The sequence below is a fragment of the Panicum hallii genome, chromosome 9, assembly GCF_002211085.1.
Source record: "Panicum hallii strain FIL2 chromosome 9, PHallii_v3.1, whole genome shotgun sequence".
Classification (NCBI taxonomy): Eukaryota; Viridiplantae; Streptophyta; class Magnoliopsida; order Poales; family Poaceae; genus Panicum; species Panicum hallii.
In genome coordinates, this window is record NC_038050.1 from 61,257,493 (window position 1) to 61,323,909 (window position 66,417).

The 66,417-nt window shown below is 48.4% G+C and overlaps 12 protein-coding genes and 1 pseudogene across 17 annotated transcripts; 2 read left to right on the forward strand and 11 right to left on the reverse strand.

The window, feature by feature from the left end:
* Positions 1 to 859: 859 nt before the first annotated feature.
* Positions 860 to 1,408, reverse strand: LOC112873298. The gene has a single exon (XM_025936289.1). The coding sequence runs from the start codon at positions 1,406 to 1,408 to the stop codon at positions 1,184 to 1,186; it is 225 nt and encodes a 74-aa protein (XP_025792074.1). The 3' UTR covers positions 860 to 1,183.
* A 1,636-nt stretch (positions 1,409 to 3,044) lies between these two features.
* LOC112876767 (cytochrome P450 709B2-like) lies at positions 3,045 to 7,419 on the reverse strand. The gene is made up of 5 exons (XM_025940943.1): positions 4,926 to 7,419; positions 4,613 to 4,836; positions 4,282 to 4,529; positions 3,729 to 4,143; positions 3,045 to 3,630 (listed from the first exon to the last, which is right to left on the reverse strand). The coding sequence occupies exons 1-5, from the start codon at positions 5,203 to 5,205 to the stop codon at positions 3,199 to 3,201; spliced, it is 1,599 nt and encodes a 532-aa protein (XP_025796728.1). The 5' UTR covers positions 5,206 to 7,419; the 3' UTR covers positions 3,045 to 3,198.
* A 142-nt stretch (positions 7,420 to 7,561) lies between these two features.
* Positions 7,562 to 10,130, reverse strand: LOC112876769 (cytochrome P450 709B2-like). The gene is made up of 5 exons (XM_025940944.1): positions 9,455 to 10,130; positions 8,980 to 9,203; positions 8,625 to 8,872; positions 8,159 to 8,543; positions 7,562 to 8,077 (listed from the first exon to the last, which is right to left on the reverse strand). Exons 1-5 carry the CDS (start codon positions 9,714 to 9,716, stop codon positions 7,646 to 7,648), a joined length of 1,551 nt encoding a protein of 516 aa, XP_025796729.1. The 5' UTR covers positions 9,717 to 10,130; the 3' UTR covers positions 7,562 to 7,645.
* Positions 10,131 to 13,964: 3,834 nt separating this feature from the next.
* On the reverse strand, positions 13,965 to 15,488 carry LOC112876304. The gene is made up of 2 exons (XM_025940384.1): positions 15,135 to 15,488; positions 13,965 to 14,294 (listed from the first exon to the last, which is right to left on the reverse strand). The coding sequence occupies exons 1-2, from the start codon at positions 15,455 to 15,457 to the stop codon at positions 14,189 to 14,191; spliced, it is 429 nt and encodes a 142-aa protein (XP_025796169.1). The 5' UTR covers positions 15,458 to 15,488; the 3' UTR covers positions 13,965 to 14,188.
* A 2,062-nt stretch (positions 15,489 to 17,550) lies between these two features.
* LOC112873288 lies at positions 17,551 to 20,203 on the reverse strand (annotated as a pseudogene).
* Positions 20,204 to 21,381: 1,178 nt separating this feature from the next.
* LOC112874719 (cytochrome P450 709B2-like) lies at positions 21,382 to 24,534 on the reverse strand. 4 transcript variants are annotated; one of them, XM_025938216.1, is made up of 5 exons: positions 24,118 to 24,534; positions 23,219 to 23,304; positions 22,675 to 22,925; positions 22,162 to 22,540; positions 21,382 to 21,957 (listed from the first exon to the last, which is right to left on the reverse strand). In XM_025938216.1, exons 1-5 carry the CDS (start codon positions 24,506 to 24,508, stop codon positions 21,520 to 21,522), a joined length of 1,545 nt encoding a protein of 514 aa, XP_025794001.1. In that variant the 5' UTR covers positions 24,509 to 24,534; the 3' UTR covers positions 21,382 to 21,519. The 4 variants fall into 4 exon arrangements, with proteins under 4 accessions (XP_025794001.1, XP_025794000.1, XP_025793999.1 ...); XM_025938215.1 differs by having other exon boundaries at positions 23,219 to 23,319; XM_025938214.1 differs by having other exon boundaries at positions 23,219 to 23,442.
* Positions 24,535 to 26,412: 1,878 nt separating this feature from the next.
* LOC112874721 (cytochrome P450 709B2-like) lies at positions 26,413 to 29,559 on the reverse strand. 3 transcript variants are annotated; one of them, XM_025938219.1, is made up of 6 exons: positions 29,149 to 29,559; positions 28,592 to 28,815; positions 28,251 to 28,501; positions 27,775 to 28,153; positions 27,220 to 27,665; positions 26,413 to 27,107 (listed from the first exon to the last, which is right to left on the reverse strand). In XM_025938219.1, the coding sequence occupies exons 1-5, from the start codon at positions 29,438 to 29,440 to the stop codon at positions 27,234 to 27,236; spliced, it is 1,578 nt and encodes a 525-aa protein (XP_025794004.1). In that variant the 5' UTR covers positions 29,441 to 29,559; the 3' UTR covers positions 26,413 to 27,107; positions 27,220 to 27,233. The 3 variants fall into 3 exon arrangements, with proteins under 3 accessions (XP_025794004.1, XP_025794005.1, XP_025794003.1); XM_025938220.1 differs by lacking the exon at positions 26,413 to 27,107 and having other exon boundaries at positions 27,151 to 27,665; positions 28,592 to 28,816; positions 29,156 to 29,559; XM_025938218.1 differs by lacking the exon at positions 26,413 to 27,107 and having other exon boundaries at positions 27,151 to 27,665.
* Positions 29,560 to 31,573: 2,014 nt separating this feature from the next.
* LOC112876820 (protein DMP2) lies at positions 31,574 to 32,962 on the reverse strand. Its single transcript, XM_025940998.1, has one exon. The coding sequence runs from the start codon at positions 32,542 to 32,544 to the stop codon at positions 31,906 to 31,908; it is 639 nt and encodes a 212-aa protein (XP_025796783.1). The 5' UTR covers positions 32,545 to 32,962; the 3' UTR covers positions 31,574 to 31,905.
* Positions 32,963 to 35,151: 2,189 nt separating this feature from the next.
* LOC112874730 (probable transcription factor At3g04930) lies at positions 35,152 to 36,777 on the forward strand. Its single transcript, XM_025938229.1, has one exon. It carries the CDS (start codon positions 35,451 to 35,453, stop codon positions 36,585 to 36,587), a length of 1,137 nt encoding a protein of 378 aa, XP_025794014.1. The 5' UTR covers positions 35,152 to 35,450; the 3' UTR covers positions 36,588 to 36,777.
* A 439-nt stretch (positions 36,778 to 37,216) lies between these two features.
* On the reverse strand, positions 37,217 to 41,126 carry LOC112874729. The gene is made up of 3 exons (XM_025938228.1): positions 40,616 to 41,126; positions 37,968 to 40,506; positions 37,217 to 37,884 (listed from the first exon to the last, which is right to left on the reverse strand). Exons 1-3 carry the CDS (start codon positions 40,875 to 40,877, stop codon positions 37,692 to 37,694), a joined length of 2,994 nt encoding a protein of 997 aa, XP_025794013.1. The 5' UTR covers positions 40,878 to 41,126; the 3' UTR covers positions 37,217 to 37,691.
* Positions 41,127 to 41,639: 513 nt separating this feature from the next.
* On the reverse strand, positions 41,640 to 47,124 carry LOC112876231 (pyruvate dehydrogenase (acetyl-transferring) kinase, mitochondrial-like). The gene is made up of 6 exons (XM_025940292.1): positions 46,701 to 47,124; positions 45,538 to 45,799; positions 44,804 to 44,984; positions 44,317 to 44,464; positions 42,328 to 42,532; positions 41,640 to 41,990 (listed from the first exon to the last, which is right to left on the reverse strand). The coding sequence occupies exons 1-6, from the start codon at positions 46,935 to 46,937 to the stop codon at positions 41,932 to 41,934; spliced, it is 1,092 nt and encodes a 363-aa protein (XP_025796077.1). The 5' UTR covers positions 46,938 to 47,124; the 3' UTR covers positions 41,640 to 41,931.
* Positions 47,125 to 53,058: 5,934 nt separating this feature from the next.
* Positions 53,059 to 57,255, forward strand: LOC112877486 (novel plant SNARE 13-like). Its single transcript, XM_025941799.1, has 10 exons — positions 53,059 to 53,375; positions 54,619 to 54,711; positions 54,980 to 55,073; positions 55,149 to 55,186; positions 55,383 to 55,486; positions 56,027 to 56,106; positions 56,189 to 56,245; positions 56,491 to 56,583; positions 56,667 to 56,741; positions 56,882 to 57,255. Exons 1-10 carry the CDS (start codon positions 53,299 to 53,301, stop codon positions 56,996 to 56,998), a joined length of 828 nt encoding a protein of 275 aa, XP_025797584.1. The 5' UTR covers positions 53,059 to 53,298; the 3' UTR covers positions 56,999 to 57,255.
* A 47-nt stretch (positions 57,256 to 57,302) lies between these two features.
* On the reverse strand, positions 57,303 to 59,061 carry LOC112877485 (pentatricopeptide repeat-containing protein At1g28690, mitochondrial). The gene has a single exon (XM_025941798.1). The coding sequence runs from the start codon at positions 59,046 to 59,048 to the stop codon at positions 57,492 to 57,494; it is 1,557 nt and encodes a 518-aa protein (XP_025797583.1). The 5' UTR covers positions 59,049 to 59,061; the 3' UTR covers positions 57,303 to 57,491.
* Between the last annotated feature and the right edge of the window lie 7,356 nt (positions 59,062 to 66,417).

A 66,417-nucleotide genomic window follows, 5' to 3' on the forward strand; every position in this document is an offset into this window, starting at 1 on the left:
CGATCTCTCTGTATGTAGACAAGAGCAGTAGAAAAAGTGGTCAGCCTTTCAGGATTAGAATTGGGGAGCACCTGAATGTAGAAAGTTCCTTCCTGCTCTCTCTATAATTTGGAGGGGGATCATATGCTTCCAGTCCTGCACTGCACTTTTGGAGGGGGGATCAGGTTTCTGACCGGATCAGTTCTCATGATGGGAGTCAGTGGGCATACAAGAGTAAGATTATTAAGTGCCAAGGTAGCATGCACGCAGCAGAAGGCACCAGCATTTTTATTTTTGCGAGGGACGGGAGGCATCATCATGGGTCTCTGTTCAAAGTTCAAACACAGGCTCCTGACATCTGATACTCCCTTCATTTTTTTTCTTGAAAGAAAAGCTCTTCGTATTTGAAATAGATAATCCTCGTGCACTACACAAATTAAAACACAACTAAAGTGGGAACAAAAGCTTCCACATCAGCAGGCTCTCAGGGCAACCTTACCAATTACCATACTATATATTGACAGTATTTGTAGGAATAGGTAGATAACTAGACAATGAGAAAATACCACATGGGCATATATCCTTGGTATATCAGTAGCACACACAAACGTTCTTCGATCGATATATATGACGGGGAATTTTCACTGAAATAGTGGGTGCTGTCACTGAACAACACCCCAGTATGTGAATTAGCATATGAAGTTAATGATAAACTTTAGTTTTGCGTCATCGGCCAATGCTCCTTTACTCGGGGGTATTGGTTTGTTGTTGTTTGTACTCTCCTTCCTTTCCTTTTAATGAAACACGCGCTCAGGCGCGTTCTCTAAAAAGATAAACTTTAGCTTTAAACTTTAGCTTTATTAGTTCAGAGATAGGTCACACTAGCGTGTGGTTACAACTTGGAGAGGATAGCTAATTGAAGTACACACCACGGCCATTACAAAGTCCAAGACAAAAGCAGGCAACTAACTAGCAGATTAAGACTCTAGCTGGCAGCTGGCACATGACATCACCAGCGGCAGATCATACTCCAGACTATTACCAGGGACACGAAAGTCTAAAACTGGCTACGCACACTAGACACTTGGTAATAATGCACATTCTCAGGGTACATGCTCCGTACGTTAACTGGAAGGCTACGCGCAAGGCCCAACTCTAACAGGTCCTGCTTGCATGGCGTGGCGGGTCTGACCGTCTGAGGTCCCTAGAGGTTGTGGGCGGCGAAGAAGGCCTCGACGTCGGCGCCGGCGTAGTAGTCCCTGCGCCGCTGCTGCGCGACGACCCCCGCGGGGGCCCTCCTCTTCCTGGGCGCGGCCGGGCAGTCCCCGCCCGCCGCCTGGGCGCCGCCGGGCGTCCTGCACCCGGCCGGCGCCGGCGCGTCCTTCCCGTCCGCCTCGCCGCCGCGCCACTGCTCGAGGGGGAGACCCATGGCTGCCTGCCTCTACCGCGCTCGCGCACTCGATCGTCTCTCTATCTGTCTCGGATGGTGTCGGTTACTCGGAACTCAAACGGCGACGAGGAAGCAATCTACCAATTCCAATACAAGGAGGAGAGGGGGTGTTGGATGTGTGGGATCGGCGATCGAGTGGCCGCAGGGGTGCTTATATAGGGCGAGCGCGGGGGAGTGACGTACGTGGTGGTGGTGGGATTGTAGGAGAACGTGGGAGCGGGACGGGCGGCTGGCTGGCTGGAGAGCTGACCGGCCGGCGGGAGGATCTCTGATCGATCGAGGGCTAGCTAGGCGTGGCTTGATATGATTCGGGCCGGCGGATCAGGCCGAATCGTTGCTTGCGTGCGTGAGGCCGCGACGGCCCGCGTCTGCTGTATCCCGGCGGCCGCGCGCGCGCGCTAGCTAGCTTTGTCCGGACGGACGGAGGGGGAGGTCCGTGCAGTGCATGCGAGCTGCGTGACTCTGATGACCCCCACGATTTTGCAACTCCTGGCGAGGCTTGTTTAATTTGTTGTGGGCTTGTTGGTTCCAGACTTCCAGGTTGCTGCGTTCTACCGGTTCGAGTCCGTGTACGACTGCTGACTAGTGGTAACTGCTGCTGTCAATGACAGGGATAACGTCTCGGTCGGTTACTGATGAAAAAGAAGGATTTAACACAGTCGAGCGGCGGTTTCCGGACACAATCAAGCGCCTTAACTCGAGAGTTTAGTCTTCCTTGGGCGGTTGGGACTATAGCGACAATGGTTTCCTGAAAATATATTGTTTTTTCTTTCTCTGAGATACTGATTTCTCTTTCCCGGCCGGTCGAATGGACGAATTCGTAAGCTTGAACAACGGACTGGTAGGAGGACGACGATGCGACACAGTTAGCTCTGCTTTCGCGCAGTTTCGGATGGAAAGGGTGCTTCTCAAGCTTCTTGCAAGTACAGATGTTGCACTTGTATAATGTTGCGTTCAGGTTATCCCTGATGTATCTGGGCCGAATGCATGCATACTATTTCTCTTTGTTATTACCCTACTATGGAAGGCCCGGCCCAGGCTTGTGCAGTTGAGGTTCACATAAATTTTTGCCGTTGTTTTCGTTTTATCGAGCTTTTCTTTCCCACTTGCAGAATTGCCAATTCGTCGTGAATATCGTGTAACGGAGGATATTAAAATCAAGCCAAATTTTTAGGAGAAACGTGGCTAACACTTCTGTAGGAAAAAACCTAAAATATATAATATCAATGATAAACATATGAATTGATTTGAAAACAAGTTAAGAACCGTCAGTTGAGGCACAGGAGGCTTTTGTGTAGTGGTGCACCCATACACAAACCATCATGCACAAACACACCCCAGGCCCAACACATACGTACGCCTCTGGCGTGAATCGTAATGCGTGTGCAGCTCGTGTGAGTGTGGATATATATGTGGTGCGCAGGCATTGTGATTTGTGTGCTTGTGCATGACCATGGAATAGAAATAAACTAAACAGATAGAGATCAGGACTCAGAAAAAGCACTTGCTAATTTTCCAACTTTTTTTTTTTGCGTCATGGGATGCATACAGAATGGTTCTTATTATTACATAATATCTTAGATAGTTTCAAAATATATGGTTAAAGATTGATCTTGTACATTTGAACTAGCAATATAGAAAATAAGAATGGAGAGAGTATAGATTTCATAAACATTTCATTGAATTCAAGGAAAAGCCCATACACCTGCTACGGTAACCTATCTAATAAAAAAGAAACTAATACTATGAAATTCATGGGCAATCTTTTCTCACCCGTCGAGGTTCCTTACGATGAGAGGCATCCCATTCTTGGGAGTCAACGAGACGACATACTTTGGCTTGTGAACATACTTGGGGGACAGCGAGAAGGAGAACTTCCTGAGGATCATCGCCATGACAATCTGCGCCTCCACGACGCCGAAGCTCTGCCCAGTGCAGGCTCTTGGGCCCAGGGAGAAGGACAGCAGCGCGTTGGGGTCCCTGGCGGCCCTCGAGACGCCGTTCTTGAACCTCATGGGGTTGAACTCGTCGGCGTCGGAGCCCCACACCTCCTTGTCCCGCTGCAGCATGCCGATGGGGATCGACACCGCGGTGCCCCGGGCCACCTTGATGCCCCTGAGCACGGCGTCGGAGGTGGCCGTCCGTTGGATGAACACGATCGGGGGGTAGAGCCTCAGCGTCTCGAGCAGAACCATGTGAAGCTGCACGTATGTGTGCGCCCGGAGCAATCAGTTCGCCGCATGTTGTGATGTGTGATGCTCGCGTCACATGTCTTGATTGAGAGTCGAGAGGTTCGTACCAGTTTTAATCTGGCGAGGACGTCGGTGTTGGGGACGACGACACCGCCGCCGCCGCCGCCGGCGTCGCAGGAGAATTCGCGGAGGACCTCCTCCCGGACCTTCTCCTGCCACTGCGGGTGTGTGCTGAGAAGGAACATCGCCCACACGAGGAGGGTGGCGGTGGTCTCCTGCCCCGCGCCGAAGAAGGTCTTGCACTCGTCGATCACCTCTTCGGTGGTCAGCGTCCCGTCGCTCCCTGCTTGCCGCTCCGGCGACCAAGCCTCCAGCATCAGCCCGAGCAGGTCGTCGCCGTAGCCGCCGCCGCAGGTGGCGTCGTCCTTGGCGGCCACCCGCGCCTCCATCATCGCCATGATCTTGGTCCTCACCAGCTTGTCCAGACGTCGTACTTTCAAGTTGCGCCGAGTCGGCAGATACCTACAGTGGAGAAAAATTGAAAAAAAATATCCGAACTTGTTAATGCCATGATCGAGAGCTTGATCCATGGACGTTTTGACTGTGAAGTGTGGTCGCGAACTCGTGATGGCCATCTGGTGCTGCGTACTTATTAATTACCAGAGTATCGGGGCATCCAGCATGGCCGCGGCGCCCATCGCCTGCATCTCGTGCAGCAGTTGGAGGACCTCGCCGGCTTCCTGGTCCCTCGTGCCGAAAGCCACGCGGCCGATGATCCCTGCTGTCAGGTCGGAGATGGCGCGATCCACTCGTATCTCCGCTGCTCGCTGAGCGCCGTTCTGCAGTATCTGGTCGCACCATCGCCGCGTCATCTGTTCCGTAGCTTCTGCCGTCACTGCCGACATGCTCTGAACATGACTAAAGTCAGCTGCTAAGCCTGTTCCTATATGTATATAAATAATTAAGTGCATGACCGTAATCTGGCGGTGACCTTGATCCTCTCGTGGTTGAAAGCTGGGAGCACAACTTTCCTGTGCCGTTTCCAGTCGTCCCCATTCGCTAGTATGAGCCCGTTGCCGAAGAGGACTTTCAGAACGGGGAGCATGAAATCCTTGGCGAACAGGCCCGTCCTGTCTGTCAGCACCTCCTTGATCAACTCTAGATCAACAGAGAAGATTGCAGGGACTGGCCCGATCCAGTACAGGAAAGTTCTCCCTGAATGAACAAGGAGAAAAATAAGCACCTCATACACATAAGCATTATACTCCTACTGGTGGTTCACAGCCTCGATCGAACTTATTTACCATAGTCAGCGACCCATTTGTGGAACGGCGGCAGCAGGAAGGGCATGATGTCGTGGGAGCCGGCATCCAGGGGCGGGGCCCCTCTCCGTCGTGCCACCGCCAGCCGCTTCGCCTCCGGCAAGGACCCGACCAGGAACCTGTAGGGCAGGCCCCGGACGCCCTGGCTCGCGAGCGACCGCACCACGGCCCGCGGCCGCCACACGAGGCGCCACGCCGCGAGCAGCAGCGCCGCCGCCAGGAGAGCGCCCAGGAGAAGGGGCGCCCACGCGTCGGTCCCCATGCCGCCACCAGGCTATTCATTCAGCTCGGAGCTATGCATGGTGCGTGGTTGATCCCATCCGTTCTCTCCTAATTTCCTGATGATAAGATTGGGAGGTTTCCTCGCCGGCCGGCCTGGTCGGCCGCCCCACGCGTCTGTCGTGACCGATGTGATGCTGGTTTCTCTCGCAGAAACTCCTCTCTTCTTGGTGCGTGTGCGCGGAGAGTTGGGTTTTATGTGCGCGTAGATCGTGTGATGTGAAGATACACCATGCTGTCCATGCATGACAATCAAGCATCTGGATGGAGGCACCTAAATATATGTGCCGTGTTTTCATTGATTTTATTATTTTCAGAAAGAACGTCCCGTTGGTTATTAGTTTTCTTTTTAGGGACTGTATATAGCCGGACAGCTGCAGCCTGAACAATTTCTATTAATATGTACAGGTTTTGTGGACAAAAGGGTCCTCTATTAGCCTACTCCTATATTGTAGTAGTATTTCCTTGGTGGCGCTGGTATTGTTGCCAGCATCTAGAGGTGCCACCCATCAGAGTTGTGGCCACCAGCCGCTTGGCCTCTGGCATATACCCGGCCAAGATCTTGTAGGATGGAACCATTTTCTTCTCTTCTATTTGTATTCGGCCTTCGAGCTGAGTAGGACGTATGTAAGAATCGGCCGTGTACGGTCGCAGATGTCGGAAATAATTTCCATTTTCTAAAGAAGATCTATAGAGTGTCCTCCGAATACCCTATCTCACGAACAAACACGCAATGGTGCATGGACGTTACCCAAAGTGCCACGATAGTACGAGCAACTACGGCAAGATAGTGGCCAGGTGCAGGGCCGCCCACAAGTCCGCACCCATAAGCTAGTATCAGCTTTTGCACTTCCCACTTCCTCCTAGTCATGAGACTAAGCCTCTCATACAGACCTAGAGCCACAACTCGCACTGAGTAACTACTGTATTTATATGCAAATATCGATTATTATAGGTTTTCTATTAAAAAGATGGAAATTATTTCTCGCCAGCTCCAGCGAGGGACCTCATTCACCACATAGGTGTTACCATCTCAGCAGCCGAAGGAGGAAAGAACGACGTGGGTGGGGAGGCCAAGCCAGAGGCAGGTGGAAACAGCGGTGCATCGTTGCAGTCCCTCTACACCTGCCGGCGCCATAGCCGCCTCTTGGTTCCATGGATCACCGCCGCCACCGATGCGAAGCAGATGGAGGGAGTGACGTGGATGGAGGAGGGAGGCACCGAGGTGGTGCGCCGATGTCGCAATTGTATCCGCTTCCCATGGGCTGCCATCAACACCAATGGGGAGGAGAGGTAGAGACGAATGGAGAGGGGTAGGCAGTGGCGGAACCGAGGGGGGCTGGCAGGGGCCATGGCCTTCTAAAAAAATAAAAAGTCAATGCATAGTATATAATTAGTTGATGATGTTAGATCAATTTTCTATAGAAAATCAATGCAAAATTAAAATAAAGACTGGTTTTTCTTTAGCAGAATAGCCTATTTCGTTCTTGAACTTTCAGTCGAGGGTCAATTTCATCCCTAAATTTTCAAAATGACTGTTTCAGTATGTAGCTTAATTTAATCCTTCACTCTACGTGTTTAACTACATTAGAATATCATATCAGCATCCAAGTGTTCCTATTTATATAGCAACAACATGTATTAGTTCACACATACTTAAGGAACTTTTATATGTGTGTAATAAATATATTCGGATCAACTCCCTTCCTTAAAAACCATACATTATTTTAGTTTCGTCAAGATAAAATTTCTATAATGATCAAATTTATAGAAATATTAATTTTTTATGAACCATAGCTAAATAGATGTGACAAGGCATGGCAACATGGCATGCTATATTGGACGAAGGATTCAATTGAGCCGGATGGAGAAATTTGAGCACTGAAATGGTCGTTTGAAAGTTTAGAGACGAAGTTAAGCTTCGGCTGAAAATTTGAGGATGAAATTAACTATTATATTTTATATGTTTGTTCGGTCTCTGTTAAATTTTCTCTCCAGTTCCGGCAATCAGATAGGGGCAGTCAGGACGAATTGGGAGCCTTGCGAGGGAGGGATAGAGGGGCGCGCTGATGGGGAGGCGGCGGGCGTGATCCCAGGTGGCCTTGGGAAAAATAGCCTTGGGATGCAGCGTACGCGGGTACAGCGTGGGGGCTAGCTATGAAAGAAATAATACCGTCGATTAGCGGAGCTATTCTGTTTCGATTGATTTTTTCGATTTGCCCTCCTTCGGTTAAGCTATGGCCCACCATTTTGGTATGTGCAGTGGGTCTAATATGAGAGGTATGATAAATCTATTTTGAGTGAAAAGTTTTTCTAAAATTTTTCGTTTTTAAAGTATAGATTAGAACGCTACTGTTTATCACCCACTGGCAGGTAGTCGTACATTTATTCTCACGCATTACAATGAGGTTTTGCAACGTTTATCACCCATCTAAATTCTTCACGATGAGAGGCATCCCACTCTTGGGAGTCAATGACAGGAGATATTTTGGCTTATGAACGTACTTCGGGGAGAGGGAGAAGGAGAACTTCCTGACGATCATCGCCATGGCAACCTGCGCCTCCACGATGCCGAAGCTCTGGCCGGTGCACACTCTCGGGCCCATGGAGAATGTCAGCAGCGCCTTGGGGTCCTTGGCAGCCTTCGCGGCGCCGTGCTCGAACCTCATGGGGTTGAACTCGTCGGCGTCGGGGCCCCAGATCTCCTTGTCCCGGTGTAGCATGGCGATGGGGATCGACACCACGGTCCCTCGCGGCACCTTGATGCCTCCGAGGACGACGTCGGTGGCGGCCCGCCGCTGGATGTAGACGAACGGCGGGTAGAGGCGCGACGCCTCGAGCAGAACCATGTGGAGCTGCAAGCATGCGTGCGTGATCAGTTTACATGCTGGCACGTACTGATCATCTCCGAGAGCTGATCGAGATGCGGAGCTTACCAGCTTCAGCTGGCCGAGGACGTCGGCGCTGGGGGCCTCGCCGCCGTCGCCGTCGGGGAACTCCCGGAGGACCTCCTCCCTGGCCCAATCCTGCCACTGCGGGTGCACGGCGAGCAGGAACATGGCCCAGACGAGGAGGGTGGCGGTGGTCTCCTGCCCCGCGCCGAAGAAGGTCTTGCACTCGTCGATCACCTCGTCGGTCGTCAGCGTCTCGGCGCCCGCCCGCCGCTGCGGCGTCCACGCCTCCAGCAGCAGCCCGAGCAGGTCGTTCCCGCACTCGCCGCCGCCCTTGGCGGCCAGCCGCGCCTGCATGATCGACATGATCTTGCTCCTCAGCTGTTTGTTCACGCGCCGAACGTGCCAGTTCCGCCGAGTCGGCAGATACCTGAACGAGAAGAGATTACAATTACTCCTGTGCATGCCATGAGCTAGGGATTTCAGAGCCTGGTCGCGTATGGAATGTGACCAGAGTATTGGAGGATCCAGCGTGGCCGCTGTGGCGAGCTTCTGCATCTCCCGCATGAAGGCGACGACCTCCTCGACGTCCTGGTGGCTCGTGCCGAAGGCGACGCGGCCGTTGATCTTGGAGGTCAGGTCGTTGAAGGCGACGATCATGTCTATCTCGGCCGCTCCCTTGCCGCCGCTTTGGTGGACCTGCTCGCGCCATTGCTGCATCATCTGCTTCGTGACCTCCGCCGTCACCGCCGACATGCTCTGATGAAACACGTACAGGGTACGTAATGTAAATCTCATCAGCCAGCTGTTACATACTGCATACTGATGGGAATATGAGATGTAGGGGGAGGCGTGCGCGACCTGACCTTGATCTTCTCATGGCTGAAGGCCGGAAGAACCACCTTCCGGTGCCGCTTCCAGTCGTCTCCATTGATGAATACGACCCCGTTGCCGAAGAGGGAGTTCAGCACGGGGATCAGGAAGTCCTTCTGGTACAGGCCCGTCCTGTCCGCGAGCACTTGCTTAATCAGCTGCAGATCAGTAGAGAAGACGGCCGGAATGGGACCGATCCAGAACAGAAATGTTCTCCCTGGAAGAAATAAACAACTAAGAATTAGTGAACAGATATTGAGAATTAGGTAAAGTCTTGTAGATAAGGTAGCTTGAACACCATGCAAGTGGCTCACGACCAACCATTTTCCCTATCAAAACTACATCTTTTCTGTGTAGAACTTTACTAATATATTGGAATCCCCTTGCTCGAGGAGTTTGTACATGTTATATCAATTGCTTGGGTGAAAAAAAGGAAAGAAAAGAAGCATGCAGCTGGCAGAAGATTACCATAGTCAGCGGCCCATCTGTGGAACTGCGGCAGCAGGACCGGCATGATGTCGTGGCAGGTGGCGTCGAGGGGAGCCACCCCGACCCGGCCGGCCATCAGCAGCCGCTTCATCTCCGGCAGGGACCCGGCCAGGAACGCGTAGGGCGGGCCACGGACCCCCTGCCTCGCGAACGCCCGCGCCACCGCGCGCGGCCGCCACGCGAGGCGCCACAGCGCGAGCAGCAGCAGCGCCGCCATGAGAGCGGCCACCGCCGCCATCATGCCGCCGAGACGAGGCTGGTACTGCTAGCTCCTCTACAGGTCTTCGTCGTCGTCCCGCGCTCACTGAAACGCGGCTAGCATGTGGCTCGGCGAATTAGCGGCATGGCCAGCATGCGGTTTGGCAGCAGCGTCCGTGACATGAATGAGTTTATCGAGAAGAACAAACGAGCTGGGTTGGTCGGCAGGCTCAATCGTCCTACGGAAAACGCCATGCTGGGTATTACAAGACTTTGGTTTGTGGTCAAGTGTCGAGTTAACAGCGCTGATAGGATGCAAATCCAAGAAAGTCTCCGGAAGGATGACACTTCACCGTTCACACGTAAGGTCCGTAATTGAGGATCCAGACAAGTTGGAGAATGGTTGGACAATTCAGAGATTGGTAGTGTGTGTGCCCACTCACCCTACCCTAGCTAGGTGTGAGGTCATGAGCACCTCGAGCCAGTGGCGAATCCAGCAACCAAGTGAAAAGAAGGTTTATCTCTCTTCTCCTTTTCTTCCTCCTTCTCTCTTCTTTTCTTCATTCTTTGTTTCCAAAAATGGAGGGGGGAACTTAGGGGATATCCATTGATTTTGGGGAGGTAGGAGGGAGCTTGATCCCCTAGCCCCCTCTTAGATCTGCCCCTGCCTCGAGCATTGTTACATCGGTGTGGTGGCTAACACCGTATCATCTGCTGTAACCATAGTTTTTCCATAATTATCTATTACTTATAGACACAAATGAATTTCTGTGGTGCCTTATTAACTCTATGCATGTCTCATGCGTTTGTCTCTTTTCTCTTGTTTATAAATTTGTGCGCGCTGGTCGTTTTGTCTTCTTTTCTAAAGGGGTATTGGACCATTTTTTGCTTTTCTTAAAAGGATGGTGACCGGAAAATCATGATGCCTCATATGAAACAATTTGACTACGGCTCAGATAGCAAAAAACTTTAATTTTGAAGCAGTGGCTGGCATGTGAATCAGTAACACACACACACACACACACAGAGAGAGAGAGAGAGAGAGAGAGAGAGAGAGAGAAATATGTATAGCAGTGCTGCCCTGTGGGACTTCAGGCTTGTGAAAACTAAGAAACTTTGTGTTGCCAGCGCAAGGATTGGAAGATCTGTGGAAGTTCTCGATCTAGAGTCAGTCAGATAGCGGCGATGCTGAAAAACTGGGCGCTGCTTTGCCAGGGCGCCTGAAGGAGTACAACTTAGCTGTGGTGTGTGATGATGCACAAGCAGAGGGAGTGGAGCCTGGTCGAGGAGGCAACCTGAACTTGAAGTCGGAGAGGATAAGTTTTCTGTGTGCCGTGCATGGTGAATTGGTGATGTAGTGTTAGTCCTCGAAGGGGTGTTTTCACGGCAGTTGGCTGCCTCCGTTGAGCTGAATCTGGTGTGATGCGCACAGGCTGGTTCTACTTTCGTTCTGTAGGATGCTGAACTCATTTGGCCTTCATGGAATTCTGAAAAGGAATAATTCGACTACGGTGAGAGTCCAGAAGTCTTCAATTTAAGCTGCATTACTTAAAGTTGGTCAAACTTGTGTGTCATATTCAAATAGCTACTTAAAAAAACAGATTGGAATTCTACCATTTACACATAGGTAAAAAAATTTAATAGCGTGAAAAGAGCGGGTCCGCGGTGTTTTCTTTTGCTGAAAGACAGCTCGTCGGTGTAAACCTCAGCTTCTCAACCATGGTTGTCTGGCCTACAATGACATCATTATTCTCGCGCAAGTTCCTTGTCCGCATTTTCCTCATCCGCACCCGTCAGGCCTGTTGTTGTGGTTAGATGGTCCTGGTGAGAAGCCTTGCCATATGAGAGAATTATTGGATGCTTAAACCAAAAGCGAAGAAGAAGAAGAAATATCCACATTAGGGATCATTCACAGCCACTCAGCTAGCATTGTGCTTGTGATTGCTAGATCAACATCAGGTCGCAGTACACTCGGAGATAGCAACAAAGACAAGGAAAACTGGACCCACAACAATCATGCATGCGAGGTTGGCGAGTATACATGATACAACACAGCTACATTTTTTTTTACAAATTTGCAACATGCTATGTGCCTATGTTCAGTTCGACTACAAACTTTTCTCCTTTTTTTTTTCAAAAAACAAAACAGGACCGACCCTTTCGTTTGTGTGCAGAGATGAAGGATTCTCCAGACGACAAGGAGCAGCACACGTCTGCGTCCACCTTTGGGAGTACTCTCTCTAGTTCGGTAGAGGCAACAATCTGACAGTCACAGGGCGACGGCTTGTGCGTGTGCGTGTGTGTGTGACAGCTACAGCTGCTCTGCTCTCCCTGGCGTGTGCAAATGCGAGCAAGAAGCCTTCCAGCATGGTCCATCTCTGCAGAATGGCTATCACTTGAAGCAACAGAGGACTGTTGATGCAAAGAGGTTGAAAGAAGCCGTGCAAGAGATTTCTTCAGAGAATGACGTGCGCACAATTACATTTCTGCTTGCTAGCTCTATGGCTATGACTATGAGATGCGTACAACTTCGTACAAGTCAAGTAGCATTCCTCGAGAAGCTAAGTTGGACGATATACAGAAGATTTGTTACAGACCTCAAGTGCTTGGTACATACGAGTCACCAGTAACTTGGAAGAAATCGTAGAGAAAGCACAAGAAGCCAGGAGGCAACGGGAACTCCGCTCTTTCACAAAGTTTAAGACATGGTTCCCTTTTTTTTCTTGAGGCAACGAAACAGTTTGTTATGTAATTTTGTGCAGATCCTCTTCATTTCAGTTTTTTTTAGACAGCCGTAGCTCCTCCCTTCAGTAGTGGGCCAACATTTTGTGGTTCATTTACCTAGTTGGGCGGACCACTGCGTTCTATTCGGTCAACGTGCTCGCAATATAATGATACCCTCTTGTTCATTCCGCCCGTTTGCAGCATGAGATTTATTCTCGGCCCAACAGCCTACTCACGCGGGGCCAGCCAGCATCACCCGTCTTTTTTTCATTTTGTTTTTTTATAAAAAATTTACATTTGAACCTCTAGAGAACATATTCCCAGTCCTGTACTCTGGAGTCGGTGCCGTGAGTCATGGCACCAAGGTAGCTCATGGCGCCGAGATCTGCCCTTAGCAAATGAGGTAGCGCCGACGTGGCAGCTGGCTCGGCGCCATAGTCCATGGCACCGAGCTCGGCACCACAGATCTCGCCTGCATTCAAAACACACACCCCCTCCTCCTGTCCGAGGCTTCTTCCATTTGTTCTTTCCGAGTCCTTTTTTCTCTCCCCCAACCTGTCCAACCTCACCAATCAACATATTGGACCTTGTAAACCTTGATTTAATCCGTAGATCTTCGAGAGCAAGGTAACCTCTCCCCCTCCTCAATTTTTACGTATTGATTTGGTCTATATTTCGTGTATTATTGAACTCTAGGTACGTCATTACTTAGGGTTTAGGGTTTATTAATTCATATTTATTCTGCAATTCTATGATGCCAAGACGTGGTATATCTAGTAAACCAAGAGTGATGATGGGAACAACCTTCACCCATTTGCCGCTGTCTGGTGGTGTTCCTGTGCCGATGTGCTACTGCGGTAATCCTTGCAAGGTAGTCAAGTCCGATGAAGAGGAAACGTATAACCAGAAGTATTGGATGTGTGATAATTATGCATTCAGCTCTACACCTCATCAGATTTGCATTGGTTTGATGGTAAAAATTTTGTTTTTTGTTTAATTTTTTCTGCCATATGAAAGCATGTATGCGTTATGTGTAACATTAGTTGTGTAACAATTGCATGCTTTCCAGACCCCTTCTCCGATTGAGACTGAGATTAAGAAGGAGGGCAAGAAACATCTACGAAGAATGAAGGAGTGGAATGCGGAGGGGAAAGAGTTGTTGGAGAAGAGACACCAAGAGAATGCAGCGGAAAAGGAGTGTAAAGAAGAGGTGGAAAGGAGGCATGCTGCCCAGCGCAGGGAGGAGAGGGAGCGGAACTTGAGTTCATCGTGCGAAAGCAGCAATGGAGGAAAATCCCGATGCATTGAGGAAGGGGAAGTGGTCTCGTTACACCAAATAGTACGCAACACACTGAAAAGGCTAGATTTTAGTACCGATTGTAATAAATTTACTGATATGGTTATATTCGCAATCAAATAATCCTATACGCGCTAGTACTACAATGAATGAATTACGTGAAAAATTTGACAAAATTTTCCTTATTTTAGGAGCATCCACAATAACAATAATACATCAGAATATGATACAGTCATATATTCAACTCAATAGCACCAAATACCACAAACATGACCACCAAATATCACAATATCCATACATAAATGTCAGAAGCAAAATTCATAGTCCATAATATCCATACAAAGTAAATAAGCGAAATCCAAATAGTTCACAACATCCATCTAGTACAGAACGTCAAAACAGACCATCAACTAACCTTCACTACCTCCTAGTCTTACCCTGCCCTTGCCACCAAAAGCGTCGGTGCCTGAAGTGCATGGGTCACGCGGACGGCGCTACCTACATGGTGCAGGATTAAGCATCAGGAACCGCAACCGCATCTTCCACATCCACATCAGCTTCAAGGTTTGGTAACGAAGCGTGAGACGGTGCCGGATTATCCTGTTCTTGCAACAACCCACGAGAGGGTGAATGGCCATTAAAGGGTGAATGCATCTGAGGGGTAGGATCATTTGACAACTTCCGCACAAGCAAATCCAAACATTGAAACTCATTTTTTATGACGGTCTTGACATACTTCTTCTAGTCAACCTCACATGCAGTGGAGATCAACCGTCTAAAAATTCGGCCCGATTTACCGTAGTGAAGTACCCCTTCAACTGAGAATGTAGTGAAGTACCTCTCCAACTGAGATGGCATTCTCATTTGAATTACAGTGAAGCTCATCACGAGCCTTACCAAACACCTCACTAAACAACGGCCGATCATCGAACATCAGAGAAACCGAGCACATTCCATCAAAACTGACATTCCCAAATTTATCTTTCTCGACACTTCCTCCATGAAACACTGTAACTAAATTGTCCATCTATTGATATGCACAACACAAAAAATGTAATGTGTATAATACACAAAAATAACTAAAAACGTTATCTAACTATCTACATTTGCTTAATAACTAAATTACCTAACTATGTATCTAACTATATAACAATCTAAATTTTCTAACTACAGTTGCTAACTATATATCTAACTACAGTTACTAACTATCTAACTGAATTTGCTAACTATATTACCTACATTACCTACTTAAACTAAATAACAAAGTTTCCTAGCAACAATTGCTAACTAACTGAATTTCCTAACAAATTTCCTAAATACGGTTGATATAACAATCCAAATTTTCTAACTAAATTTCCTAAATACTGTTGATAACTATATATGTAACTAAACTACCTAAATTACCTAAACTAATTTAACTAAACAAAAAAATTAACATACCTTGGTGCTCCGGAAGATGGTGACGGACGCTGCGGCTCTGTCGCGGAGCGCCGGAGGAGCAGGGGCCGGAGGCCTGCTGGCCCGCGGCCGCGCCGGGGCAGTGGGGCGCCCTCGCTGGCCGCCCTCGCCGCCGGTGCTCGCGCGGGGGCGGACGGAGGAGGGTGCGTGGCGGCGGCGGGCGCCGAGGGCGGGCGGAGCCGGAGGCGCTGGCGGCGGACGGAGGTGGAGGCGCGGCCAGGCAGCGACCGGAGGGGTTGGGCGCGGGCGTCGAGCCGAGGCGGAGAGAGCGTGCGGCAGAGAGCTAGAGAGAGAAGGAGGCGCATATAGGATTATATCTCGGTGCCACAGATCTTGGCGCCGAGGTCTTTGCTGCATCAGCGCCGCGTGGAGCTGAAATCTCGGCATTATAAGTAATGGCACCGATTCTAGTATTTAAAATTGGGAATACGTTGTCCGGTTGTCCAGGATCTGAACGTAAAAATTTTTCAAGAAAAAAGCTAAAATACAAAAAATCGGCAGCATCGCTCCCTATATGCGTGTTTTTGTTGTGGCACGTTATGCTTAGATGGGTTTCGGCCGAGGGAAGGCGGCTCAACTTGTTTCTGCTTCCTAAGAAGTAAGAAGTATGTCCTTTGTGTTTAACATGATCCTCTATTTATCTAAACTGAAAGCAGTCAAACTTTTATATCAATTAGGAGAGAGTGTGCCAACATGATGGATTAACGTAGCCACTGACAATGGAAGATAATACACTTGGGACAACCGACGTATAGGAGGCAAAGGAACACCAAGCCTGACTATTACATGACTATTACAGGTCGTTATCATGATTAAAACCTTATCTTTTTTTTTCTCGAATATGCAGGAGAGATGATTAATGCATTATAGTTTTCCAGCTTCACCTTACGTGCTTAAGTATTCATATTAAGACTTGCCCAAGCAAGAGGGCTGCTAGTCTTGCTTTAATTTACAACCATAACAAATGCTTATGTCTTTCAGTCTTCGTTACTGCATCATTGACGTTGAGGTATGGAACAAATTCTTATACTCCACTTCCTTCAGGCTAGGCACTTTTTTGTTCCTATGATCTGTAGCATGATTGAGTAGTTTATTGACCATGGACACAGCCACATAATATGGTTTAAATAAAGCTTTCTTAAAGAAAGCAAAAGAATATGCACAAGTTGTTAGAGGGATTGGATGTCTGTTTGCAATTCCTTGGTTTTGATTGTCAATACATATGATTCATGTTGATCTTGCTCTTGTGTGAATAACTCTTTGTTTTTATGAAGGAACAGGCATGTGACAATCGTTATATGTTTTCAGGAAAAAAATATTTAAAGGACTAATTTACTGCTACTCGACCATGTCAATACATGCCAAGTTTCTCAATCTCATCCCAGATCACAAGAAATTATACTGCCAGGCGACCAAGCCAACAGTAACTCTTGTCCATTTTTTCTGTTGTTGGTCCGGTCCCTGTTCCCTAGAACTTACTGGCTGAAACTTCCTGGTCAGAACTTTTCTAGTTTGGAATGACAAAAATGAAGTACAAATGAAAACGACTCAACTCGTATGGATAAAAACTCAATCCGGTTTAGAAAAAGGTTCAATTAAAACGTGAGGGATTTTCAACCCCATTTCCACAAGTTTAAACTAGATTCCAAAGAGTGTAAACCGGATTCACAAACCTAGCACTTGTGGCACGGAGAGAGAGAGCAAAGCAAAGCGGTTAACATCGCTTGATTCTGAAGATCTTGACTTCATGATCCCTCCCGTCATTCCGTGATGTCTGCTGAAACAGTACCAGTAAACACCCAATGAACAAAACTGCATAGACTAATGTACAAAGACTTGATGCGCCAAGGCTAAAGAGACAGAATTATAAACATCTGACGGAGGCAAGATATACGGAAAGGCTAACAAGCTGAGCAAGTGCAACAAGCAACCAAACTACTCCCTCCCAGCTGCTCCTGCCACTGCTGGCTCTTTTATTTTAAAATGACTCACACCCTATAGACAAGCCAAGGGATTTAGTAACGATTTCATGGTATGTCTGTCCGGCAAATTTCTAATCAAAATTTTATTTTCAAGTGGGTTGAGTGGTTCTCACCGTCATAGACGAAGTTTTTAATAGAGTGGGCTCCCAACCTGGCTGGCTGATCTCCTATCAGTTTAAGCTTTTCAAGCTTTGTTTCGTTAATAAATTATACAAATTTTACTTTTTGCTTGTTCATCTATATCCACCTAATAAAATTTCGTGTGTTGGGGGATACTCAACCGAGAAGGCCTTGTTGTTTTCAGTTAGTTTTGTGTTTTTGTCCTGTCTTTGCAAATAATAAAATGACTAGAATCTAGGAAAGTAGGACATTCTGCAGAGACACCAGATACCATCCCAAGACTCGGACACCTCGTCAGGTTTGCAGAATCTCTGAAAGTATGGCATTTCAATGGCCAAATTTTCTAACTGCATCCATCCAGCCGCCTCAGGATGACGGGGAGCCCGAACTTGGGTTTCAGCGAAAACACATCTGCAGGGGCGTGCACATACCCAGGGGAGAGAGTGAACGAGAACTTCTGGAGCATCAGGGCCAGCATCGCCTTGGCTTCCAACATCGCAAGGTCCTGGCCGATGCATGATCTTGGCCCCATCGAGAACGCCAGCATGGCGTGGGGAACCTTTCCTGCTCTTGTGACCCCGTTCTCAAACCGCAGTGGGTTGAATCCACCCGCATCGTCACCCCAGACCTCCTCTCGGTGCATGATCGGAATGGGTATGACGACTGCTACGCCCTTGGGCAGTTTTTTTGATCCCACTGTGATGTCAGTGACGGGCTTTCTTTGCATGAAAAGGGCAGGGCCGTAGAGCCTCAACGTCTCGAGGAGCACCATTGTCATCTGTAAGATATGGATACAGTCAGCTAAAGCTTGGAATCTCAAACTATATCAGATACACGTAGTGCAAGGAAGACACAAACATTCAAGTAAAAAAGGCTCAAATTTTCTCTCGTTTCTTGCCTCTTTCAGTTTGCTAAGGGCATCAGCGCTGGGCCGTTCCCTTCCGATCTCCCTGAAAACCTCCTTCCGGAGCCTTTCCTGCCATTCAGGGTATGCGCTGAGCTGAAAGACTGCCCATGTTAGAAGAAGTGGTATCATGACCAGCAAAGAAGAACATCCTGCACTCATGTATTATCTCGTCGATGCTCATGTTGAGACCGCCTTGCTTCCCTCCTTGCTCGGTTGCAACGCAAGACTCAAGCATCAAACCGAGCAGATCATTTCCGTTGTCCCTGCAGGTAGAAGCTAATCGTTGTTGTATGATCTGCAGAAGCGAGCTCCTAAGTTTCTTTTCAAGCATCCATTTGCGCCGATTCTGTTCGGTAGGAAGGTACCTGAAATGAAGAGTATACACTGACAATGCATAAGGGGGGAAGTGTATGGAATTTTGGCCAGGTGCTCATCCTACAAAGTTCTAGATTGAAGGAAGTAGAGATTTTACTTCAATCCTGGTATCTGAACATCAAGGAGACTTGCCAAGTTGATTGCCATCAGGTCATGTTGTGTCTGGAAGATTTCTTTCCCTAACCTGTAACTGCTCCCGAAGGCGGCATGGGATATAACGTCAGCTGTCAGCTCTCTGAACTGTATGTTGAAATCCACTTCTATTTCTCCATTCTTGTTTTGGCATGCTTGATTTTCCAACTCCTTGATCATGCTTTGAGCACAAGCCAACATCGTTGTTGTCATCATCTGTATTTCACGGTGTGACAAGGCAGCGTGAAGAAAATTATTTTGCGGTTCCGCATATTACAACACCGTAGTTTAGGTAGCATTATAACAGACTTTGGTATGAGAAATCATGTCATCCTAGATGAAGTGGTCTGCCATAAGTTCATCCAGTGAATTTTGGTGTGATGTTTCCATCCGTCAATGTCTATACTAGTCATGTGCATACGAGGCATGACGTCGGAAATTGATCAAACCACTCCGTTTCCAAAGCAAATAAAAATGTGAGGAGCGAGAAGGTGGTGCATGCATCACCACACTCTTAAACTAACATGAACCAGACAATTTTTCAGCACGATAGCAGGTTAGGAGATTCAGAGGCGCGTTACCTTGAGCTTATCCATGGCGAAAGCAGGCTTGATTACCCTGTGATGGCGCACCCAATCTATGCCATCCAACAAGGCTAGCCCCTTGCCCACCACATCCAGCAGAGTCGCGGGCGGATCATTCTTCACGAAATGCCCAGACTTGCTTGAAAGAATTTGCCTAGCCAGCTCGTAGTCGAAGATGCAAATCCGGGGCTTGGGTCCAAACCAGTACAGAAATGGTTCTCCTGCGATTCATTCAAACATCCTGATTTGTAATTTGTACAAAAATGGAAGGCTCTGGTTTTCTTTATATATATATATATATATATATATATATGTTTGTCTGAACCCCTGATCGGGTACCTTTCATTTTCCTATACACCCCCTCATCTTTTCATTCAGAATTTTGTTCGTATTATTCATTCAGGCTTTATTTATTTTCATGTGGATGATGCAAAGATAGGCGTAGCACTTACCGTACTGATCCCTCCATCTGAGGTAGTGCGGCGCGATCCTTGGCAGGTAGTTGTGGTCGTGGACATCCAGCGCCAAACCGTCAGTTTCCTCCTTCATGGCCTTGATGTCCTCGTTGCTGCCTCTGGCGAGCTTGTAGGGAGGCCCGTGGATGCCTTGCGCCCTGAGCTCCTTGCCTATGGCGTAGGGCCTCCACACGAGGCGCAGGAAGGTGTAATCCCACAGCCATGCGACGGCGGCCACCGCCCGGTAGCAGAGCGCGCGAGAGCCGCCAGGAGCACGAGGACGGCCATGGCCGTGGACAGAGCAGGGGAAGAGGGAGACGGTGTGAAATGGCTTCAGGTTACTGCAGAGACTGTTGTGAGAAGAGCAGGAAGCAGCAGTTGTGGCGTTCATGCAGAGCAGCGAGGCCAGCAGGCACAAGACGCCAGACGGCCTGCCTGCTGGGTCTATGCAAAGAGCCAAAGATGAAACAAAAACGAAAACACTTCTTGCTATCATGCTACGTTATTTTGATCAAGTTATTATCACACTGAAAGAATATTTTTTATTATAATAGCATTTTTAATTTCCAAAGATAACTTATGTATCTTCTACTCTATTAATACATGCTGGGCAGTGGTTGCTGCCGGCCGCTTCAAAACAAAAATACTTACGTTGAGCTATGTCATCATCAAGTAGACCTTAAGCAATTATATATGCATAGGGTTTTTTAATTACAAAGTACAACTTAGACATTCATAATGTATATATACTCACTTCTATAGACACGTATACGTAAACTCTACCCCTATAAGCATCTTTGAAGACTGAGCCGGTAAATTTTCGAGATTAACAAAGTCATCGTAAACGCCTTGCTATCGACGGGAACATCGCTTACCACTGAAAGTACGACACCATTAAATTTTAAAAAATTTGCTTCCACGAAAAGTCGAACCAGGATCCAAAATAATTTATATGTTTCAGGTGAGTTCAACTCAATGAAATAGCAATCACACATTGTAGATTTTTGGAAACATATCGTAGTTTTGAGCTGCCTTTTTGTTTTTACCTGGAAATTTTGTGTTTGAATTAAATTCTTTGGGCACTGCAGTCTTTTTTCTGAGAGAGAAAGAGGATTCCGGAGGACATGCGGCCCGTTGTCACCGTGAGCTCAAACCTTTCTGCCCGACATGCCGGCCCATCATCTATTAGTCGCTAGCTGGATTTCGGCCCATACAAGGGCGTTCTCTCTGTCTTGCCCACGAGGCCACCCCGAGAGCAGCCGACGCCGCCGATGCCGGACCGCCGGAGACCGCGGCTCGGCGCGACTCGATCGGATGCCGGCGGTGGTGCCGGCCATCAGGCTGCCCGGGCACGGCAGTCTGATCGGATTTGGTGATCGGGCGGACTCCAACGACGCTTCAGTTACCCTATTCAGGGACCAGCGGAGAGAAGGTGAGCCGCCGGTTCTCGTGCTCCCCTCCCCCATTTTTTTTTTCAAGTGCTTCGTGTTCATCCTCTTAAAAAAAAATGCTAAGTGTAAGATATTGCGAAGCATAGATCTTCTTTCTTATGTGATGTGTTTCTGCCAGGGTACTCCCGTAGTAGGGATCTTATAATCTTATCAATTATATAGCTTTGCAAGCCATTTCGGAGCAAAAGCTATGCTAATTTTGGTTGTTCATAGCTATCAGGAGTAGGGAAACAGTATTGTTCAGTAGTGAATAGTGATACACTCCACTATTTTCTTATTTTATCATCCACTTAGTGAATCGCAGAGCACCAGAGGCTGACAATTATCTGAAGCTTGGCACTGTAACATGGAGTAGTATCATCTAAGAGCATACATCCAACCGCCTCAGAATAACCGGAAGACCAAACTTAGGCTGAAGAGTCAGCAGATCTACTGGGGCGTGAACATAGTCAGGGGAAAGAGTGAAAGAGAACTTCTGAAGGATCACGGCCATTACTGACTTGGCTTCCATCATCGCAAAGTCCTGACCAATGCATGACCTTGGCCCAATTGTGAATGACAGAAGGGCGTGAGGAACCTTTGCTGCTTTTGTGACTCCATTCTGAAATCTTAATGGATTAAATTCATCTGCGTTATCATCCCAAACCTTCTTGTCTCGGTGCATGATTGCAAAAGGTATGATAATTCCAAACCCTTTAGGTATTTTTATTTCTCCAACTGCCATATCTGTCGTAGTTTTCCTTTGCGTGAAGACAGCAGGGCTGTAGAGCCTCAAAGTCTCAAGGAGAATCATTGTCATCTGCAACATAAGTCATGCCGTAGTTAGCTGAGGATGTCTTGAAGTACCTTTGAAAATATGCACATGTAGTTAAATGCTGCGATAACAATCAAACATTGTAATGCAACACAACTGTTCCGTATATGGGAGGAAGCCAAAATCTTTCTTTTTAAAAAAGGAAATAGAAAAAAAAACAAGAATCAACATATGGATTAGTTTTCTTGCCTCTTTCAATTTGCTAAGGTTGTGACCACTGGGATCATCTTTCCCAAATTCCCTCAAAACCTCCTTCCGAAGCCTCTCCTGCCATTCTGGATACACACTGAGCAAGAAGACTGTCCATGTAAGCAGAAGTGCTGTGATTTCATGACCAGCAAAGAAGAATGTTTTGCACTCGTGTATGATCTCATCCATGCTCAAACTGATCTGTTGTTGCTTGCCTCCTTGCTCGGTTGGAATGCAAGCCTCAAGCATCAAACCAAGCAGATCATTTCCATATAGACTCCCTTCTGACCCTAATCGTGATTGAATGATCTGAACAAGCGTACCCCTAAGCTTCCTTTCAAGCTTCCACTTCCGCCTATTGCTTGCTGTAGGAAGGTAGCTGAACTCAAAAGAACATGTGATGAATGAGTTATGTATGTATTTTGGTTCATGAAACAAAATTCTCATTTTTATTTGTTTTATAATAAAAAGTCATTCCATAAGCCATGAGGGGGGAGGTATTAGAGATGTTACTTGGATCCTGGTATCTGTACATCAAGGCGAGTTTCTACTACGATCTCCTGAAGCTCTTTCTGTGCATGGAAGTCTTCTATTCCCAACTTGTAGCTACTCCCAAAGGCCGTATCGGATATGATATCTGCTGTTAACTCATGAAATTGTTCTTCAAGTTCAACTTGAGTTTCACCATTCTTGTTTTTGGATGCTTGGTCTTCTAATTCCTTGACCATGTTTTGAGCACAAGCGACCATTGTTTTTGTCATCATCTGGAAAGAAAAGGTCATATAACACGAAGTGATGAAGACAACTTCATAGGAATAAATGTTTTACTTGATGTATATTCCTCTGGTACAAATTAGATTTTTGATGTGATCTCTCTATTTCATTTACACCATGTCTACAAGGAACTAATATGTGGATGGAGATATACTAATGCTGGCATAAAGGAATACTTTAATTTCAGATACAATTGCTGCCTAAACCCTACAATTTATCAAGTGCATTCCATTTACAGCCATGGAGCACAACTACAAACTATGAGATTAGCACATAAAATCACCTTTATCTTGTCCATGGCAAATGCAGGGTTGATTACTCTGCGATGCCGCACCCAGTCTATGCCTTCCACAAAGACCAACCCTTTACCTAGCAATGCCAAGACTGTTGGCTGTGTATCATTCTTCAAGAAGTATCCAGACTTGTTTGAAAGAATCTGCCTTGCCAATTCAATATCGAAGATGCAGATGCGCGGTTTTGGCCCAAACCAGTATAGAAATGGTTCTCCTGGACATCTAAGGCAGAATGGCATAATCCATGGAAACTGGGTCGGAACTTGGGATACTCATGAATATCTAGCATAAGACTTTCAGATGTTTGGTTTGTAGATAAGGAAAACGGTCCAAATATAAACTATATGGTCCAATATAGGTGTGTGGTTTAGTTGTGCTTGTGCATGATGCTATTCAGATATAAGTACTACTATCGGTACATATTCATGTGATCCAAATTTGGTCCATTGTCAAAGGTTCGTATCTTTTGTTCTCCTATTTTAGAAACTTTTTTCTACAAGGTACTCCTTTTTATTTTTAGACAAGGATACTATAATATGGTTAGTCCTCTTGTTCAGTTTTATCTGTGGCCTCTCGTCCATAAGCCTTTTATGTGTCTACCATACCTATCAATCTAAATTAATCCTTGAAGCATCCGACGAATTATATATATCTTATTTGATACAGATATCAAACATGATACATCTTAGCCGTTGAGTGTATTTTTTTTCCCCAACTGTAGTGTAATTGTTCAGTTAGGACTACAGAACTTGCTTGGGACTGAAGTTGTTCTAATGTATTTGTTCAGTGGACGAATCTGAAGAGACATATGGCACTTGAAATCTTACATATTGAATAGCATAACAAACCAAACCAAGCACAAGAACATATAGTTGAGAAGAACCAATACCATATTGATCCCTCCATTTGAGGTAGTGTGATGCAACCCTTGGGAGGTAGTTGTGATCATGAACATCCAGCACCAAACCGTCTGCCTTCTCCTTCATTCTCTTGATGTCCTCATTGCAACCTTTGAAGAATTTGTAGGGAGGTCCAGGGATCCCATGTTTCCTGAGCTTGTTGGTAATGATTTGAGGCTTCCATATGAGGCGCAACATCACATAATCCCATAACCATGAGATGACAAGGACAAGCAGAACAACGAGTAGCAGAGCAAAGGAGGCCATGGTGAAAGATGGGCTTGGGAAGAGAAAGGAGCATGATGCAATATATATTCTCTTTTCACTTGTTCTAGAAGTTTTTTCTGTTAGCAATAATCCTGTGCGTGTGTGTTCTTGCATGAGTTTGTTCCTGGGAGACCTGTCGCCCCCCCCCCCCCCTGGGCCACACACACACCACCCCCCTCCTCACATACATATCCTTGTAATTTTTATGGTGCTTTTAATTCATAGACATCTATTTATTTGTCTCAATGAACATTGTTTCTGGCGCTCATTGAAAAGGAAAAAAATATTTGATGGAGAAGATGATTGATAGGACACCCGAACTATTTATGTGATGCGAAAGAAATTTTTAAATTGACTTCATTCATGCAGGGATAGCACCATCATTTTCATGGCAAGCATACATCCATCTGTGAATTGCCAGCTACTGAGATATCAAGCAAATGATATGAATGGACCAATTGCAGAGAGATGCAAAAGGTGCCAGATGTCAACACCAGAGCCAGGTATACCACTGCTCATATCCTTCCTGCTTTTCGTTTCTGTGTTCTTGGTGTCATACTGGACTGGCAAAGTGTGCACATTATTTGGTATGATATAGGAGATAGGCAAGTGCTTCAAGGCTCTTAACAAAAATCAGAGGAGAGATACCATAAGATGAGATCATGTGTGATGCCATTCGATGGCAGTAGTTACTAGGAAATGAACATTGATAGTAAGGGAGGAGGCTACATGAGAAATTTGCCAACAGCACATTTGGATGGTACATGGTGATGCTGCTATTTTTTCCTGCTCTTTGAACAGAGGGAGATACCATGAATTGACTAGAGCAGTCATCATCCTTGGGCTTTATTCAACTATTCTTGGCAAACAACTTAGAGTGGAAAGCTTACCATCAAATGATTAGTAGACTAGTAGTCTTAACGTTATAACAGATATGAATGTACAGTATCAACTATAAGCTACCAACATTCAAAAAGTTCCCTACATTACTCGGCACTCTTTTCATTACCTTGTAGTGATACAGGACACACATTGATCTGTGCTGTTCAGATCGATGATATTTAAGACTAGTGTTCTCATTCTCCTACTGTGAGGTGGTGCTTCTGCCTGGGTTTTCTCAATCCACCAACATTGCACTTCCTGCCACTATTCTTCAATCATATCTTCTAGAAGAATAAAGCTGATAGCTATAGATACTGGATTTGCTGTGCCTGTCACAGAATATGTGCACATCTTGTACTGTTGCTTTATTGCCACATAAAGAAGTCTATTATCTCCAATAGACATGTACCATTCATAAACGAAACATAAAAAGGCTGAAAGTGACAACTTTGTCTTCAAGGAATGACTGAGAATTTGGTCCTTTATATGATTATATCAACACCATACAATGGAAATGGATTCTGTGCCTCTCTACACGCCCAGTCATTGCAATCATGCAGTGGGAGGGAATCCAAATTGTGGTAGTAAAGGGCCTTCTAGTCAGCCTACCTGACCAAGCTAGAATTTGGAAAGTCAGGTACCCAACTCAAATAAATTTTGGATAAAAAGTTGTGTAGTCCTTACAGATTATATTAGGATACCTCAGAAGTTTCCAGTTGCAGTCCATAGACATTTTTATTTTTTGTTGCAACTACAGGTGGAGAGCACCTCTGAAAAGTGTAGGTTTTCTAGGTTTATGTTTAGGAGAATGAAACTAAAAGTCTTTGAAATACTAGTAATGTTTTACCTGACTACACATTATAAAATTCTGCTAATAGGCTACATATACAACAACCTAACATCATACATCCAATGGCTTTAAAATTATGGCAATACTGAACTTCAGTTGAGGTGTTACAATCTGCTGGTGCGTGCACATACTTTGGGAAAGTGTGATGTAGAATTTCTGAAGGATCATGGCTACTACTGACTTGGCTTCTAATTTTGCAACATTATGATCGATGCCTGACTATTCTGATCATTGTCCTTTGACTTTTCAGGTTTTTCCTGTAGTTCAGCTCCATGACCAGCAGCACAAGAACTAGATTGTCTTTTCCTGAGCCAGATAAACAGATTCTCTGCATGGCTTTGTGCACATCTTTGATTCCTAAACGGATTTATTCCAAAGTCCATCTTGGGCTACAGTTTAAGCGAATCCCGTCTGACACAAACTAGCATGGAAGAAGCACAGCAGGACAGAAAATCTCAAGCAGAGCTGGAACAGAGAGCGCACGCAGTGGCAGAACATGAACTATATGAAAGGAGGGGCCAATTAGTGCTAACTTAGCTAATTTACCGTGTACAGCTGTGCTAATATACTATATCTTAAAGAAATTTTCCTGGCCAAGGGGGGCCACTACCCCGTTTGGCCTCTACAGAGGTCCGCCAGTGAGCGCACGTCTTATGGCTTGATCTATACGGTGCTGAATTCAGCCTGTCAGAATTGATGGAACAAGCATGCCGTACTGAACCTCCATGAAGCAGCAGCACCCTGGAGCAGAACGGTCGGCACGGCAAGGGTCGCTGCAGCAGCTGTATCCTGTTTTTGTTGTGGTTTCATTTTGACTGTCACAACATTATTTGGACAAAGCCACACTTCCTTCTGTTGAGCCGAATGGCGCGCCTGCGCAGGGAAAACACAGATCAGCGCTCGACACTCAGGCAGAGGCGCAGTCTTCCTCAGCGAGAGTTGGTCCTCTCTGCTTTGTGTCCGGTCTAGCTCCATAGCCACCTGTTTTTCAACAATTTGTAGGCATTTTAGATACACTGTTTGGTGAATGAAGTCCCAAAATACTGACACATGCATATTTACACATCATAATTCAGCTTCATAGGATACATACAGAACCATCTAGCATTATACATCCAGTGGCCTCAAAACTATGGGAAGGCCGAACTTCGGTTGAAGTGTTATAAGATCTGTTGGTGCATGCACATACTTTGGGGAAAGTGTGAAGGAGAATTTCTGCAGGATCATGGCCATCACTGACTTTGCTTCCAACATTGCAAAGTTCTGACCGATGCATGACCTTGGTCCTATTGAGAATGATAGAAGGGCTTGTGGGGTCTTTGCTGCATTTGTGATCCCATTCTCAAACCTTAACGGATCAAACTCGTTGGCATTTTCACCCCAAACCTCTTTGTCTCGGTGAAGAATTGGAATAGGTATCATAATTCCAGTGCCTTTAGGGATACTGAGGCTTCCCAGTCTTATGTCGGATATGGGCTTCCTTAGCATGGTCAAAACAGGGCCATAGAGTCTTAGTGTCTCAAGGAGCACCATTGTCATCTGCAATGCCAATTTTTATGTTAGCTATACAAGCCTGCAACCAAATTTTCTACAACAAATAATGTGGTGACGTGTCACATTAGTCTAGTAATCAAGATATCCATGATACCTCTTTCAGTTTGCTAAGCATGTCTGCAGTAGGATTTGCCTTTCCGCATTCTCTCAGAACCTCCTCTCTTAGCCGCTCCTGCCATTCTGGATGCAGACTGAGCAAGAACACTGCCCAGGTAAGCAAGTGGGATGTGGTCTCATGCCCTGCAAAGAAGAACGTCTTGCACTCATCTATGATCTCATCCATGGTCAGGGCCAGCTCATCTCGTTTCTCTCCTTGTTCTGTCATGAAGCAAGCCTCGAGCATCAAACCGAGCAGATCATCCCCGAATCCGCTTCCTTTCGATGCTAACCGCGGCTGTATGATCGCCATGAGCGTCGTCCTCATCTTCTTTTCTAGCATCCACTTCAGTCTATTGTTTTTAGTAGGAAGATACCTGAAAAGGAAGATTTCATTAACAAACCATAAGCATGTAGATACAGAAAAAAACACGATCACTGCTGAACCAAGAAAAATAGAGTAAAATCACTTGCTTGAATCCTGGCAGTTGCAAATTGAGGAGAGTCGCCATGGCAAGTGCCAGGAGCTGCTTCTGTGTACGGAAGACCTCTTTTCCCTCTTTGTAACTGCTCCCGAAAGCGGTGCGGGAAATAACTTCTGCTGTCAGCTCCTGAAAGTGTCTGCTGAACTCCACTTCCACTTCGCCGCTCTTGTTGGTGGCCGCAAGCTCCTCGCACTCCCTGATCAGCCGCTCGGCGCAGCTGACCATCGTCGTCGTCATCATCTTCATCGCAGGATCGTGAAAGCGTATGTTCAGAAACTATGATCAGTGGGAAACTGGAGCTGAAAATTCAGCAGATTGTCAATGCCTCACCTTCAGCTTGTCCATGGCGAAAGCCGGATTGGCTACCCTCCGATGCCGCACCCAGTCGGTGCCCTCCACCAGCACCAGCCCTTTGCCGAGCATCGCCAGGATAGTCGGGTGCGTGTCGGTCTTGGTGAAATGCCCGGACTTGTTCCAGAGAACCTGCCTCACCGACTCGTAATCGAAGAGGCAGATGCGCGGTTGCGGACCGAACCAGTACAGGAACGGCGCTCCTACACACCGTTGAAATGAAAAAAAAAAATTGAGTACCATACGAAGTGAGTGTGAAATAATTTTTTTTACTTGTTTCAAGCCATGGAAACTGTGTTGTCTCTAGAAGTTTATAGAGTCTAGTGGATCAATTTTGTTACAGGAGAACGCTATGCGATTTGACTAAACTTTCCTCGTATTTCTGTTCTAGTGTGTTCAAATTTTGATTTATAAGCCGCCTGCTCCAATTCAAATTCGAAAGTCCATTCTAGTCTTGTTGACGCAGAGTAGCATGAAAGAAACAGAATACTGGAAAACATCTGGAGCAGAGCAGGTGAGCAACAGAGCACGCGTACCGTACTTGTACTTCCAGGCGAGGAAGTGCGGCACGACCCTGGGGAGGTAGTCGTGGTCGCGAGCGTCGAGCGCCGCGCCGTCGGCCTCCGCCTTCATCCTCCGGACGTCGCCGTTGCTGCCGCGGAGGTACCTGTAGGGCGGCCCGCGGACCCCCTGCGCCCGGAGCACGGAGGCCACGGCGCGGGGCCGCAGCAGGTGGCGCGCCACGGCGTAGTCCCACAGCCACGCCGCCGCCAGCGCCAGGAGCGCCGCGGCGACGGCCAGCGGCAGCGGCAGGGCGGGCGCTGCCATGGCCGCGCCGAAGATCAGTTCGCTGATGATGATTGCGAGCCAGGGACAGGGAAGAGGGAGGTGTCGCCGCGCGGTGGCTTCTGTAGTGTGCTACGTTCGGCTAGCTAGATTTGTTGGAGAGATCGTGGCAGGATTTTTGGTTTGACCGATTTGCCGCTAGTTGCCCGGGCGTGTGCGCGACGTATCTTGTCGTTCCTGTGCAGCCTTTTTCTCTGCTGATGATGATGCCAATCATTTCATTGTTATCTTTATTTGGCTACGAAATGGGCGTGGACACGGGCGGCCCTGCGACGTGAAGCTGACACGCTGAGGTAGCCAGAGATGGCGCATACGTAGACGGGAGCCTCCCGCGGCGGGACTTGGACGCACCAGAACACCTGTGTGGCAGAGGCGTTAGCATCATGGGTGTCGGTAATCGGTATCTGCTGCTGTGATCGTAGATGCCTGGCCGCCTCAACCCCCGATCCAAGACCAGAGCCGCCGCCACCACCACCACCACAGTTTTGTTCTGTCCCCATACGCGGTTCGCCCCTCCCCGCCCCGCCCCGTGGCTCCTCCCGCATGCACGCGCGCGAGCCCAGGCTGAAGGACGTGGTCTTCCCCGGCGAGCCGGTCGGTGAGCGATCCCCTCCGCCGCCGCCTCCGCGGCTGCGACGACAATGGCGGACAGCGCGGTGACGGTGGTGCGAATCATCCTCGCCATCATCCTGCCGCCGCTCGGCGTCTTCCTCAAGCACGGCATCAAGGTGCGTACGTGCAGCGCTCGCGCTCGTACCAACAGAGCATTCAGGCATGCATGCAGCAACATGCATGATCTCGTGATGTCCTAATTCTCCGATCACGCATGCATGCACGCAGATCGAGTTCTGGATCTGCCTCGTCCTGTCCTTCTTCGGCTACCTCCCCGGGATCATCTACGCCGTCTGGATCATCGTCAAGTAAATGGCTCGCGATCGCCGGACACATGCATCACCGATTCACCGTGTCGATCGGATCAGGCGAGACGACATGGATGTGCGCACAAGCATTATATTATTCGTGCAGAGATTCTGGCCATTGTTCTTCTGTAGTTCGTCGGACTTGGGAGTTCCATTTGCGACAAGAGTTTTTGGGTGGATAGGAGGCGTAGACGGGGTTTGCCATTGATGGAGTAGTGATGCGCCGCAGTTTTAGGCTTAGCTTTTGTTTTGGCTTTATTTGCAGAGAACGGGTACTCAGTCATATTCGGTCTGGTCTCAGGTACAGTTTGTACAGACTGTTCCGACAAAAGCTTCCGGTCCAACCTTGTTTTCTTTTCTTGTGTGATCCCTGCCCATATGACCATCCTAGGAATACTGGACCATCAAGATCCTCTGGATTGACGCCTACCATTGAAAAATCGCGCCAGTTAAATTTTAAAATAAATTTAAAAAAATGCAAGTAGTCATACCGAGTCTAAAACTCAAACCTGAATGGACAGGTTCTACCACAAGAAATATTACCGACTGAGCTACGCTTAGTTCGCTTCTTGTGTGATGAAGTGGTATGCAACTGAGCTACACTTAGTTCGCTTCTTATGTGACGAAGTGGTACGGATGAACAGATGAACATGCAGGTTGATGGGCTCAATCTTCAGGACGACCCAGGAAAATTTGTTGGGCCTTAATCCGTTGTTCTTTCCGTGCCTTCGTTTTCCCTCGACGGCGTATAATAAATGTATAATAGCATTTTGATTTCCCTTGGCCCTTGTACGCATACGTGCGAGTGCAGGCATGGCCGGATCGGAGCTAGATGTGTTTACTCTGGTAAGAACATATGACCCCGATGAGTTTACTGTTTACCGACATGCCCCCTGTGCTTTTGAGGTCGTGGATTTGATGTCCTAATCCAACTGGATGTTAAAATTAAGTTGAGTTTAGCGATCTGATCCGTTCTATCTAGTCTGAATTTATTGATCTTTTCAGTATAATCGGTAGCGCTTCTACCTATTCCTTTATGAAAAAAATGCAGGTGGTGTGCGTCACCCACACCGCAGCATCCCATCGCATAAACACTGTGGCGCCACGGGTCGCTCAAGTAGTCCAGAAGCGGAAGCGAACCGCTGAGTGGAAGCAAATGAAAGCAAGACGTGACGGAACGGGACAGGCCAAGTCGTAAGCAGTAAGCAGAGCCTGTGGTTTCAAGGCTCTTTCAGATATAGTCAGCTGGATGTTGGCGAGAGAGAAGCAGCCTGGTGCCGCCACGGCCAGTCAACCAGTATCCAAAGAAAACCTGATAAAAATCAAAGAACAGGGAGACGACACAGCACCCGGCGGACTCGAGTCCCGACTCTTTGAGACCACCAGACAATCGATCACACACTCACACTGACGCAGTACAAGTACACACAACATCTCACGCAGCGATCAAATCAATCAATAATTAAGCGGCCGGCCGGTCGCCGGCGGCGGCGGCGGCAGGGCACGGCGATCGGTCGGTCGGCTCGGCTAGTACTTGCGCTCGAAGTCCTCGGTGGCGCGCGTGGGCTGGTACCCGATGCCGTGGCGGTTGTTCGGGAACACCATGAACACGTACCCCGCCGCGCCGCCGACGACGGGCGGGAGCACGGCCATCATGGTGCGCTCGCTGACCTCCAGCGCCGGGTACAGGCAGGCCACGGTGTCCGCGTCCAGCAGCGCGATGGTGGCGAACACCAGCAGCGACAGCGCGGCGTGGACGAAGTCCCCCGCGCGGAGCCGGTACGCCGACAGGTCCCGCGCGGGCGCGTCCGGGTCCGGGGAGAAGGTGCGCAGGCCGCGCCGGGTCACCACGCCGTAGTACACGCGCCCGTCCGCGCCCACGTAGCTGTCGGTGAAGGAGGAGAAGGCGCAGAAGCCGCCGCAGAGCGCCACGAGGAGCCCGCTGAGCACCTTGTTGGCCGTCGAGCAGTGCCCGTTGTTGGTGACCAGGGGGGTCAGGAACTGGAACAGGAACACCGTGCCGCTGGGGAGGAGCTTGATCAGGTCCGCCACGCCGCGCAGCGCGCGGTCCGCCACGCTCACGCTCCTCGCCGGCGGCGACGCCATCGTCGATCGTCCCTCCTCGGTGGTGCTGCTAGCTAGTAGCTGCTGCTGGCTGCGTAGCATGCAGTTGCTAATTTGTGCCGATTTCTTTGCTTCTCGATTGGTGTTCTCTGGCGATCGGATCGAATGGCGCCGATGATTTATAGGTCAGGGCTGCTTGGTATCAGATGCTGGCAGCGCGTGACATGATCTTGTGGACGAGCCGAGACGGGGGAGCTGGAACGGTTGCTTGGAAGGATGGTGCATCCGTTTCCCGGTCGGCGCTGTTGGTTTGCTTCCACTCCTCGACGACATGGATCGATCGAGATGGCCTTTTTGCGTGCTTTAAGCAGGGACATACGACATGCATGCTTCGCAGCTCGCACTGCTTGCGAACACCGGGCCGGTCTCTATCCGGTTTTATATTATTTCTGTGTGCATACACTACTCGCTTTTTTGCTTGGCATGCCTGACGACGGAGGGACCGGCCGGATTTTGCTTGCTTGCTTTGTTTCCAGGATACATGCGTGACAACATGGGCTGGACTAAGGCTGAGTCCAGTGGCGGGGGAGATATCGCCCCGCCACGTCAGCTCTCATCCTCACTCTCACCCCACCCCTCCAATGCACAGGCTATAGTGCCAGGTTTCACTTCTCTCTTCTCTACGTCAGCTTTTCTTTTCCAAATTTAATTATTTCAACCTCCACACGCCAGCGCACTGCCTCGCTACCGCCCGCCTACCGCTCCGCGCGCGCCTGCCAACGCGGGTGAGAGCGGGACGATAGCGCCCGCTCTCGCCCGACGATACTGCTACCGCCTTCTCTCTCCCTCTCGCCTGCCTCTCGCCTCGCTCTCGCCTGGGCTGGGCTGACAGAGGGGCGGTACCGCCCCCATTGGCACCAGCCTTAGACTTGGCACACCATGATCATGGTGCGAGCTAGCAACTGGTTTCTTGCATTGTGTCGAAGAAGCGACGGCTAATTTGGCCATTACTGGAGTGGCCGGTCGAATGGGCACCGACCAGTCGGCCGGGTGTGCCTGACTGATGACAAGGTAATAAAGGTGTTGTCTGTGGGTTAAGATTACTACTAATTGGGGAAGGTAGATAGCATGCGTGCAAAGTTCCTTGCACGATTCTGCTACTGCTTCCACAGTCCGTGACTCCGTGTCGATCGACTCTCTTTTTCCTTCGACATGGTTTCGCGCCTTTTGCTGGTGTCAGACTTTTCCAGAGGTGATGGGCGTTACACCTGCTACGCCGGACAGACACCTGCAGGTTCGACGGCGCAAACTGGCAAACATACCGGGAGTTTCATGGCAAAAGTAGCCGTCGGAGACTGGAACCAAGACTCCGGCGGGGAACATGCATCAAAACTTTCCTCCACGAGGTAATGGTTGCCACGGGGTAATGAACTTTCGCTAATTTACATGAAAAATCTGGTTGCAGTACAAGGGAAACTCATCAAAACATTGGAGGTGCTCATAGGCTGCCTCCGCCCCTGCTGCGATCTATATAGATCTCTATAGGAAACTTTTAGTGCTTTATTACTGTTTTTTTGGCACCACTTCTTTAAGCTAAGTATTATTCAAATTTAGGTACCTACATAAAATAAAATAAAATAAAATAAAGTTGAAGGGCCAAAAGCAAAACTGGCCCAGCGCGGCTTGAAGTTGAACCCAGCCCAAAAACTACAGGCCCGCTAAATTGTTGGGCAGGTCTAATAGCACTTTTGTACCTTGAAATAAAAAAACAACTAGCTCTCCGCCTCACTTGGGCCCAATTTACTGGGTCGATGCAAAATTGAGCCTAGGCACGAATTTGGTAAATCTGTCTCACCTTCGCAATTCCTATACTTAGTTTATTTTGGGATGGAGAGAGTATTTACCATCTCCTCCCTATTAATCGTGTCACACTCCGCACAATGATGAAGGGCCTTCATCTTAGCGTTGGTTAAACTGACGAGTGCATAGGTTGAGGATGGCTGGAATGGTTGTCTAGTTACCAACCAAGTGAACTGTTTTTGGTCCACAAAGCTGCACCTCGATGGAAAGAAGAGTGACTGTGACCTACTACTATAGCTTTTCCTTCTCTGTCGCGCCTCTTCTCTTTATGAAAGGAAGTTCATAAGAAAAAAGGGCTTCAATGTTTGACTTTCGGTACAGACACCAACTTAATTTGCGTATATAACTTGTTTGTGCTTGCTAACAATAGGGAGTTGAAAGTTGCATAAGAGGATCTCTTGCCACTGCAGCTCTTACCATTTTGTGGGCTGGTGGCCTTATATTGACATCCTCAACGTTCTTCCTTGTGCAATCAGAGCATCTCCATCCTCCCAATGGTTGTCGAACGAGACTCTCTACTTCTTGAGTAAAATCAGACCCTCTACTTCTTAAGTAAGAGCTCCTTCAGTAGCCTCTAACTCAATTATCAGTGGATAGAGTGCTCCCTAGAAATTCTCCTGGAATAGAGGATGGAGGAAGAGATTTGAAGATCTCACCAAAATGAGAACTTTTATAGAAAGTCTGTTGGAGTGTGTTTTTATTTCACTCTCTAAATTAATTAATTTAAGATGAAGATTTATTGGAAGGATCCGCCGAAATTGCTTACGGCCGCACGGAAACGAGCGAGGACCTAAGCAATTGCACGCGGCTGTCACGCGTAGAGCAAAGGTACGAAAAGATGTGCGCAAAGCCGCAAAAGAGTTTGAACCCGTCGCCATCTCCGCCTCCATTCCTGGAAAACGGGCCCACTTTCAGTCGTGGCGCAACCAACTCACGCGGCGGACGAGGAGGGGACGGGGCGAGTGAGCTAACCCCGGTCCGCCCGCACCATACCGCAGTCCAAGTCCGCCTAGGCTGGCTAACCCAAACCAGCGGTCGAGCTCGAGCCCAGTCCACCGGAAACCCCACAACCCTAGCCACCCCCGACTCGAGCCGATCGATCGATCCCCCTCGCCCCTCCTCCTCCGACCCCGATCCGATCCGATCTAATGTTCCCCACCGTCGACGACCCCTCCGCCGCCGGCGCCATGGTCTCCTCCTCCTTCCCGGACGCCGACGCCTACGGCAACGGCGACTCCGACGACCTCGACTTCCCCGTCGACCCCCACCCCACCCCCGTCTTCTCCTCCCCCGCCGCCGCGCCGGCCTCCGCCTCCGCGGCGCCGCCGGCGGCCGGGGCCGGGGAGCGCCGCCCGCTCTTCCAGCGGCTGTGGACGGACGAGGACGAGATCGTGATCCTGCGCGCCTTCGCCGAGTTCACTGCGCAGCGGGGCACCTCCTTCGCCTCCCACCAGTACGACACCACCCCCTTCTACGAGGACATGCGCCGCCGCCTCAACACCGGGTTCACCAAGAACCAGCTCGTCGAGAAGATCCGCCGCCTCAAGCGCAAGTACCGCAACTGCGTCGAGCGCCTCCGCGTCGCCGGAGCCGGCTTCACCTTCCGCTCCCCGCACGAGCAGGCCATCTTCGAGATCGCGCGCACCATCTGGCGCCCCGACTCCGACAAGCACGGCCGCGACTCCGACGACGAGGGCGCCGCCAACGCCCACGACGGGCCCCTCGCCCTCGACGCCAACGGGGAGTCCACCAAGTCCCCCACCTCGAGGCCCCGCCGCGGCGGGCGCCGCCGCCGCACGGGCGACTTCCCCGCCGACGCGGCCGCCGAGACACTCGCGCTGCCGCCGGCGCCCATGCCCGTCATGGCGGAGGACGCGCTCCCGTCCTTCCCCGCGGCCGGGATGCCGGCCATGGACGCCGGAGTCGGCATGGGCGGCATCAGCATGGACCCCGCAGCCGGACTGCCGGCCGCGATGTCAGCGGCCGCGGCGGCATCGGCCGTAACCGGCGGCGGTACCGCTGAAAACCCCATCCTGGCGGCGCTGTTCAAGGAGATGGTCCGCGCGATGCTCAGCATCGGCGGCGGCGTCACCGCGGCGCCGCTGGGGCTGGAGCCGCCGCCCGCCATCGCGGGCATGCCGATGGAAGGGGAGAAGTGGCGGCAGCAGCGGATCCGGGAGCTGGAGGTGTACCTGCGGAGAATCGACCTGCTGCAGGACCAGGCGAGGGCGGCGCTGGAGGAGCTCAGGTCCGCGCCGCAGGCGCGCGGCGGCATGAACACATGATTGCTCACCTCAGTTCAGCTTGCGCCTTCTTGCAGATAGCATCGTCCATAAGAAAGGATCATTTACTGGTAGATTTGTAGCAGCAGCAGAAGGGTTTTGCTCTGTAATTCTGATTATCTGTCCGTCAGACTAGCCGCTTCGCCGTTCTTATTTATATATAACTTATATAAAGATTGTCCTATTGTTCCTTATCTTAGTATTTAAAAGTTACAAAAGGGAATGCGAGCTGAGCTGCTAATGTAAATTGCCTGTCAGTCTTTTCACTGCACATGGAACATCATCGTTGCTGATGCAACCCGACAAGGCAGACAGTAGCCAAGACCCAAGAGTACCGAACAGCTGCGAGATGCATTATGAATACGAGGAATACTCGAGGAAAGTTGAGTGCATCAGAGAATTTTGCATCACTCTGAGAAAGGTGGAGCTGAGGTATTGTACTTTGCAAACAGTTGTAACAGTACTCAGATGACACTGTCTGAAGACTGAAGGGGGCCACGAAGCCACACTTCTTGAAGCACGCAGCACCTTCATGTGACAGCAGGTAGCAGCTTCTCTGGCTGCGCAAGCTACTTGTCTTCAGAACAGTCACCTCAGCGAGAAAGAATATCAAGAGAGGACGACACATTCTGCAGCCAACTTAGTTAGAAGCACAGCTTTTCAAGTTCAAAATTTACCCTCAGGCACAATTGTGCCAGTGCCACTGAGGAGACACATCAAAAGCCCTTTTGTATTCCTATATCTTCCTCATCTGCCATTACAAAATGTCAAACTAAATAGAACATGGTACCCGAGGTTGCTCCGTATTATTTGGGGCAGAACCAGCAGGCTATTCACAGCTCTCTTTGGCACACAAGCTTCACTTAACACTGACATATTGGTCCAGCTCCAGTAGGCTATTCACAGCTCTCTTTGGCACACAAGCTATACTTAACACTGACATATTGGTCCAGCTCCAAACCTCTCTGGTGGAATATGATGGGTAGAACAAAGATCATAATGCAACATCCCAAAAACCTCTAGATGAATGTGGATCTCAAAGACATTTTCTACCTGCCACTCACCAGCACATCAAAATATCCATCCAACATGAGCATAGGAAAAGAATCAAGACTTCACTTTTCCTGTAGCATCAGTAGTTGCGATATCTGCTGTTGTGTTTATGGACAGTGGCTGCCACCCTGAAGAATGGGGCACAATCCACTTCTTCCTAACAATTATGATATGGAGAATCTGGAGAATATTGCTGAGGGCACAGTGCTGCAAGCACGATCTCTTCAAGATCATTGCAGCTTGGTACCTACCAGTAAAGGAGAAGCAGGTATATAACTGCATTCTGGAATGAAAAAAAATGATTACATACCAGAAGTTACAAAACCTCACCTTGACTGAGAGTTCTTTATTCCTGAATAACCACCACTGGTTGATATGTACTTATGAACCATCTCTAGCTCCTCTATGGGATTCTTTGCTTTGCTATTTGTTACATTCACACATTTCCAGAGGCTCTCATCTTTTGCAACAAATAGTGGCATATCGTGTAGTAACTTCTTCATAACGACAGCTTCATGTCGAATAGCCAGTTCAAGAGCCTTCTTAACATCAAAACTTGTTAAATTAATATCTCCATAACATATGCAGTCTGCAATATTTGATTCTGTCGGGAATATCTTTTCAGTCTTCAGTATGCCCAAAGCATGTAATATTATTCCTATAGTACCTTCATTCTTAGGAGAATTTGGCGGATATCCTGGCTTATCTCCAGAATGTCCATAACTTTGCATGTCACTGGATAGACTAGGTTGGTGCCCACCTCTGCAAGTATCGCTGCATGGAGAATGGCTACTATGAGGATCACTAGAGTGATTCAGATAGCTGCTGGTGTTAGAACCAAAGTGAAAAGATGATATGCTCTCGTGAAAACCTGTACTATGTCCAGAAATATCTGGCATTCCCATAGAAGGATCATTGGTAGGTGCACCTTGGAAAGGTGGCCTGGTCTCAGCAGTTCCTCTAGGGCATTCAAAAATATTCAGTCTACTAAAACCATTGCAAATATAATCCAAACCATCAAAATTTGAGCCACTGGACCATGTTTGTATTTGTGCAGAAGGAACCCCATTATGTGCTACTGATCGCGGAGCAGAGCTGCCTCTATGTGACACAATATGAGGATGAGTACCTGAATTATGTTGCTCCGATAGCAGAGAAGACTGGGCTTGCTGGTATGTTGGATGGTACTGGCCACTACTAACACCAAAAACAAAAGTTTCATTTTTGGCTGTGCACTGAAATGATGTGCTAGTTTTGTTACCAAAAGCGGATGCTGCTCCATCTTGATCCAAATGTTCAGTCATTAAAGATCTATGAGCTAATAACAGCGGACTTGAGTCATTCACCTTTGCGCTCTCAAGTGACTTAGAGCTTGATATTGCTGACAAAGATTGACTTGGATAGCTCAAAAGGCTTCCTTTAGAATTATCAAGAAGTCCATTAGATGGATTTATTTCATTGCTTGCCGAAGCTGATGAAACATTGAGCTTGTGTTCATTTCCTAACTTTCCAGTACTATCACCCATATTAGAATAACAGGGGAGCTTATTCTGTGCTTCAGAAGATTGGGATTGCTGATATTCTGGATGATAATTGGCAGTACCAACATCAAAATCATGAATTCTGTTTCTTGACGCATGCTCAGCTGATGAGCTAGGCTTCTTAGCATGGATGGACTCATGTGGTAGTCTCACTTGCTCAACTGATGTGCTAGGCTTACCAAAGATGTACTCATGTGGTGCTTTCACTTGCTCAACTGATGAGCTAGGCTTCTTACCAAGGATGGACTCATGTGGTGCTTTCACTTGATGCGAATGAGCAGAAGCTACAGGTTTTTGAGCTGATGAATGGGGCAGAGTAGAAGTTGACAATGATGAATTAGAAGCTTGGACTAGCCCAATTGTACTATTTCCTATAGGACGTTCATGAACTCCAACTGAACCAACTTGCTTGTTTGCAGAGCCAAATGTGGCATTTGTCTTCTTTACATACTTCTGAAGTGGCTTCACCCCAGGTCGATTGACTGCCTTTCCCTTATTACCACCTGTTGTAAACTCAGAATGAAGCTTATTCTGCGCTTCGGAATATCTTAAATGCTGAGATGTTTCATTATAATGACCATTACTAGCAACAAGATCAAGAGTTGCATTTCTTGGCACTCGCTCGGACGATGTGCTAGGTTTCTCACCAGGGACGGACCTGTGTGTTGCTTCCACTTGCTGCGAATGAGTAGAGAACACAGATTTCTGAGATGACAACTTGGACAAAGTAGCCAGTGGAACTGAGGTAGCCACCTTTGCACATTCCGGTGTGTCAGAACTTGATGATGATAATGATGAAGCAGAAAAATGGTCTATCTCACTCGATGTGCTTCCTATATAACTTTCAGAAACTCCACCAGCTGGCGCTACTCGATCTTGAGTAATTGCAGGAGTAGATGAACTACTTGCCTTCTTTACATACTTTTGAAGAGGTTTCACTCTATTTTGGTTACCTGCATTTCCATTACTATCACCTTTACCATATTTGGAACAAACCTTACTTTGCGAGCACTTCAATGTATCCGAACTATTCACGTTCAGCTTGCAACCTAACACGCTTCTTGCAGGCGCCGGCTCTGGTAGCAGCAGCTCTCCTGCTGTAAGGTTTTCCCAGAGCCAAATCTTCTTAGCTGCAGCCGCAAGCGCTTGAGATGATGCATTGGGAGGTCGTACTAGCAGGATATCATAACGCTTCATCCTAAGCCTGTGAAGGAGATCGGAGAGATCCTGATCGCCTGAGATAAGCAGGTAATTTCCTGGTGGAGGATTGTCGAATGCCCAGAACAACATGTCAACAAGCATCCTCTTCTCACTTGTGTCTTTGCTCCCTGGCAATCGTCGGTGCGGGAAAAGCATATGATGAGCACAGCGAATCCGATTACCCACGCGCTCTGATTAGGCGGCAATGGAGTGAGCAGGAAGGGAGAGAGTCTGTACCGGCGGGGACGTGGTTAAGGCAGATGCCGGTGGCGGAGAGCGCTGCCAGGACGGGCGGGGGGACACGGGCGGCGTCACCGTAGGCGGCGATCGAGACGGGGCCCGCGTACCCCGCGGCGGCGAGCGCGGCGATGAGGTTGTGGGCGATGCGATGCGGGTCGCAGCGGCCGCGGGGCACCGCGCACTTGTCGATGTCCCACCACACCGACGTCTTCGCCGTCGTCGGCGCCGCCCCCGCCGCCGCAGGCGCGCACTCTCCCATTGCCTACGCGGGTCCGATGGGCTGTTGATCGGATGGCTGGCTTAGGGTTTCGCCGGCGGCGGCCCGGACGGTGGTGGAGCCGGCGGGCCGGGCGGGTGGAGTCCTTATTGGTTTTGACGCCGGCGCCGTCGCCGCCAAGGAAAGGAGAGAAATCAGAGACCGACTCGTTAAATTGAATGGATCAGATCAATTTGGTGCCCCTTTCGTGTTTCCGTGTAGGGAAAGGTCTATCAGTTTTACGCGATTTTAACATTTGGTGCACGCCTGGTTTATGAGTTTGCTAGAATCTTATTTGAATGCGCTTGCATTTGAATGTTCAGTAAAAGTTTGTTGAAATAATTTCGTAGATTGCTGACAACTTGTTGAACCGAAAACACTATCTGTCTCACGCAATTTAGCATTCAGGCATATTATGTTCTCAAAATAATTCATTGTAGACAGTTGATTTTTTTTTTTTGAGTTCCTGCAGTTGCTTCTGACCTGTAGGGGTTCAGCTTCAACTTTCAAGGCAGGTTTTTAAGGTGCAAGACCACGAGCTTTAAAAGAAAAAACCGTGAGCTGCAGGTAAGCGACAGAGCTCAAAGCTCGCGACGGCTGTAGCCCTGTAGCGGGAGTCCGCGGCAGGAGCCGGTTTTGATGGGGAATGCTCCAGCCAATACATCTTTTAGTGGAGCGTTTGGTTCTTAAAGGAACAGGGGATTTCTACAGAGAATAGGCTCATTTTAACATCAGCATTCATCAATTCATCATTAGAATCCAGTGAAATACGACCACTCAAACTAAAAATATGCTAGGTTTGGAGTTATGGACTTATGGCCATTCGGTGAATCCCATTACTCAAACTAAATGCCTCAGGTACTCGAGGGCAAACTATTTTTAGAGGTTGAACAATTGTAATAGCAGAAGAAATCAGAAGCAAGATGCTTCCAGAGTACGACACGTACAGATGAACTATATAAAGCTGGCTGGCCTTCGGAACTATATTTGCATAACAGCACAGCAATTGCGAAAGCAAATCGAGTCCTAATTACAGCAATGGCTTCTTCCCAATTGATTAGGGCAATGGTTCCTCCGAATCTCCCAGCCGTGATAGGTGGAGGTAAGCATCAGTTCCTACAAAAAAGGGAAAAGGCAATTATAATCAGCTGAATGCCCAGAGTGTAGCTATGCTGTATTTCAAGATGGAAATAGATGCAGCAATATACTGTGATGCTGATTGAACATCTCGGTTTCAAGAGCTGTAACTTATACATAGCAAATTAGCGTAACTTCCCAAGGTCATAACTGTTAAGAATTTAACCTTCAGCGTCACTTTACAAAAATGGAAGGAGCCATCACCAATCACTAATCAAAATCTAAGACAGTGAGTTATGACAACCAAAGAGCAAGATGAATATGGCCGCATTGATCCGTATGTAAGTAAACATCAAAAGTGAATGTATGGACATACCATATCCTTCCATAGAGATGATCTGCAAGTCCCCACCAAAATATCGAGCGTAAAGACGACTAATAGGGATCCCATAACCATATCCAGCCATAGTTACTCCTTCGTTATGTTCATCAAGATCAGGAGGGTTTTCTGCTGTACTATATAGATAAGTAAAAATTCTTGAGAGGCCACTCCTTGGTATTCCACCACCTTCATCACTAATCTGCAAAAGTGGGTTATTAGTTGAACAGCTCATGCCGAATCTTGAAGAATCGCAACCCTTGAAGTTTACAGACACAGATGCAGTAGATATGAAGTTTACTGATATAGGCACAGAAGATATGAAATTTAGAGGTATAGGTGCAGAAGATACGAAGTTTACTGATACAGGTGCACAGGGATACAATGCTTACTGATACAGATGCACAAAATACGAGTATGTTGGTGGCATACCATAGAATTAATGAAAGCAAAAATTCTGACAAAAGGATATTGGTTTAATTAGATTGATGTGGCTATCAGTTGACGTCCTCAAGGGCGCTTGATTTTACAACTAAGTTAGTTGCATTTGTCTAGAACCAGAAAAACAAACCAGCTGGCACAGCTTGGTGGCTATTAATATTGGATCTCTTATCCTTAGGCCAGTAAGAAATAAATGATCAATTTTCCTCAAATCTCCTTTATTCCCTTGACTGACATGTGACATAACCACCATGGAACCAGTGGCGGAGCTGGTGATTTTGCATGCCTAGGGCCAATATCAAAGTGTGTAAACCATCCACACTGGGCCATGTACTGATAGTTAACAAAAATCAAAGTATAAAATACATATTCAAGATGATATCACAGTTTCACACATAATTGTACAACAAACTTGTTTAAAATATGAACCGATACCAAAAAAGCTTTAATTAATGATGATTTGGTCCATCCTGGACTTCTTAGTTCTCATATAGCACATGAACCTAAACCTTTACAGCCAACGTTAAACCAAGTATCCTTAAAACGGATTTGTGCCTCAAATCCTGAATTGATAATCCTTTCTTGAATCACAAACTCCAAAATTCTGAATTATATCGTAAATCTAATCTTTCCATTTGCCATCACATTTTTCAAGAACGGGTAATCCAAGAAATGCGAGCACGCAAAGTCGCATTCACGCTTATGCCTATTGTGCAGGATCAAATAACTTAAGCAAATCAGGATGGATCATAGAGATCGGGTAAATCAGGAGGATGTAGGATTCGTAAACACTGATCTGCTTCGTTGGGTAGCTGCTTGCCTGCTTCTTCCGTTCAGCCGCATGCACGAGCCAACAACGGTTGCTGGCTAGCAGGACTCGGGGGAGTACGGGACACCCGACTGCACGTCGCACGGCAGGGGGAGCGCTAGGAGGGCAGACCTGGGCCGACGCGCATGAGTAGCAACTAGCAAGGCGCGAGGCCAACCTGGGGTGAGACTGGGCACGCGCGACGGTGCGAGCGTGGGGCGCGACTCTTTGATGATGAGTGTGCTTGCCTGTCTGTTGTGCCTTTGCTGTTGCTGGGCTGACGACTAGGGCTGATCCATGGTGAAAAGAATTGGGCCAGAAAGATTTCAAGAGGATATAAGAGGTCTTTTAGGCCACGCCTAGGGCCGTGGCCCTAGGCCCAAATCCGCCCCTGCACGGAACCACAGCAAGACAAGAAAAGTCTAGTGTCAAGGTCAAGGTGGGCTGCAAAACTACATCTACTACAATGTCTATTTATCCTCCAGGCACATATCAGACACAAAGGCCAGGATCACCCTATTAAATAACAGCTCACGAGTTTGATTCTCTATAGTTACCTTTATAGTGTGTGCCTGTGCAACAACTCAACAAGTACTACAATGGGAAAATTAACATATAAATTAAAAGTTCCTGGAACTGTAAGGTTGTGAATTTGAAAACAAATTCTTCTAAACCATGTTTGACACTATGAACTTCCCAACAAAAAATGCAATAGGGAATCTGAGGTAGAGTCACACCTTAATAGTTACATCCTCTGCTCCATCTGCAACTATGATCCGAACTGGAGGTGCATGCTTATCAGAGTTCATGTACCGTTCCTGTACGGCACGAAGGGAGTTCTTCACCAACTCGAAAATCATGAGATGTAGATGTGGTGTAACATATCTGGAACCAAAATTTTAAGAATAGATCAGAAAGTCACTCAGAAACTCTCCGCGGTTCAATAACTTTTTTGTCAACCAAATGATTGGTGTAGTACAACTAGATTGTACAAAAGGTTACTACAGAGGTTAAAGCAGAACTAGAATGGTTCCCAACACATAGTCATAAGACGAGAATAGCAAGTTAAAGTCATATATAAACAAGTCAACCAAAAAATCCACTGAAAACGATGAGAAAGAAAACGGTCAAATGTGACAAGAGATACATGTGAATCTTGAACTAAGCATGACGGCATTTAATTAAATCAAAGGCAGGTGGCGAGCGTTCAGGATGCGAGCTTACGGAAATGTAAAATCTGGATCTCCATATATATCGACATCAGGAGCTGATCCATACTCCCGCATGCAAATAGCACGTGCATCTTCACTAGCAATTCGAGCTACTGTCATGGGTGACATTTTTGTGTTTATAAGTCCTATCACACCAGGCTCTGGATCAGGATCGTGCAAAGCAACATGCTGCCCTGAATCAAGAAAATCAGCAGATGGTTATTCCATATCAGGACAAAAGCAGAAGCACGGATGCATTTTTTTCCTTTTTTTAATGACATTAACGACAACCGCATGGCAACTGTTATCTTTAAAGGCAACCGTTGTCTTTAAAATGAGGGAAAGGGATGATTGGGTAACTATTAACCACCAGATGCCGAAGAACGTTACAACAATTACTTCCAATATCCAGCTAAGAATACTGTTTATTAACTACTAACCACCGCATTCTGTGGAAAATCATGACGCTTATGTTTGAACCTTAATTATAGTTTCCAAATAAATGAAGGTTGAAAAAGCTTTTAGCAAGCTGTCAGACAGAATGACAGGCTCAGGTGCCCTTTGGGTAAGAAAGAAAGCAGTAGCAATACAGTGGATTTTCATAACAGATGGCTAAACTGGGGCAGTAGACAGACTGCTTTTCAATCAACAGTGTGTTGATACCTAAAGTGCTAAATTACCAAGACTGACCGGTACACCCTTCTGACAACTGGACATAAGAGAGGTGCAAGTGCTAAGTTCACTAACCTATCAGCATCCGGATCCCAATCCTTGACATGTAGAAGCGGTCAAGGAATTGATGGATCTCATCGATTCCAGGGGGAAACTTCTTTGAACCACCCAAGTCCTTCTTCAGCTGCTGCACTCCCAATGCAATTGTTGGCACCACATTGGTGTGCCGCACCCTAATCATTTTGATCATCTGGGTGAACGCGAGCTCATCTTCCTTGCTCCTCACCTCTGGGAAGGACCGGATGTCACGGAATGAGTCCACGTACCAATCTCTCACCTTCATAGAGGCAAACAGACAAAAAGTTAGCCATGAAAATGTATATCTGCAAGAATCTGCTAGCTGGTTCGACTATGTGAGTTCCTCTTTTTTGAAATATTTGCAACTTGAGAGATCAGGTGCTTCTGATTCTTGAATCGATAAGTTCAAGAAGCCAATAGGATTAGAAAAAGATCCAAATTAATTTAAGAAAGTTGGCAGGTAGGAATGTTCCAGATTTCCTCATCATTCTACGATACAACTATGCTGCATCTACAAGACCCGAAAGCAATTCTCAAACAAAGTTGGCTGGAATTGAAAAGAATGATTTGATGATGTACTTCAGTGAAACGGAGAGACTGTAAATGACATGACAACTACGAAGTTATTTGGGACTAATGCAATCATTTTTAATTCGTCAATATATGAGGCTCAAAAAGTAGCAAAAGGCAGATAGTAGCTCAGAAATAGGATAAACAATGGGGTATCCGCGAAACGGGACCATCACAACAATAATAGCGGCCATCCTTCCTGTTCTTCTTCCCAAGAAGGCAAGAACCGGCAACAAACATAACATGGAAACAGGCACATTATTATATATTTATATTATAGAAAATCTAGGAACAGAGCACTGAATCCTAAAAGAAATATTATAAAATTGTAAACATCCTAGGAGATAAACAGGTGGCAAATCGATCACTCGCGAAGACTTAAACAAACCCTTCATTCGACAAAAAAAACAAGATGTGCAGATCAAGCTTAACCGCAAGCAAAGCGTCTGAAGTTATCCACACTAAGGAAACCACCCAGCGCAACAATTAACAAACGAACAAATCGACCCCGCGCGCGCAACCGCCCAAATCAGGATGCGCCACGGGAGAATTTTAGCAACGAGGAAGACGCATGAGGGCGACAAATCAACCTTGAGGATGGCGGGCTTGCTGGAGAGGCCGAAGGGGAGCGACTCGAGGTCGAGCGCGCGGCGCGCGATGCGGATGGGGAGCTCCTTGTGAAGGAACTGCGCGGCGAGGAGGAGGGTCCGCTCCGTGGGCCGCGCCCCGAACTCCATCATGTAGCGCAGGCTGACCCCGGTCTGGCGCATGGCGCCCCACCGCGCCACCTCCTCGGCCACCGCGCGCGCCACGGGCTCCGACGCCATCGCCGGCGCCGCGCCTCCGCCTCACCTGCGACTGGGGGCGGGGTAAAAAAAAATGGCGGTCGGTCTACGGCGGCACGACGGCGACGCCACCGGAGCGGCGCATCGGCGTGGTGGGATGAATAAATAGTGGGACGCAGGAGGAGAGGAGGGAGGAGTGACGGAAGAAGAGAGCCAAAATGGGATGGTATGTGTGAGTGGGGAGACGGCAACGACGAAGAGGAGAGGGGATCGGGAGCGCGCGGTGGTGGGGTCGAGTGTGTGTGTGCCACCGGGCAGTGGGCCACTCCTGTCAGTGTCGCCTACTCGCCTTCGGCGTGGCGCGCCGAAGAGTGGCCGAGCCGGGCGGTGCGGGAGACTGCGGGAGGGAGTTGCATGGGAGTACACGGACCTCTCGCTGGCAGGTGGGGCCGCCGGATCGGTGGTCCCGTGGCACGGATTACCCCGCGGACATGGGGCCCGCGACGGGACGTTTGGGGTGGACCATTGCTTGGCGAGCGCGAGCTCTCTTAGTTCCATGACAGGTGGGCCTGGCAGCGGTCTCGCGAATCGTGTGCGATGGGGTAAGGAAGGCACCCGGTGAGCGACGCTGGCACTCGTACCTCCCAGCGAGGCTCCTCTCTTTCACGCGTTGACCTGGTCGTTGCGCTCCGCTACTCCGTGAATTTGTGCTTCCTTGGGCAAAAAAGAGAAGGCAGCTCCGCAGAACAAGCGTCCCGAGTCAGTAAACCGTCAGGATTTGACAAACGACAGGTAACGGTCAGCATCGTTAACAACCTAACATGTTTTACTAAGTTACGTATCCGTCGATAAATATATTCGGAGACATTTGGTTGGTTTAGCAAAGTAAATACGACCATCTAAATCTTTGATTTTAGCTAAGTGAGCACGGTAGTGCTCAAGAAGAATTGGCCACTGACACGGAAATGGTGGATGCAGCTGCTTGTTTTCCGGGCTAAACCAGGTGCTCTAACTCTAATGAGTACAGCACGTCGCGTCGGAGAGAAAGAAGCTCCAACTTTGGCGATCGAGCCTGTAACTATCCAGCCGATCTGATGATCAATCTCGTTGCTGTCCCAAACGGTTGGTTGAGGTCGTAGCGTCCCGACGAACGTCCGGAGTCAGCAGCCAATCCGTCCAGTTGCATGGACGTCGTCAGAGCATAGCCAGAACAGGAAGAAACGGAACGCCGGCTTCTGTGTGATGGCGACAGGATTAATTTCAGGTAGGATGAGTAATTATTGTGCGATTGGTCGTCACACAAAGTGCCATCCGACGTGTACACTTTTGGAATATTTAGGTCTAATAGTGCAAACATCTATCATGTAAATTCAAATAATTTCAATAAAATTTTAAAAGCCCATTAGTGCAAAGGTGCATGGCAACAATTTAGTCCCACCTTGCTAATAGAGGTGGAGGAAATCTAACTTTAAATAGTGGATGCTCTTCGTACTCTTGCAAGTGTTTTCTGTACGCACTTTTCGTTATGGTCATATTTTATCTTCGGATTAATTTAAAACTGAAACTCTTATTTATTACATAGTACACACACATCATTGCCCTTTGATGCTGTGTGGCCATCGTTCAGCTTAAACAAGTAAACCTAATTAAGCCACTTGCCGCTAGCTAGTCTACCTATATTATAAGATGATGAAAATTTGATAGCATGCCAGAAGTGAACTCAGAATGGCATCCAAGTCAGGCTAGGGGTTTGCTGTTCTCTTGCAATCCCCTTGCAAATATGGATTTGAACAGTGACGAGGAAAGACAGACCTGCAGCCGACAGACCTCCGGAGGAGGAACTTATCCGATCGACAGCCGCACCTGGGTCGATCGCGGCCGTCCGCTGATTAGATCGGGCGGGCAGGACGAGGCTTGGTCTTGGTGGGTAGCACTCTCTTTGCTTGGCGGCTACTCTCTGCTGAGTACGTGGTGGCTGGCAGCCCAAGTCATCTTTGGGCTTTGCCGCTTCGGCGACTCGGTTTTGGTACGGCACTCGCCGGCGGCCACGTCACGAGGCAAAGCCGCGCTTGCTACGAGCGCATCATCCAATTGTCTGCTCGACACGTCCGCACCAATCATGCAAGTGAAACTAATAACACCCTCTTTCCTTAATGATTAGAAGCTAGTAGTATTACGGGAATATATGGTGCTATTGTTTGCATGTGAAGAAAGATAACCGAGGCACGCGACCGTCTTCCGATGAGCCCACGCGACTTCCAGCACGGCAGCACCTAGTAGCACAATACAGGTCGATGGTGTTTGTCCCCATTCGTGCTCTAAGCTCTATCTATATATCCTCCGCATTACAGTCTGCAACGAATTTTTTTTTTTTGGAAAAGCGCCGCATGAAGTTTGCCGATCTAGTCTTGGTAGAGAAGAATTTATTTTTTGTTTTTTTATTTCTCACTTGTTCTCCTCGGCTAAAGGGTGGGTCCGCAACGACACTTAGGCTCTGTTTGGTATAGCTTCAGCTTCTTCTAAAACGGACCATGAAGCAGCTTCTCTGCTGAAGCTGAAGCTGTTTTCAAAATCGTTTGGCGAAACATACGTCTGCAAGAGAAGCTTACGATTTCCATCTTCTTCTTGCTATTGTAAGCTGAAACCAACTTCACCAGATGCTTAGTATACATGGATGAAGCTACTGAGTAGCGTAGCTTCGTGTGAAGTTTTTTTTAAAACTCTTCGAGAAGTTATGCTAAAGGGACTCTTACATGGAATTTTGAAAGCAGCTAGCTGGGCACGACGGCTATAAGCCAGATTTCAGTATCCTTGGAATCTGGAAAACCCGGAATAACAGGAACAGGAATCCCATACTAGGATAATTAAACTGATGCTCGATCAGCGGAGGCGGAGGCTCGAGAGCTACAGATTTTTATTCCCAGGACGAGGCATATACCAGCACTCTTGGCATCTTCTTTCGCTGATATTTGGTTGGCGAAAAAGTTCCTGAATAATCGATCCGATCCGAAGCTTGGTTGTCCAACAACAATGAAATGTTCCGATTCTTCGTTGGCTACCTTGTGCAGAGTTAAAACAAGATTTTATATTAGGGTCATATATATTCTGCCCCTTTGAACCGAAGCGAAGCCATCGAATACAATCGTCATGTGGTAAGTGCTTTCGGATTCAATCAGTGAGACTCTTGAGAGATTAGCGCGGCATCCTGGGCTAATGCTGTGGCCTCTCAGCCATCCTGGGCTGACTGGGCTGAATCGGCTGATGCTGGACCTTCTATCTTGGGCTAAACTACATTGTACTATTTGATGCTACCTGGGCTGGGCCCGTGCTGCGGGCCCAAGCACGGGCTCTGGCTCCGCCCCTGATTGTACTTCCGCTGCATGTTATGGCTCCCGCTGTCTCGACAGTATAACAAGGACCTTGACCTGCAAGGCATTAGCTGTTCTGATTTTTTTTTTTCTTGACTAGCGACCTGAAGTCTTAAGTAAAGCTGTGCCGCGAAATGGGCATGTCAGCATGTGTGCCCCGCGAAGCTACCGGAATTCGTGTTCTTTTCCCCGTTTGAAAGAATTCTTTTTTTTTTCTGAGATCGTTCAGGCACACTCTGAATGAACCCAAAGGCTCACGAGGTGGAGAGAACCATTGGCCTCCTCCGATGTCCTGTGATTTCAATTCAAATCCGCTCTAAAATAGGTGACCAAAAATGATTAGCAGGTCTTAATCTGAAGAGGTCACGATTGGGCTGGGGTGTGTAGGATGTCACAGTGTGAACGTTGTTTTTCTTTTTTTTTTTCTTAATCCTAGGAGAGGAGATCTAGAGTATAGAAGAAGGACCGTGACTTGCAAGGCATTGATGTGCTACATTTTTTTTTCTTGATCAGCGACTTGGAGTCTGGGCAAAGTTTCACTAGTACACAATGTTCTGGTAGTCCCAATTTTCAATCCTCTTTAGTGTTTACTTATGGAATTGGAACTACGAATCCAGGACTAAAGATCCGGATTATTAGTCCTGATCCCCACACCCGGAACTAAAGGTCCGTGGAATTGTAAAAAATTTACTCCATATCTAAAACTCGAATTCGAGACCCCTTGCCTCACACACAGCGTCTTTACCACCCGACCTACACAGAATATGCGACTTTAAATAGGATATATTCCTTTTAAACTAACCCGTGAAGAACATTTTAGTCCGGTTGGAGCCACCAGCCCGGACTAAAGACCCTTCTAGTCCCCCTTCTGGTCCGGGTTGGAGTCACCAACTAGACTAACGGGTCATCCTTTAGTTCTGATTGGTGCTACCACCCAGGACTAAAGGGTAATTTTAGTTCTGGTTGGTGGTTCCAACCGAAACTAAAGCTCCCCTCCGCTTACTAATCGCTGGATCCGGGATTAAAGCCTTTGATAGATCCGGATCTAAAACTCGCTGGGATAAATGAGAATAACGAAACATGGTTTTCTCTGGTAGTGTTTGTGCTGTACGTCCATGTGCCGCGCAATGGGCGTGTATACGTCCCGTGAAAATTCCGGGAAACGGAGTGCCACCGGATTCGTGTTAGAATCTCTTCCCCTCATTTGATTGAAATTTTTTTGGTTTTTTGAGATCCTTTAGGCACACTTTGAAACAAAAGGGTGCGCACGAGATGGACATACATCCGACGTTCAAAAAATATTGAGCCAAAGCCGATTTGACTGTCAACATCGATCTGGGTCTGTGATTTGGAAATGGCTCTAATGCAATGTCAACAAGCTAAATTATAGGACTTCTTGGTCTCTTAACCTGAAGACCTGAGATGCATTTCACCAAATGCTAGAAGATTAATTAATTAGAAGAAGAGAGTGTATGTATGAGCAACGAGCTCGTAACTCGGCCCAAAGGACAATATGGGCCAACTACTGGGCCCCAAAAAAGCCACGCGGCCCAACAGACAAAGTTGTTTGTGCACTGTGCATATAGATGATAACGGGTAAAATCCGCGCGGATAATAATTTTGTAAACCCGTACCCGCGTGCTAAAATCCATGCCTACGCCCGCCCCCGCAACCCGCCACAGGCATGAAACGACGCCCGTAACCGCTATCCGCGGATATCCGCATACCCACGGGCACGCCCGTATACCCGCAAACTTTAGGAAATCAAGCACACATTACGTTTCAACAGCAGATAAACACCGTTTATTTAAGGAAATAAATAAATCTGAGCGAACAAATAAACTAGTCTCATACATGAATACATGATACATCACACATTAATATAAAAAAATCATACAACCATACAAGAGTCAGTGTTCAAAACCATTATTATATAAAAAGTCTAATTGAGTTTGTGGGTTTGGCAGGTTTGCGGATGCGGATACTATTTTTTCAAACCCGTTAGCATATACCCGTCGGGTCTAAGGTTGCCGCGCCCGCGGGTATAAATGCAAACCTGTATCTGCGCCTGTCGGGTTTACTATCCGCGGGCACACGGATATTTCGTACCCGGTGCCATCTTTAACTGTGCAGCTTCGGTAACGCAAGGAGTCAGGAAATGAATCTCATACCTATATCCTTATAAAAAAAGAATCTCATACCTACATCACATTATAGCGTGAAACATTAGAAAGAAACCTGTCAAATTCTTGACAACACAAAATCCAACTTTTTTCTTTTCGTTCTATTTTTGCACCTCCTTTCTCAATGAAGATTAGAATACCCCTCTCTCTTTGCCACTAACTCGTAACTCGACTCCATCCACTCGTCTTTTCGATAGCCTGTTACGGCTCCAATCACTCTTTACAATCCTTTGCCGCTTTCGATTTTATCACCACCGCAGGAGTGTCCCTACTCCCTACAAACACCACCCTCTCTTCTCCGTTCCGGTGCCTCCCTTGACTCTAAGCCCGTAACCTTAAGTCTGACCAAGGTTCTTCTTCCCCTTCGCAACTTGCGCACGTCAACCAGGCATTTTTGTAGACGTGGTTAGCTGCAAGGTGTCCATCCTCCATCGGTCCACTCTGACATAGTGGCAGCTGAAAGAAGGGAGAACGTCACCTGGGCTTTAGCAGTTAGCTCGGACCGCGACGTTCACAACGCTATCTTGCCCGGCATCGCTTTCTTCGGCCGCGCTGTTTCGCCGGATTCTATTCTAAACCCCAGCTAATACGCCAGCCAGGAGCCAAGCCCTAGGCCCCCCACCCCTAGTACTGTGCTCTGGCCCGGAATCCCCAACTGCCCCTCCTCTTTCCTCCTCCCCGCTTCCCCAATTCCCCGCCTCCGACGCTCCCTCTCCGCTGCCGCGGGCTCCGACCCTCCGCCTCCGCCCGGGCCCCGCCGGGAATGGCGGCGTGAGGAGGCCGGCGGACTAGGGTTCTTCGATCCGTGAGCCGAGCGGGAGGGACAGCGGGCGGAGCCGGGGGCCGCCCGACATGGCGACCGACCTGCCCATGAGCCCGGAGCTCGAGCAGATCGACGGCGAGATCCACGACATCTTCCGCGCGCTCCAGTGAGTCCTGGATCCCCCCTTCTCTTGCCTTTGCTGCTTTCCGACTGCTACTTCCCTTGGTGAAGCCGCGGACGGCTTTTCGAGCTGCTCATGGGAAGCTACGAATTTAGCCAAATGGAATCGTGCTGGTAACCAAACAAGTGGCAATTTCGCGCCCGGGATTGTAGTCACGAGCGACACTGTACCTTCAACCCTGTGCTGTAATTTGCTAACTACAAAATGGTTTTTACTTCCGTGGTTAGAGTGTACCTGATGCCGTATGACTTCTGAGATGATGTAGATGGTACGCGATTCTGTAATTTTACCCCTTCTAACCATTCTCACATAATTAGTGATGGTAAGTTAACTCCCGCTGAATTTGCTGCCTCTGATACTCGTACTTGAGTCACACCTTGGAACTGGCACACGAAATTCTGCAGATGGCAGTATTGGCTTCCGGTGTGCCTATATAGTACGGTTAGACTATGTAGTAGCCTTGAGCACTGCTGAGCTTGATGCTTTGAGTAGATTTGGACAGCTTAATTTCTCCTTGTCAACTAATTTGCTACCATGCCATGTCTTACATGGCAAATAGTCGTCGCGTGGATTTCTATATTTGGTTTTGGAAATCTTTGTCTGAATGCCATTCCTTCATTCTTTGATGACGTTAGGTACTGCAGCTTGGTCCGTGCTTATGTCACTTAGATGATTTGATTGAATGATTTCAGGCTGATGCTATAGTTTCCCACCTTTTGTGGACACTGTGGTTTGATGCTATTAAATGCTGGTGAAACTTTAAAGCTCTTGTAGCAAATTCCAAGGGCCAGTATGCATTTTGATCCATGCCTCCTTATTGGGAATAAATACTGATCTGATTAAAACTAAAATATCTATCCTTGCCCCTCCCACTTCTGTTAACTCATTGCTAAGTATTGCAACCCGTTCTTGGCATATGTCAAGGATTTCAACGCATGCATCCTTACTCTGAACTAATATCGATCCCATAAATTTGTATTTGAAATCCAGTTCTTTTGTGACATCCAACTTGCAAATATCAGTGTGTTCACCTTTTTATGTGATGCGATCAGGGATCCCTTTTACGTTGTGATGTAGGAACATAAATGTTTATGTACATTCTAGAACTCATTGTTTTACTCTTTTTTGGTCTCATTCAGGGTCTGCTTGACTTATTAGCTGTTTTCCTATTTAAGTACTCCTGGGTCCTGACAGGAAGTTTTATTCCATGATATGTGCTTTTATGCAGAAATGGATTTCAAAAGATGGATAAGATTAAAGATTCAAATAGGCAAGCTAAACAACTGGAAGATCTCACAGGCAAAATGAAGGAATGCAAGCGGTAGGTCAAGCTGAACACTACTCTTGAATCTCTTATTGCAAAATTTGATGCATTTGTTTTTCCATGCATGCACTAAAGTGACCTATTCATCCATATACATGTCGTCCATTGTGCTTATGCTATTTCTGATTTAAGTATCCTTTACTTGGGTGAACTGCTGAATTAGGAATGCTATTATCTGATCTCTGTTTGTCATGGGGATTTCCCTTTGGATGATTTATTATTACTATTATCGTTTAATAATTTCAGTTCCACCTTTTTCCCCCAGCTTGATCAAAGAGTTTGATCGCATTCTCAAAGATGAGGAGTCGAATAATCCACCTGAGATCAACAAACAGCTAAACGACAGAAAACAGTTCATGGTTGGTAACTGACTTCAGTAGCCGCGTTATATTTCACTTTGTACACTTTTGTAATGTTTCTTGTTCACTATACAGATCAAAGAGTTGAATTCCTATGTCACCTTGAGGAAAACGTAAGTTGAAGTCTGTCCTTCAAAATTGCTGTTGTGCATGTCTCCTAGTCATTCCCCTTTTTTTTAATCTCGATTCCAAAGACACATTATACTAAAATTGGAAACTTCTATTTTGAACTGTTATACCTCCTGCAAAGTCTTGTGCCACTTGGTACCTCTTTTAAGTTTTAAGGCTAATTCAAAAGGGCTCTTGCAGATATCAAAGTAGCCTTGGTAACAACAATAAGAGGGTTGAGCTCTTCGACATGGGTGCTGGAAGTAGCGAGCCTGCTGCTGAGGACAATATTCAAATGGCATCAGGTGAAATTAGTTGTTAATTTTGTCACGAACTCACAACTTGCAATCTTACGCTGTTGCTTTGCAAAACTTCAAGCATGTAAAATGGTTAATGGAGCATACAACCATATCTGCGATATTTCAACTCTTGATCTCTTTCAATTTTGACAGAGGTACTACGGCTAGACTACACTTCCAGAAAGACAGTGCTATGAAATTTAGAAGTTTGTATAATAGGAAATACTATTTTCTGTTAACAAATAAAGAAAGTTTGAATGCATGAAGATTTTGATTACTCGATATGTTCCATGGTTAAGAGGCACGAGTTGAAACAGCAAAAGTGAATCAAATGCTGTTTCAGTTGGCTTGTTCCAATTATGGATGCATTATAAATGCCTGATTGACATCTACAGATAGAAACTAAAAAACAACGAACTACTTTTTTTCCGAGAAAAAAATTTCTTACCAGGATTGTACTCGTTCATTCTATTTTTGTCCATAACCCTTGATCTGGGATCAAGGTATTTTATCTCTTCTTATGGGATCATCTTGCTAACCTTGCAGCCATGACAAATCAACAACTCATTGATGCGGGAAGGAATCAAATGGATCAAACAGATCAAGCTATTGAACGTTCAAAAATGGTTGCTTCCCTTACTATATACCCTTGTCCAGTTTGTTTCAATGCTCTTACATGGCATGTCTTACAGGACATTTCTCTTGTAGGTTGTAGCACAAACTGTTGAGACAGGAGCACAAACTGCTGCAACATTAACACAGCAAGTATGTTTCTCTTATACTGGACTAACAAAATTTCCCCTTCTAATTGTGTTTTTTGCTAGCTTACATGTGGTCTTACTAAGCATGATGATTTCTTGGAACATACTATCATCATTGTCCTATTCCATTCTGTAGATCGCATGTAGAATGGATAAAGTTTTTCTGGTTGACATACCCTCTTAAGACTTGTAAATGAGAGGATTATTAGGACTATGAGTTTCTAACACTAAATTTCGTCTTGTTTCCAGACAGAGCAAATGAAGAGAATCGGCAATGAGCTAGATTCTGTTCACTTTTCACTGAAGAAAGCTAGCCAATTAGTGAAAGAGATTGGTCGTCAGGTGCTCCCTCCCTCCCTCTGACATACACTTGCTAAGCTCGTGCATAAACACCAACTGAAAGTTATAACACATACATTTTGCAGGTTGCGACTGACAAATGTATCATGGCGTTCCTCTTTCTGATCGTTTTGGGTGTGATTGCTATCATTGTTGTCAAGGTACGGAATGCATGATAATCATATGCTTCTAGAAGGATATTCTCAGTTTAATATTCATCAAGGACTCATGCCATCTCCTGATATTATTATGCGACAGCAAGAATCTAATCAGAGCCATCCACTGTCTTCTGTTCTTCCAGATTGTCCATCCAAACAACAAAAACATTCGAGACATTCCAGGACTGGCCCCGCCGGCTCAAAATTATCAAATCAATAACAGGAGATTGTTGTGGACAGAGGCTTTCATAGGTGTGTGATGATTGTGCATGGAGGTTTCATGCAGGTGCACTGCTTGCGATGCAGCTATCCACATAAGATGTAGGATATGTCGTTACTATTTTTCTTTGTGCTTGTGTATTTATTTTGTCGTGTTAACTCCTAGCAATAGGTCTGGATTCCTGCTTCTGGTGTTTGTACACTGCGGGCCATTTGATTGTGTATATGCAACAGAGATGAAATCTTGTACAAGTCATTAGCACGAAGTCTTAAAAGAGAGCTATACTGGTAACTTCAATAGTCCATGCTTATGTCAGTTTGTGTGCCGAGTGCCGAGGACAAAGCTTATCACCATGGCATTTACTTCTTGGCTGTCGCACGCAGCATGCCACTTGTCATAGATTCTCTACTGCATGAATTGCAAAAATGAATTGTTCTCCAATAGAGGTAAATTTGTTACAGGAGAAAATTTTACAAGCCATTGTGCACCGGCAAGGTGAAAACTCTACTTTGAACAGATGATCATCGTTTACATCAGTCGACGAGCGGCGGGTTGTCAGAGCCGACCCAGCTGCAGGCCGCGTCTTTCAGCACCCCTCGCCGTCTCATCATCTCCCTAACGTCGTGCACGCCGTCCCACTTCCCGGCCGCCGCCAGCGTGTTGGAGAACGCCATGTAGGCGCCGGGTCTCCCCGCGCGGCTGAGCTCGAAGACCTCCCTCGCCGCGACGTCCGCCACTTCCACGTCACCGTGCAGCGTTGCCGCCCCGAGCAGCGCCGCCCACACGTCAGAGTTCGGCCTCGCCGGTATCCCCCTGACGAAGTCGTAGGCCTGGCGCACGCTGCCGAACCTGCCCAGCAGGTCCACCATGCACGCGTAGTGCTCCATCCGCGGCCGCAGCGAGTACTCGCTCTCCATGCTCTGGAACACCTCCTGGCCCTGCGCCAGCAGCCCGGCGTGCGCGCACGCCGACAAGACGCCCAGGAAGGTGGCGTGGTTCGGCCGGACGTCCGCCCGCTTCCGCATTTCGCCGAACACCTGGAGGGCCTCGTCGGAGAGGCCGTTCTTCCCGTACCCGTCGATCATCGAAGTCCAGGTGATGACGTTCCTCTCCGGCATGTGGTCGAAGATCTTCCGGCCGTCCTCCACCCGGCCGCACTTGGCGTACATGTCAACCAGGGCGCTCCCCGTCTTGATGTCGCTGAAGAGGCTGCTCTTGATCGCCTGGCAATGCACCTGCTCACCGAGCTCCGGCGACGACAGGAGAGAGCACGCGCCGAGCACGCTCACGAACGTCGACACGGTTGGCCAGAACCCCGTTCGCTGCATCGCCTTGTACACCTCGAGGGAGCCCTCGGCCGTCTCCTCCGTCTTGCTGTACCCCTCGACCATGGCGTTGTACGCCACGACGTCCTTCTCCTCCATGCCCTCAAAAATCGCCTCCGCGTCCCCGTACATGCCCTCGTTCATGCACCCGACGAGCAGCGCCGTCGAGCACACCACGCTCCGCACGGGCATCACGCCGTGCACCCGCCGCGCGTAGCCAAGCAACCCGCTCTTCACGTAGGCGTCCACCAGCGCCGCGGAGAGGATCTCATCGGGCGCGACGACGGACCTCAGGACGCGCGCGTGGACCTCCCTCGCGACGACGCCGGGCAGCGCCAGCGCCGCGGACAGCTTCAGCGCCATGGACAGCGCGAACACGTCCACCCGCCCCGTGGACGCCGCGAGCCGCCTCATGATCGCGAGCGCCTCCCCGTGGAGCCCCCGCCGGAAGTAACCCGCGGCGAGGTAGTTGTGCGCGGCGTGGGTCGGCCGCGGCATTCCGTCGAACACGGCGCGGGCGTTGTGGAGGGAGCCGCATCTGAGGTGCAGGACGAGGAGCTTGACGGAGAGGTCCGCGGTGGTGCCGCTGAGGCCCGACGCGAGGAGCTGCGCGTGGAGGGTCTGCGACGCGGCCCGCGGCGGGGACGCGTCGATGAGGCCCTGGACCGCGGCGGCGAGCGCGGCGGCGGTGCGGAGGTGGCGAGGGATGCGCGGTGCAGGCGAGCCAGCGTGCGGCTGGGGGTGGACTCTGCTACTCTGTTGCATGTTGGGCGATATCATTTTCCGTTTCAGGCTGAAATATTTCTAGTTCGCTTCAGGAATCCAAGACATCCCTTACATACAAGGTAAAAAGTCTATCTTTGGGCACAACATGCTTCACTTTAGGTTTAGTTTTCATAATGCCTCAAATGTCGGCTGTGAAAACATACAAAAGTGGAGATCCTTACGGCAGTGCCTCCATAGCTCCTGTCGGAGGAAATCTCCAGCCGGGTGACGGAATGCACCCGTCTAATCCTAATTAAGGATGAGTTTGGAGGAGACCTAAGAGCGCTTGATCGGTGGGCGGATGAACACAGGAAAGACACAAGGATTTTAGAGTGGTTCGGGACGCCGGAGCGTAATACCTTACGTCCACTTTGGTATTGTATTGATTGTGGAAGCTTGGAGGAGAGCTGAGCTTGGGTCTAAGGTTGGACCTTGTAAGCCTGTAAGCTTCAAAACCTGTGTTCTAACGGGTGCACGCTCCCTTTTATAGTTCAAAGGAGGTGCTTACACTGTGCGGGGTCCCGACAGGTGGGCTCGGCCAACAGGAGCCTGTTCTATGAGAGATATGGAGATCTTCATCTCCAGCTCCTCTCTGTAGTCCTCTCGATCGAGAAGTTGATGTGCGTATCTATAGCCAGGATATGGCCGTGTGCAGCCTTGCCTGCACAGTGACTGCTGCCAGTGTTACCCAACAGTGGAAGCCGTGCTGCCACTGTTGGGTCAGGACCCTCTGATAGACGTAGAAGCTGCGCTGACCCTGCCGCGCCGTCGCCTCCGCACGCAATGTTACAGCGCACGCCTCAGCTCATCTGCAGCAGGCCATCATTACTTACACGCGCGGCGCCGTGATGGGACTACACGCCGTTTGCCCGCGCGCAGAGCACAGTGACGCGCCGTCTCGGTAACAGACGGGCTTACCGCAGTGTCAGTTGGTCAGACCATGCTTTGACTTGGGTGCGCGCAGCCCACCTACCCGCATTTAATGCGGTTGTTGGGCTGGCGTCCCGTAGAGGGCCTTCTGCCACGGGCAAGTGGCAGGGCCGACCCAGAAGTCGCCACCTTGGTGGCACGTGGCGGCGCCGGACCCCTTCCCGGAGGAAGTAGGGGGGTCCGGACCCCCGAGGCCAGCCGGAGAGACAGGCCCATAGGTGTCTGGCTCCCACACGTGGCAGCGCCGGGCCCGTGGATGCCATCCCCAAGTACCTTGCCCTCATGGGCACGCGGGGACGCCGGACCTATGTGAGTTCAGGGGGGCGGTCCGGAGACCACGTTCCCAGCTGCCAGGTCCGGACCGCACATCCCGACTCCTAGAGGATAAGGGTGTGGGCTTGGAAAACCCTCTGTCCACCAGGGTGGACAGTCTGTCAGATGACTTCCTGGCGGGCTAAGCCGGCGGAGATGCCGATCTCCTCATAGTGGGATACAATGGCCTTCTGGCCGTTGAGCAGTTCCTTGACGATGATGGAGGATAGGCGGTCGAGCATGTGGTGGCGCGCGTCCACCACGATGCGCTTGGCGCCCACGCCGGAGCATGACATCATCGCGTTCTCCTGTGAGGCGACAGCGAGACGCTAAGGGTCTAGACACCCTAGCAGGAGGTACCCCTGTCCGTACGTACCAACAGAGGCCCCTAGGCCCACCTCGGACGAGGAACGAATCCGCAGGTGGGGCCCTATCCCAGCGTCGCGCCGGGTGGCCAGCTTGTTTCCGCTGGAAGAAAGGGCAGGAATGTCCTTTCCCCCTTTGCGGGATCCCCAAGGGGTCCGTCCTCCGCCCGCGCCGTGCGCGTCAGGTGGTTCAGATTCTTGTCTTATTCGAGCCTGTCCCACGGCTCGGGCGGTTCGGATTCCGCCTTCCCCCCTGCCTCCAGCGGCCACTCCCCTAATTGGCGGGCCCGGGCCCGCCAATCATAGAGTGCGAGAGGAGGGGGCCTGGTGCAGGCGGCCCTTTGGCTTCTTCTCGATCGCCGTGGAGCTCGAGAGGGCGATCAGCTTTTACATAAAAGGTAGGCGCCGAGGGGAACGACTACCTTTTCGCTCTTGCCTTCAACAGACGCCGTAGCGCCCCTTCGTCTTCGCACACACCTTGCAATCATCTTCCTTGCGCTCGGCATTGCTTCTCCTTCCTGCTCCCTTGCGATCCATCCCCAGCAATTGCAGCGTCCATCGCCATGTCTTCACTCCCTTTTCCGTGCTGCTTCCAGAGCCAGACCCAGCTGGACCTGGTGCGCCGCCTTCTGGGATGGACCGCGCCTGAACATGTCAGGAAGATTAGGGCCGGCAAAACCCCCCTCCGCGACCTTGCCGCGAGGGAGTTTGTTCTCTTCAACTCGTATGCTATGTGCGGGTTGGTGCCTCCGATCTCCTCCTTCTTCCTCCTGCTCCTGGAGGAGTTCGGCCTCCAACTTCATCACCTCACTCCCCACTCCGTCCTCCTCGTGGTGGTCTTCGCCCACTTCATGGAGATGTTCGTGGGGGTCCGCCCCTGCACCACCATCTTCAGGCATTTTTATGCCTTGGTCGGGAGTGGGAGAGGTTGGAGGTGGAGCGCCACCGGCTCTCCTACTGGGAGCACCGCTTGGGGGACCGCATCAAGTCCGTCTCCGCCACGCTACATTGGGGAGCGCGTGAAGCTCGTGCTGGAGCGCGAACTCCTGCAGGAGTAGTTGCAGCAGGTTCTCGACCGAGAGGCGGCAGCTGCCCAACGGGAGAGAGCAGCCGCGCGGCGGGAGAAGCATGCCCTCGAGCGGGAGCTCGTGGCGGAGAATAGGGTGTACGTGGCGGTGGACAGGGAGAAGACTGCCCTGGAGCTGGCCAACCAGGCCAAGGTGGTGGTGGAGGTGACCAAGGAGCAGGAAGCTGCCCTTGCGGAACGGGAGGCAGCCGCAGCGGAGAGAGAAAAAAGGCTTGCCGCCCGTGAGGAAGAGGAGGTGACCCGGCTCAGGAGCTCCAGGAGCGGGAGGCGGCCGTGGAGGAGGAACTGGCGGCCGGGACCCGGAGGCTCCAGCAGCGCGAGGCGGCCCTCCAGGAGAGGGAGGCCAAGGTGGAGGAGTTTTTGGCGGAGCGGAGTGCCAGCATCGGCCGGATCGTAAGATGGGCCGGTGAGGTGAAGCCCTCCCTGGATACACTCGGAGCAAGCCCCATCTGGGTGGCGGAGGCCCCATCTTCACTTGGCGCCGGCCTCCAGGTGCTGGACTCCACTGCCGAGCGGCTGCGAGACCTGGTGTCCACCATGCACGACCTCCTGGAGACAGAAGGGCGAGCAGTTGCTCGGGGGATGGCAGAGTACATCCTTACCTGCTTCCGGAGCCACGACCCCGCCTTCTAGCTGACTCCCGTCCTGGTCGGACCCATTCGGGCGACGGCGGCCGCCGTGCAGGAAGGAGTACATGTGGCAGAACCAACCTGAATTATACTGGATCAAGTACGCGAGTCCACTTCCGAGGGCTCCAACGTGCTTCAATCGGTATAATCTCTTGGCCTGTCGGGTAACGTCCCGATAAACCACCGATACACAGGATCAAATAAGGTTACCTCACATGAAGGTGAGTCCAGAGATACAGTCACCATCACATTTTACATCACAAGGAAATTAGTTTACAAGAGTTTCTAAAAGCAATACGAAGTTCCAAATTTAGAAAAGTTATTACAAGCTGTTAGAGTTATGGTTTTTAGCAGCGGAAAACATACGCGATGATTTATGACACGTCGTCAAGATGAATGTCATGCTAAGCCCGGGCACGACAACACTCGGAATCATCAGTGTTGATCGGGGATGGATCCCATTCCACGGACCAACCATCTGGAAGAGCACAGGGCCAAGACAGGGGAAGAGTAGGATCTTCAAAGGCTTTACCTGAAAAACATAAAACTAGCAAGGCTGAGTATACTAATACTCAGCAAGGCTTACCCGTTCATGGTATGCTTAGCCATGTAACTAGACTTATGAAAGTTTATAATGGTTCTGGGTTTAATTTCAGCTGAAAAGCAATAAAAGTAGATCCTTAATTTCAACTTTTAGCTTTCAGGTTCTATGTGATTATCCATTCTAGATAAGCTCTTATAACTAAGCAAGCATGGTATATCCTTTAGCCAAACATCATCTTTGATAACCATAAAGTTGCTCTTATTACTCTATGTGACAAAGGGATCAAGCAGTCTCAATCTTCGTGAGAAGCGGGCGATTCTGAATCGAATTTAACCTTGCAAGGTAAACCTAACTCACACGCTTGGAACATCCAACGATAGTTCCGAAGCAACCGTTTGCCTTTCATTCCGACTCGTGGACAGGTCCACCACAAGCGACTGCAGGACCATACGCACTTCCAAAGTGTAGGACATACGTCTGTAGCGCGACTACAAAACCCGTATTCCTGGTTGCCCTTGCAACACGTATTCCCACACGTCGAACTAAGTAACCAGAAGAAGCAAGATGAGTGGTGGGAGGTATGTCCACTCCTCGGGCCGATTGGTTACTAGGCTTGCCGCTTACCCAAAACTCATGGCATGTGGTTAGTACTTTCAAACGCTTAACCCCGATCACCACACACTGCGACCTTATCAAAACTTTAACAACACAGACGGGGTATTATTCCCTTCCAAGATACTGCACATAACCCCGTCCGTCATCCTTATAGTGATAACCAGAATGTAAGCATTACAACTCCTATATCGCGCGAGTGATAGGAAATCACCCGGCTTCTACCGGTCCTATTAGTAGAGCATCTACACGGTAAGGACTCCGGTACAGTACATTGGTTCCTAGGATTTATGCATCTAGGGTTCCAAGCAACTCCTAAGAACGTAATGCATAGAACTATATAATAGATATAAATTGCAGTGTAATTAAAATAGTGGATTATGTCCGTGGCTTGCCTTTACTGGTGGGGCTGAAGTCAGGGATGTTAGTATTGTTATCTTCCGAACTTTGGTTCGGGGCTTCCGATAATCCCTTGGTGACGTTCACTTGGTCTTCAGAAATACGCTCCGCAGACTTCTGGGAGATCTCGTAGGTACCGTTTGTGGAAGTAGCCGTATCTACATGCAATGTAACATTACATTCAAAGTGTGCACATAAAGCTATTTTACTTGACAGCAAAGTTGCAATCCAACATTTATTCCACATCTTACTCGTATAACAATCAAAAGATCTGCAACTAAACTTGGATAGAGCTTTAGGTGGACAACTAATTAAGATTGACTATTTGTTGAAGACTACAGCAGAGTTGATTGGAAACAACCGGGGTTCAGCCGATAGAATTGGCAAAGGAGGAAACTATCTACTTTGCCTTAGGAAATCGGCTGATTTCCGTTTGAAGGAGAAATTGGCAGTAAGAACAGACAAAGGAAGGATCTTGCCAATTGGATTATCAGCATGTCTTTGGTTTATCTAATGGGTTGGTGCATTGGTCTTGACCTTAACCGATGAGGATGCATCAGATTTAGCTGATTGATGTGCTTAGGTCGTGCCTAACAGAGGCGTGTTTACTGTGCTATCTTACTGATCTAGAGTTGTGTACTTTGGCCTGCATAGCCGATTGGTAGGGTTTCCTAATTGATCGATGAAAGCATCGATTACTTTAGCAGAGGGGTGACAACTAAAACAGCTATATCTTAATTGAGATGTGCTTAAGTGTTATCCTAGGTAACTAGGTGTGGTTGTATCAGCTTGATTACGTCAGCACAACAATTGAGTGACGTACAGCCGATTGGAGTATGATTGAGGGTATGTGACCGATGGATATATAGCCGATCTCTCAGTCGATAAATCGGCTGATAAAAGTGTGTGGATAAAGATGGGAAAACTAAAGATTGATCGGCTCTATTTGACCGATATGGAGAGCAACTAAAATCGGCTTGGATCGGCCGATAGCAAGAACCCTAAGATCATGTGCGTATCTCCGATACATCGCCTATGTGTAGCCGATGTAGGACAGAAGAAAAGAATTGTATCGGCAGTAGCCGATATTAGAAAGATAACAACCGTATCAATTAACCGGTCGATGGTAGAAGCATATCAAAAGAAGTTCATCGGCTGACAGCTGTTACACAGAAACATCTTAGACTTAAAAGAAACGATGCTTAGCGGCTGAGCTGACAGCCGATACTGAAGTATAGCTGCCGAGATGTATTGGCTAAGCAACAGATGCACATGAACTAACAAAGATTCTTATATGAAAAGGACCTTAAGAAGACTGAAATCAAGACAAGAACAATGTCTTGATGGCAGAGATAGGAACACTCGTGTGAAAGGATTAACTAGACCTCACACCTTTCTGCCTAAGACATTTATCCTATGATTAACCCTTTAGCTACAATACATGCATACAATTCAAGGTATAAAATAAAGCATTCATTTCCTAGTATTCAACCTAGATCACAAATCAAAGATTTCAATTCAAGATCTTAACATAAAACTTATAAACGTTCATTGATTTGAAATAAAGAAAGTTCTGGAAATCTTATAGAAAACACCCTAGAACTTTCTAAATCAAAGCATTTAAGTCCCTAGTCGGGGAAAACAGAGAACAGGAAGATAACGGCGATATTCCGGCAAAGGGATTGCTGGCATTAGGAAGATTTAGTGAATCAGGGCAAACCTTGGGGTAGCCTTGGTTATGGAGAAGAACGAGTGGAAAGTGAATTCCCGTGGCGAACAGGATCGATGAAGAGAAAAGCTCGATGATGACGAGATTCCGTGGGTGACGAAGAAGTTTGCCGGGAAGGGTTGTAGTGGGTGGAAGATAACCGGAGAGATATTCCTCACGTGATCCATGGCGACGATAGTCGGCTTCTAATCTGCTCGCGCGTGGCCCGTTGCCTTGCACGCGCACACGCCTGCGGAATCGAGCCGAGCCGGCCACTGGCAAAACACTTCCGCTCGCACTCGCGAACGTGCCGGTTCAATTCCGCTCGGACCTCCGCATGGATCAAGAGAGCTCGCCGTGCCTGGCTGCACCAAGCTCCTCCGAGCTCGTCGCCTTTCCTTTTGGCTCGTCATGCCATAACCGCTCCTCCGCCTCTGCTGTTCCTCTACTCTCTTGCGCGTGTCTCTACTGCACGCACGTCCACTCCCTGCTACTTCTCTTCCTCCTCATCTGCTGGACCCGTGTTTGCCTCGGCCTTGTCGCGCCGCACCTGCACACCGTTGCTCTGCACACCGTCGCAACATCCGCCCGACGGCGTCCTGCATCCTTGACGCCTCGTCCAACAGCAGAACCCTCGCGTTCTTCGGTACCGTGCGCATCGGCATTTCGTCGAACATCTTAGCTGCGTCCTCGATACGGCCATCGCGTTCCCGCAACTCGCGTATGACCTCAAGAGTCGCCTGGATTTGGCCGTGCGCCTGCACCATCAGCCGCTCGCCCGCT

Coding starts and splice junctions, on each gene's coding strand:
- LOC112876769 (XM_025940944.1), bottom strand. CDS start 9,716: ATGATGGCGGCGGTGGCCGCTCTCATGGCGGCGCTGCTGCTGCTCGCG. Junction 9,204..9,454: donor CAGATGGGCCGCTGACTATG/GTAATCTTCTGC, acceptor TATTTCTTCCAG/GGAGAACATTTCTGTTCTGG. Junction 8,873..8,979: donor TCAGCCATGAGAAGATCAAG/GTCAGGTCGCGC, acceptor GTGTTTCATCAG/AGCATGTCGGCGGTGACGGC.
- LOC112876231 (XM_025940292.1), bottom strand. CDS start 46,937: ATGGCGTCGGAGCCCGTGGCGCGCGCGGTGGCCGAGGAGGTGGCGCGG. Junction 45,800..46,700: donor GCAAGCCCGCCATCCTCAAG/GTTGATTTGTCG, acceptor GCCTCTATGAAG/GTGAGAGATTGGTACGTGGA. Junction 42,533..44,316: donor CAGAGGATGTAACTATTAAG/GTGTGACTCTAC, acceptor CCACTTTTGCAG/ATTAGTGATGAAGGTGGTGG.
- LOC112877486 (XM_025941799.1), top strand. CDS start 53,299: ATGGCGACCGACCTGCCCATGAGCCCGGAGCTCGAGCAGATCGACGGC. Junction 55,187..55,382: donor TATGTCACCTTGAGGAAAAC/GTAAGTTGAAGT, acceptor GGGCTCTTGCAG/ATATCAAAGTAGCCTTGGTA. Junction 55,487..56,026: donor CAATATTCAAATGGCATCAG/GTGAAATTAGTT, acceptor CTAACCTTGCAG/CCATGACAAATCAACAACTC.
- LOC112876820 (XM_025940998.1), bottom strand. CDS start 32,544: ATGCTACGCAGCCAGCAGCAGCTACTAGCTAGCAGCACCACCGAGGAG.
- LOC112874719 (XM_025938214.1), bottom strand. CDS start 24,508: ATGCAAGAACACACACGCACAGGATTATTGCTAACAGAAAAAACTTCT. Junction 22,541..22,674: donor GTACAGATACCAGGATCCAA/GTAACATCTCTA, acceptor TTTTGAGTTCAG/CTACCTTCCTACAGCAAGCA. Junction 21,958..22,161: donor ACCTTAGCAAATTGAAAGAG/GCAAGAAAACTA, acceptor CTTATGTTGCAG/ATGACAATGATTCTCCTTGA.
- LOC112874721 (XM_025938219.1), bottom strand. CDS start 29,440: ATGGCAGCGCCCGCCCTGCCGCTGCCGCTGGCCGTCGCCGCGGCGCTC. Junction 28,816..29,148: donor CGCCTGGAAGTACAAGTACG/GTACGCGTGCTC, acceptor AACGGTGTGTAG/GAGCGCCGTTCCTGTACTGG. Junction 28,154..28,250: donor TTGCAACTGCCAGGATTCAA/GCAAGTGATTTT, acceptor CTTCCTTTTCAG/GTATCTTCCTACTAAAAACA.
- LOC112874730 (XM_025938229.1), top strand. CDS start 35,451: ATGTTCCCCACCGTCGACGACCCCTCCGCCGCCGGCGCCATGGTCTCC.
- LOC112874729 (XM_025938228.1), bottom strand. CDS start 40,877: ATGGGAGAGTGCGCGCCTGCGGCGGCGGGGGCGGCGCCGACGACGGCG. Junction 40,507..40,615: donor CCTTAACCACGTCCCCGCCG/GTACAGACTCTC, acceptor GACGATTGCCAG/GGAGCAAAGACACAAGTGAG. Junction 37,885..37,967: donor ATAAAGAACTCTCAGTCAAG/GTGAGGTTTTGT, acceptor CTTTACTGGTAG/GTACCAAGCTGCAATGATCT.
- LOC112876304 (XM_025940384.1), bottom strand. CDS start 15,457: ATGCGCCTCCTTCTCTCTCTAGCTCTCTGCCGCACGCTCTCTCCGCCT. Junction 14,295..15,134: donor CCATCTTCCGGAGCACCAAG/GTATGTTAATTT, acceptor TTGCAAGAACAG/GATAATCCGGCACCGTCTCA.
- LOC112876767 (XM_025940943.1), bottom strand. CDS start 5,205: ATGGGGACCGACGCGTGGGCGCCCCTTCTCCTGGGCGCTCTCCTGGCG. Junction 4,144..4,281: donor CTGGATGCCCCGATACTCTG/GTAATTAATAAG, acceptor TCTCCACTGTAG/GTATCTGCCGACTCGGCGCA. Junction 3,631..3,728: donor TCCTCGCCAGATTAAAACTG/GTACGAACCTCT, acceptor ACATACGTGCAG/CTTCACATGGTTCTGCTCGA.
- LOC112877485 (XM_025941798.1), bottom strand. CDS start 59,048: ATGCAACAGAGTAGCAGAGTCCACCCCCAGCCGCACGCTGGCTCGCCT.
- LOC112873298 (XM_025936289.1), bottom strand. CDS start 1,408: ATGGGTCTCCCCCTCGAGCAGTGGCGCGGCGGCGAGGCGGACGGGAAG.